The sequence below is a fragment of the Triticum aestivum genome, chromosome 7A (assembly GCF_018294505.1).
Source record: "Triticum aestivum cultivar Chinese Spring chromosome 7A, IWGSC CS RefSeq v2.1, whole genome shotgun sequence".
NCBI classification, from domain to species: Eukaryota; Viridiplantae; Streptophyta; class Magnoliopsida; order Poales; family Poaceae; genus Triticum; species Triticum aestivum.
In genome coordinates this window covers 183,607,525-183,679,613 of record NC_057812.1, presented here as the reverse complement: position 1 = coordinate 183,679,613, position 72,089 = coordinate 183,607,525, and positions in this window count along the sequence as shown.

Sequence of the window (72,089 nt, the reverse complement as noted above, 5' to 3'; positions counted from 1 at the left end):
ATAACCGCATAGTAGGCATGTCGCAAGAGGGGTAATCTTTACACATCCCATGTACTGAATATGAAAGGGATAAAGAGTTGGCTTACAATCGCCACTTCACACAATACATAAATATAGCATTACATCATCCAGATACAATCAAGGTCCATCCACAGAACCAAAATAAAGACAACCCCAAATGCATAAGATCCCCGATCGCCCCGACTGGGCTCCACTACTGATCAACTGGAAACGAAACAACACAGCGAACACGATATTCCTCGAGCTCCTCCTTGAGCTGGGTTGCGTCACCTGCAACTGGTAACAACGACACCTGCAATTGGTTTTGGAAGTAATCTGTGAGCCACGAGGACTCAGCAATCTCACACCCGCAAGATCAAGACTATTTAAGCTTATGGGTAGGTAAAGGTAGCGAGGTGGAGCTGCAGCAAGCACTAAGCGTATATGGCGGCTAACTTACGCAAATAAGAGCGAGAAGAGAAGCAACACACAGTCATGAACTAGAAGTGATCAAGAAGTGATCTTGAAACTACTTATGTTCAAGCATAACACAAGAACCATGTTCACTTCCCGGACTCCGCTGGAAAGACCATCATGGCTGCACATGCGGTTGATGCATTTTAATTAAGGTAAGTGTCAAGTTTTCTACAACCGGACATTAACAAATTCCCATCTACCCATAACTGCGGGCACGACTTTCGAAAGTTCAAAATCCTGCAGGGGTGTCCCAACTTAGCCCATCACAAGCTCTCACGGTCAACAAAGGATATTCCTTCTCCCAGGAAGACCCAATCAGACTCGGAATCCCGGTTACAAGACATTTTGACAATGGTAAAACAAGACCAGCAAGACCACCCGCTATGCCGACAAATCCCGATAGGAGCTGCACATATCTCGTTCTCAGGGCACACTGGATAAGCTAAGCGTACAAGAGCCGACGTAACCCAAGTTGCCAAGGGATGGCCCTGCACGGTGCTCTAGTTCGGACCAACACTCAGAGGAGCACTGGCCCGTGGGTTTAAAATAAAGATGACCCTTGAGTCTGCAGAACCCAAGGGAAAAAGGCTTAGGTGGCAAATGGTAAAACCAAGGTTGGGCCTTGCTGGAGGAGTTTTATTCAAGGCGAACTATCAAGGGGTTCCCATTAAAACCCAACCGCGTAAGGAATGCAAAATCAAGGAAGATAACACCGGTATGACAGAAACTAGGGCGGCAAGAGTGGAACAAAACACCAGGCATAAGGCCGAGCCTTCCACCCTTTACCAAGTATATAGATGCATTAATTAAAATAAGAGATATTGTGATATCTCAACATATCCATGTTCCAGCAAGGAACAAACTTCATCTTCACCTGCAACTAACAACGCTATAAGAGGGGCTGAGCAAAGCAGTAACATAGCCAAACAACGGTTTGCTAGGACAAGGTGGGTTAGAGGCTGGACATGGCAATATGGGAGGCATGATATAGCAAGTGGTAGGTATCGCGGCATAGCAAAAGAGCGAGAAACTAGCCAGCAAAGATAGAAGTGATTTCGAGGGTATGATCATCTTACCTGAGATCCCGCAAGGAAGAAGAACGAGTCCATGAAGAAGACAAGCGGACGAAGTCGAACGAATCCTCACAAACGCGACGTTATCGGGACCAACCCGACGAAGCAACACCGGAAAGAAGAACACAACATAGCAAACAACCATCACATAAGCATGGCATGATGCACAACCAAGTATGGTGCATTTCCGGTTTAAAGAGGCATGGCATGGCAAAGTGCACAAGCAATTCTACAAATTAAGTGGAGCTCAATATGCAACGAGTTGCATATTGACGGAACACCACATTAATTATTTAGTTCGGTCTCGTTTATGTACCCAACAATGTTAAATGTAGTTAAACATGGCAAGAGGAGAAGCATAAAGAAATTAAACCTCTACAAAAACAAGTTTAAATGAGGCCGGAACAAACAACAATTCTGGTAAATCCCCATATGCATTTAGCAAATTAATGCAAACAACAATTTAAACATACTTGGTGTTGTTATCATGATGCGGATGACATATGCAAGCTTTAAGCAATTTTTATGAAAATGTTGACAAGATCATTTTATGAAGCATTAGTCATCATGGCGGAAACGAAAGGGGTGCCACAGCAACAAATCCGAAAATGGTACCACGACAACATATTGGTTCCGGTAGCTCATGGAGATACCGGTGCAAAGGAAGCAAGGGTGCGGATGTTCGGAAAATGCTAGAGATGGTGGGGTGATCCCGGATTCCGGGTGTCCCACGAGTTGGCGACAAGAAAATGAGTGACAATTTGTACATGGTGCAAACACAAGCATCTCAAACATCACAAGCATTCGCTCATGGACGGTCGTCTCGGGGTTATACCTTCAAAGCGTGCGTTATCAGAGGGGTTCGAGTTCGTAGAGGGAAGTAGGCGTTCTCGTGGCGGCGATAGAAGTAGTGGTACACGTTCGTTTTTCGGAGAGGTACTTGACGAGTCCAAGGTTTCCGGGGGCAAGGGTAGTGGAACTTGGCGAATCCGAGTTCTTCAGAGGTCGTCATCGAACTTGGTAAAAAAACACGGCGTGGGTAGTCGTTCACATGACGGCCTTCGACGATGGTAGGCGTACACGTTCCGTAGAAGTTTGAGTCACCGGTGAAAGAACTTGGTGGTCCACGGGGTCGACGGTAGAGGTACTTGGAAAAATGCACGTTGACGGTGGTTGTACTCATATCATTGTGGAAGTAGTCGTTCACTTGACGGTATTTGGCAATGGTTGTCGTACACAGTTCTTACACATTCGGGTCTCCCGTAGATGTACTAGACGCATCTCGGATGTGTAACCGTACACGCACGTAGATGAACTTGGCGGGTCCTCGACATCCTGGTACTTGGCGTTCGGTGCGGTACTTGCTGAGCAAGAGGCGAAGTCGTGGTTGGATGGTCTTGGCTGCAAAGGTGGTAGCAGCCATGAAAGGCCGTCGGAGAGGGAGCAGGGGCGCGAGGAGGGCCATGGTAGTTACGGGTCTGCCGGACCTGCAACTGCGGCTGGGGATGATGGCAGAGGAGTCCTTGGGGTTAGCCCTGGTGTCAACTTGACCATGGAGAACGACGAAGGTTGGCGGCTGGAGGTGGAGGGGAACACGACGAGGCGGACGATAGCGGCAAGCTTGCTGGCACGGCTGGTGGCGGAACTTGCCGGGCGATGGAGGCGCGGCGCTGGTGAAGGGAGGCCATGGCAGATGGGGCGGCGCGGAGCAGCAACCTGCTGCTGGTCTCTGGCGCGGACGAGGCAAGGGGCAGCGGAGCGCCATGGCTGAGGGAGCGGAGGGGGAGGCTGAGTAGGGCATGCTGGTGGCCCCGTGGGCGCGACGGCGGCGAGGAGGCCGACGGGGCTCCGGCCTGGATCCCTGGATCGAAGGAGGAGGGAGGCTGAGGGGCGCTGGAGGGAGATTGAGAGGGGGTTCGAGCAGCCGGGGATGGGGATCAGGCTGCGAGGGAGAGATGGGGTCGGGCACAAGAGAGAGATCGAGAGGGAGGAGGTCGAGCGAGGCAGCAGTGCTCGCTGCCTCTGGCGGCGCGAGGGAGAGGGTACAAGAAGGAGGGATTGAGGGGAGATGCTAGGGTTAAGGACAGTTAGGTGGCTTGGGCCTTGGGCCTTAGGAAAAAAAAGGATGGGCCACCCTGGTGTAGCTCTTACTCTCTCCTCTAAACTCATTTTCTGTTTAGATAACAACCGGAAGTTACAAGAAAAGATTAGGGAGTTAGGAGAAGAGTTTAGCTGAGATAAAATTATCTGTGGAACCATGGAATTGTGGGCTATTTTAATAAAATGCTTTGGCAAACTTTAGAGATAGGAAAAATAATAATCCAAATTTGAATTAATTTCAAACTTGAACCATTTTTGAAACCCCACCAAACCAAACCCAAAAGAGCTGAAATTTGACATGGAGGTGGTATGCATGGGGTATGATTTATAGAGAAAAGGTGAACATTTTTATGTGATAGAAAAATGTCACCTGCCATGGATGGTTGAATTTGAAAGAAAGAAGCTAGTGATAGGGTTTCAACTTGATGGGGGATTTGGTGGCAAGAGAAAGATGTAATTGTGTTTGGTTGATTCCATAAGAATGGAATATTGATTATAGCTCCCTAATAATATTGGGAGTATATGTTCTAAAGAGAAATCACCATTGTGAATATCCCTCGATTTAAATGGACCGAAGATCCATACGATTTATTTAGTTGAGTTGCAAAAGAACTAAAGATATGATACATGATGACATGATGCAATGCAAAATATGCAAAGATGAATGCAACAAACCAACAACTCACATGACGAAACTCGAACAACATGGAAGGCGTCTGAAGCTCCGGGCTTGGGGCGTTACAACTTCGCACTGATAATGGTATGAAATTTTGTTCTAAGCAATTTAAGAATTATTGCAAGTCTAAAGGCATTGTCAGACACTACACCGTTCCTTATACTCCTCAACAAAACGGTGTTGCTGAGCGTATGAACATGACCATTATTTCCAGAGCCCATTGCATGTTGTCCAATGCAGGTTTGCATAGGCGTTTTTGGGCTGAGGCCGCTTCCACTGCTTGCTATCTGATTAATCGTTCACCATCTATTGCTCTTAATAAGAAAACTCCAATTGAGGCATGGTCTGGTTCACCTGATGATTATTCACAATTGAGAGTTTTTGGTTGCACTGCTTATGCTCATGTTGATAATGGAAAGTTGGACCCTAGGGCTGTTAAGTGCATCTTTCTTGGTTATAAGTCTGGTGTTAAAGGTTCTAAATTGTGGAATCCTGAAACCCAAAAGGTTGTTATTAGCAGAAATGTTATCTTTAATGAATCTGCTATGTTACATGATGTTTCATCTACTAATGTTCCCGTTGAGAGTGAATAGCAGGCTACTATTCAGCATCCTACTATTCAGGTGGAGCATGTTATTGATTCAGGTGATACATCTGGTAGATGCACATGATGAACCCGTCGTTAATGATGATCAAGTCACTCCCACTCCAAATCAGCCTATTGTTCCGCCCAGTTGGAATCTCGCACGTGACAGAGTTAGACGGAGTATTAATAAACCTGACAGGTTAATTGAAGAGTGTAATATTGTTTCTTTTGCTTTATCTGTTGCAGAAGAAATTGAAGGTAATTTTGAGCCTTCTTCATATTTCGAGGCTATTATCTCTGGTGATAGTAATAAGTGGATGACCCCTATGCATGATGAGATGGAATCACTTGAAAAGAATGGCACTTGGGATTTAGTAAAATTACCTAGAGAGAAGAAACCTATTCGTTGCAAGTGGCTTTTCAAGAGGAAAGAAGGTGTTTCTCCTAATGATGAGACAAGATATAAAGCAAGGTTAGTTGCTAAAGGTTATAGCCAGATTCCAAGTATTGACTATAACGAAGTTTTTTCTCCTGTTGTGAAGCATAGCTCTATTCGCACTTTACTTAGTATTGTTGCCATGAATGATTTTGAGCTTGAGCAATTGGATGTTAAAACTTCATTCTTACATGGAGAATTAGAAGAGGATATTTATATGGAACAACTTGAGGGTTTTGTTATTCCTAGAAAAGAAAAGCTTGTCTATAAGTTAAAGAAATCTCTTTATGGATTGAAGCAATCCCCTAGACAGTGGTACAAGAGATTTGACACCTTTATGTTCTCTCAAGGTTTCAAAAAGTCTAATTATGATAGTTGTGTCTATTTGAAAACTTTCAAAGGTTCAACTATTTATTTTCTCCTTTATGTTGATGATATGCTAATTGTTGAAAGAGTATGTCAGATATTAATGAACTAAAGAAGCAATTGAGTAATGAATTTGAGATGAAGGATTTGGGTGCAGCAAAGAAAATACTTGGTATGGAAATATCCGGAGATAGACCGTCTGGAAAAGTATATCTAAGTCAAAGAGATATATTGATAAAGTTCTTCATTGTTTTAACATGCATAATGCCAAGCCAGTAAGTACTCCATTAGCTGCACACTTCAAATTATCATCAGCTTTATGTCCTAAGTCAGATGCAGATATTGAGTACATATCTAGAGTTCCCTATTCGAGTGCAGTTGGTTCACTTATGTATGCCATGGTTTGTTCTCGTCCGGATTTATCATATGCATTGAGTGTTGTGAGTAGATACATGGCTAATCCTGGGAAAGAGCATTGGAGAGCAGTTCAGTGGATTTTCAGATACCTATGAGGTACTTCTAATGCTTATTTGCAGTTTGGGAAAACTAAAGATGGACTTGTTGGTTTTGTTGATTCTAATTTTGCTGGTGATTTGGATAAGAGAAGATCGCTCACAGGTTATGTTTTCACCATTGGTGGTTGTGCTGTGAGTTGGAGAGCAACTTTGCAGTCTATTGTGGCTTGTTCCACTACTGATGCCGAGTATATGGCTATTTTCGAGGCATGCAAAGAAGCTATATGGTTGAGAGGTTAGTACACCGAGCTTTGTGGAGATTCATGTTGCCCTACCATATTTTCTGATAGTCAAAGTGCTATATCTCTTACAAAGAATCCAATGTATCATGAGAGAACAAAGCACATTGATGTCAGCTTTCATTATATTCGAGATGTTGTTGCTGAAGGCGATTTGAAGGTATGCAAGATAAGTACTCATGATAATCCTACTGATGTTATGACAAAGCCAGTTCCGACCAATAAGTTTGATCTTTGCTCAGGCTGAGTTGGTATTTCTCACTAGTCCTATGGACTTTGACGCACAAGGTGTTTATTCCGATTTGGATGGAGTTATCTACTTTCTTCGACTACTGGAGGGAATTTGGCTCAAGGTGGAGATTGTTAAATTGTGATCCAAATTCTACCGTATTGGACTAGACGTAGTACATACGGTGTGGGCCTTTGCGTTGGTACCGACGCGTACGAGTACAACTCGTTTACTTGTCCTCTAAGGACTCTCATGTATTGCCCTCATATATACCCCATGTAGTCGCACCTCAGATGGTCTGTCATCTCGTGCTTGTAATACTCCTCCTTATGGTGATTACGCCTTCGTGCGTTCGTGGTTTTCTCCCGCAAGGGTTTCCATGTAAATATCCGTGTCTCTTTGTCTTGTTTATTTCTCTTTATTATCTAACACCCTCGTTGCCACCAGAGGAGGCTATCGGGAAACTGTATTGCCATCGATGAAGGTGGCAGTGAGGTCCTTGTCGCTCTGCTAGTCTGCTCTCGAGTACATATCAGGTGCTCCAGCCCCTCAAGTGCTCCTATAATACAAGCTCCCATGAACCGCTGGATTTGAGATCCAAGGGTCATGTGAGGAGCTTTGGCAAAATTGCAAAAATGAACTCCGGGAGGCAAATAATTTTGTGCAAGTCCAACATCTCGGCTGGTAACCCTGGGATCTCAGATCCGACCGCCCCACAGGAGTTTGTATCATGGGAGCACCTGAGGGGCTGGAGCACCTAATATTCCCCCTCAGATATCTAGTGCAGGCTCAAGAAGATGAGGTGACTGCCACGGGTGGAGAAGGCGACACCCCTCCACGACAAGCGACACTAGATTGTGATGGTCATTCCCTTGTGCAAGCGGAGGGTGATGGCCATGGACCGTGGGCCGTTCTAGCAGTACTCATTCCAGATCTCAAGGCCCCGGGTCTTGAACCTCTCAAGCGGCCTCAACCTTGCCATATCTAGACACCGCGTGGTGTCCATCTGTCGGATCTACGCTTGTCGGGGTGGTGAAGATGGGGTTGGAGGCCAGAAGAATCCCCGGTTGGCAACGTTAGCCCGACCGTGGCAACGCTCGTGGGTGTCTTCGCCTACTTGGTGACGTCGAGGTATACTCCCTCCCCTTCTTTCGCCTTCTCATGTCCCAGACAAAAAACCAAATCCGCTCCTGGATTGGGCGACAATGATGTTGTGAGCATCGCTGCCTCACCTCCTTGAGGTGTTGGTTTATTGAGATGGGTGTGTGTTAGTTTGCTTGGTCCGGTTGGCCGGTTGGTGGTAGCGGTGTGGTGCGAGTGTCACTGGAGGTGCTACAGTCTTGTTGGGCCTAGTATTCCCCACGACATTTCATGTTTGTTATTTACTAGTTCTCCACATAGGCTTGTTAGGTACCATCATGTCTAGCTAGGGAAGGATATAGTTTCACTCCCTCGGTTGTAGTGGTGCATAAGGGGTGGTAGAAGCACGGAGATCATCCTCGCGGGCACTATGCCACTTCTCTGCACGATCTCAGCTAACTTCTTCACTGGCATCCTAGTTGTGCACACTTGTATAGAAATGGGCATTAGAGGATATCCATGGAGGCGGTTAGCAGCCTAGAAATCTCTAGAGGCCTCGAATGACCTAGTGCAGGTGGTTATTTTGTTTAGGGAAATAAACTCAGGAGGCTCAGTAAAAGAAATTGGTTCAAACAATATTTTGGAGGCAGTTCTAGTGAAGGAACCGCTTCAAGTAACACCCAGCCGCATGTGCTTTCAGATACGAAACCGCTTCTATCTTGTTACTAACCATGGCCGGCAGCCTTTTCTCTTCTCTCTCACTTGATCTGCCTAGATTCCTTTTTCCATTTCCTTGTCTTCCTCGACAGCTATTGGCCAAAACCCCAGCATCTTCGCCCCATCACCACCTTCTCCTCCACGGCCAGTAGCACCAGTAGCTGGATCTAGAGCTCAGTCGTCGTCGCTGACCGAGCACATCGACAATTGAGTCACCTGCACCTCGCCCACTCGAAATCAGACAAACCCCGCCATACCCCCCGGACGATGGGAATAGTGGTTGCAGTGGAGACCAAAAGGCGAGTGAACACGGTTGGTTGGAGGAACCCAGAAGGATAAGGCCACCGCCAACATCCTCCATCGAGGCCTCCACCACCACTGTTGTTGATCTCGTAGACGAAGCACCCGCATGTTACCAACCTTCGTGTCGACGAAACTCTTCGGGGATGATGTTTTAGGCCTAGGATAATTATGTGTTCGTGTTAATTGGTTTCATATGTTAATTTTGAATATAGTCATGAACTCGTGATAGGCAATTGGTGTTGTAGTAAGAAACATATCCGGAACTTAAATTTTAGCTTTTTGCGTATGATGAAAAAAAATCTGTAATGCCGCAGGCTTTAGGGTTTAGGTCTAAGAATTTGGTTGTAATACCATTGCAACCATCCCCTTATGACCCACAAGTATAGGGGATCTATCGCAGTCCTTTCGATAAGTAAGAGTGTCGAACCCAACAAGGAGCAGATGGAAATGATAAGCAGTTTTCAGTAAGGTATTCTCTACAAGCACTGAAATTATCGGTAACACATAGTTTTGTGATAAGGTAATTTGTAACGGGTAGCAAGTAACAAAAGTAAACAAGGTGCATCAAGGTGGCCCAATCCTTTTTGTAGCAAAGGACAAGCCTGGATGAACTCTTATATAAAGGAAAGCGCTCCCGAGGACACATGGGAATTATCCTCCAGCTAGTTTTCATCACGCTCATATGATTTGTGTTCGGTACTTTGATAATTTATATGTGGGTAGACCGGTGCTTGGGTACTGCCCTTACTTGTACAAGCATCCCACTTATGATTAACCCCTCTTGCAAGCATCCACAACTACAGAAGAAGTATTAAGGTAAACCTAACCATAGCATGAAACATATGGATCCAAATCAGCCCCTTATGAAGCAACGCATAAACTAGGGTTTAAGCTTCTGTCACTCTAGCAACCCATCATCTACTTATTACTTCCCAATGTCTTCCCATAGGCCCAAACAATGGTGAAGTGTCATGTAGTCAATGTTCACATGACACCACTAGAGGAGAGACAACATACATCTCATCAAAATATCGAACGAATACCAAATTCACATGACTACTTATAGCAAGACTTCTCCCATGTCCTCAGGAACAAAGGTAAATACTCACAAATCATATTCATTTTCATAATCAGAGGGGTATTAATATGCATAAAGGATCTCAACATATGATGTTCCACCAAGTAAACCAACTAGAATAACCTACAAGGAGTAATCAACACTACTAGCAACCCACAGGTACCAATCTGAGGTTCTGAGACAAAGATTGGGTACAAGAGATGAACTAGGGTTTGAGAGGAGATGGTGCTGGTGAAGATGTTGATGGAGATTGACCCCCTCCCGAGAGGATCGATGGTGATGATGATGGTGACGATTTCCCCCTCCCGGAGGGATGTTTCCCCGGCAGTACAGCTCCAACGAAGCCCTATATTGGTTCCGCCTCGTGGCGGCGGCGCTTCATACCGAAAGCTTCCTTCTGATATTTTCCAGGGCGAAAGAGTTCATATAGCAAAGAGATGGGCACCGGAGGCCTGCCAGGGGGCCCACGAGACAGGGGGTGCGCCCCCACTCTCGTGGATGATGGGTTGCCCCCCTTTGGTGCTTTCTTCGCCCAATATTTTTTATATATTCCAAAACTAACTTCCATGGAGTTTCAGGACTTTTGGAGTTGTGCAGAATAGCTCTCTAATATTTGCTCCTTTTCCAACCCAGAATTCCAGCTACCGGCGTTCTCCCTCTTCATGCAAACCTTGTAAAATAAAAGAGAATAGGCATAAGTATTGTGACATAATGTGTAATAACAACCCATAATGCAATTAATATCGATATAAAAGCATGATGCAAAATGGACATATCAACTCCCCCAAGCATATACCTCGCTTGTCCTCAAGCGGAAGCCAATATCGAAAAATATGTCCACATGTTTAGAGATAGAGGTGTCGATAAAATAAAATACGGACATGAGGGCATCATGATCATTCTTAGAACAACAACATATATATATATATATGTATTGTCATATGATTTCTTATGCTAAAGTAACAATCTATTCACAATGTGAAGTATGAATCAGAAACTTCATTGAAAACTAACGAACTATAATCTCAGTCATTGAAGCAATTGCAATTTATCATAACATCAGAAAGAGTCAATATAAGAGCTTTTCAGCAAGTCCACATACTCAACGATCATTTAGTCTTTCACAATTTCTAACACTCACGCAATACTTATGGGTATGAAGCTTTGATCGAACACAGAGAAAGATATGGGCTTATAGTTTCATCTCCCAACCTTTTACCTCAAGGGTAATGTAAACAATAATAGTTCATGAAAACTCACATCCAATTAGCTATATATATCAGGATCTTTCCAACACATAATGCTTGCCAAAGGATAAAATGTGAAAAGGAAAGGTGAAGATCGCCATGACTCTTGTATAAAGGATAGGACAAAAATAAAAGATAGGCCCTTCGCAGAGGGAAGCAGAGGTTGTCATGTGTTTTTATGGTTGGATGCACGAAATCTTAATGTAAAAGAACGTCACTTTATATTGCCACTTATGATATGGACCTTTATTATGCAGTCTGTCGCTTTTATTTATTCCACATCACAAGATCGTATAAAGCTTATTTTCTCCACACTAATAGATCATACATATTTAGAGAGCAATTTTTATTGCTTGCAACAATGACAACTTACGTAAAGGATCTTACTCAATCCATAGGTAGATATAGTGGACTCTCATGGCAAAACTGGGTTTAAGGATATTTGGAAGCACACGTAGTATCTCTACTTGGTGCAAAGAATTTGGCTAACATGAGGGGGAAAGGCAAGCTCAACATGTTGGATGATCCATGACAATATAATTTATTTCGGATGTAAGAAAACATAACCTATTACGTTGTCTTCCTTGTCCAACATCAACCTTTTAGCATGTCATATTTTAAAGAGTGCTCACAATCATAAAAGATGTCCAAGATAGTATTTTTATATGTGAAAACCTCTCTTTCTTTATTACTTTCTATTAATTGCAAAGATGACTAAAACTATGTTTGTCAACTCTCAACAACTTTTATTCATCATACTCTTTATATGTGAAGTCATTACTCTCCATAAGATAAATATGATCTCTTTATTTCTTTTTATTCTTTCTCTTTTTTTAAGATCATAGCAAGATAACCAAGCCCTTGACTCAAAACTAATATTTATTATATATAGCTCACGGACTCAATTACATAGAAGGATCATAAAGCAAAAATCAAAACTGAATCATACTAAAATTTTATTCTACTAGATCAAGATATTACCAAAAGGATCGAACTAAGAAAAATGGTAAAGATAGGAGTGTGATGGTGATACGATACCGGGGCACCTCCCCCAAGCTTGGCAGTTGCCAAGGGGAGTGCCCATACCCGATACTCAATTCTCCTTTGGTGGTAGTGATGATGGAATTATTGATGATGTAGGCTTGTCGTCCATCTTCCAAGGCATAGGTTCACCATCATAGAAGGATGATCGAGTCTCCGGGATCCTCAAATCCGCAGCCAAACTCATCCTCTTGAATCTATATTCATACTCACAGTTTTGGTTTTGCAGGTCGTAGATCTGGGCTTGGAGGTGCTCGATTTTCTCATGAAGCTTGAAGATGGTCTCCCCAATGTTCTTGGCATCCAGCTTGTAATTGTTGGAGAACTCCACGCTCATTATGTGGTTGGCGTCGAGTTCGCGTTCCACCATCCCCTGGCACTTGAAAACTTGTTGCTCCATTGCTTCGAGTCTTGTCTCCACGCTTCCGGTCCTCCTTGGTCCCTCAACATCACGGATGTGCAGCACCCCCTCACGCAACTCAATGGGTTTAGGATGTTGCAGCACCTCCGCGAGGTAGGGGTTGATGACCCTCTCGAAAAACTTGTCCTTGGGGGCGCTTGAAGATGTCATGGTGATCTAGATCTGTCAGAAAAACTGCTCGAAAAAAAAACAAGATATATTTGCGTGGTACGGTGGTCAAAATCTTCGGGAGATTACATAATGAATTTTACCGACCAAAAGAAGTACCGTGCAAGAAAATGGAGTCCAAAGGACACACGAGGTGCCCACGAGGCAATGGGGCCCGCCTAGGGGGTAGGGCGCTCTCTCCACCCTCGTGGATGCCTCGTGTCCTTTCTGGACTGCTTCTTATTTTCCTATTTTCTTAAACATTCCAAAACGGAGAAAAAATGTCCTGTATTGGAGTCGGTTTACTTACCGTACCACATACCTCTTCCTTTTCGGAGGCTGAAACGTTCTGGAAGGTGTCCCTTATATACTCCTCCGGGGTTACGGTTTCAGTAACATTAGTTTCAACATTTATAGGATTACATGAGATATAATGTTTGATTCTTTGACCGTTCACCACCCTCGGATTTGTGCCTTCAAAGTTGTTGATTTTTATGGCACCAGAACGATAGACCTCCTCGATAATGTAAGGACATTCCCATTTAGAGATGATTTCTCTTGCAAAAAATCTTAAACGAGAGTTATATAACAATACATAATCACCTACATTAAACTCACGTTTTTGTATCCTTTTGTCATGCCATCTTTTAACTTTTTCTTTAAACAGTTTCGCATTTTCATAGGCCTGGGTTCTCCACTCATCAAGTGAGCTAATGTCAAATAATCTCTTCTCACCAGCAAGTTTGAAATCATAATTGAGCTCTTTAATGGCCCAATATGCCTTATGTTCTAGTTCGAGAGGTAAGTGACATGCTTTTCCATAAACCATTTTATACGGAGACATACCCATAGGATTTTTATATGTAGTTCTATAGGCCCATAATGCATCATGAAGTTTCTTGGACCAATTCTTTCTAGATCTATTAACAGTCTTTTGCAAAATTAATTTAAGCTCTCGATTACTCAGTTCTACTTGACCACTAGATTGTGGATGATATGGAGATGCAATTCTATGATTAACATCATACTTAGCAAGCATTTTACGAAAGGCACCATGAATAAAATGTGAACCACCATCAGTCATTAAATATCTAGGGACTCCAAACCTCGGAAAAATAACTTCTTTAAGCATCTTGATAGAGGTGTTATGATCAGCACCACTAGTTGGAATAGCTTCTACCCACTTAGTAACGTAATCAACAACAACTAAAATATGTGTATACCCATTAGAGGAAGGAAACAATCCCATGTAATCAAAGCCCCAAATGTCAAATGGTTCAATAACAAGTGAATAATTCATAGGCATTTCTTGATGTCTACTAATATTACCAATTCTTTGACATTCAGCACAAGATAAGACAAACTTATGGGCATCCTTGAAGAGAGTAGGCCAATAAAAACCGGATTGCAATACCTTAGAGCATCTCCAGCCGTTGGCCCCCCAGGGGGCGCCTAAAATCGTCGCCTGGGGGCTAGCCAGGGCAAAAAAGGGCCTGGGGGCGAGTTGGTCCCTAGTCGCCGGCCCTAGGGCCGCCCCCAGACGCGTCTAATTTTTTCAAAAAGAAAAGTTCGGCGAAGTTCAGTTAAACACGGCTAAATTTCGGCAAACTTCAACATATATTAGACATGTTCATGTTCGCAACGTGCTACCTCTTGAGCACTGCGTTGGTTTTCCCCGAAGAGGAAGGGATGATGAAGCAAAGTAGCATAAGTATTTCCCTCAGTTTTTGAGAACCAAGGTATCAATCCAGTAGGAGGCTATGCGCGAGTCCCTCGTACCTGCATAAAACAAATAAATCCTTGCAACCAATGCGAAAAGGGGTTGTCAATCCCTACACGACCACTTACGAGAGTGAGATCTGATAGATATGATAAGATAATATTTTTGGTATTTTTATGATAAAGATGCAAAGTAAAATAAAAGCAAAGTAAAAGCAAAAGGAAATAACTAAGTATTGGTAGATTAATATGATGAAGATAGACCCGGGGGCCATAGGTTACACTAGTGGCTTCTCTCGAGAGCATAGGTATTCTATGGTGGGTGAAAAAATTACTTTTGAGCAATTGACATCATTGAGCATAGTTATGAGAATATCTAGGTATGATCATGTATATAGGCATCACGTCCGAGACAAGTAGACCGACTCCTGCCTGCATCTACTACTATTACTCCACTCATCGACTGCTATCCAGCATGCATCTAGAGTATTAAGTTAATGAAAACAGAGTAACGCCTTAAGCAAGATGACATGATGTAGAGGGATAAACTCATGCAATATGATGAAAACCCCATCTTGTTATCCTTGATGGCAACAATATAATACGTGCCTTGCTGCCCCTACTGTCACTGAGAAAGGACACCGCAAGATTAAACCCAAAGCTAAGCACTTCTCCCATTGCAAGAAAGATTAATCTAGTAGGCCAAACCAAACTGATAATTTGAAGAGACTTGCAAAGATAACCAATCATACATAAACGAATTCAGAGAAGATTCAAATATTGGTCATAGATAGACTTGATCATAAACCCACAATTCATCGGTCTCAACAAACACACTGCAAAAAGAAGATTACATCGAATAGTTCTCCACAAGAGAGGGGGAGAACATTGTATTGAGATCCAAAAAGAGAGAAGAAGTCATCTAGTTAATAACTATGGACCTGTAGGTCTGAGGTAAACTACTCACACTTCATCGGAGGGGCTATGGTGTTGATGTAGAAGCCCTCCATGATCGATGCCCCCTCCGGCAGAGCTCCGGAATAGGCCCAAGATGGGATCTCGTGGATACAGAAAGTTGCGGCGGTGGAATTAAGTTTTTGGCTCCGTATCTGATCGTTTGGGGGTACGTAGGTATATATAGGAGGAAGGAGTACGTCGGTGGAGCAACAGGGGGGCCACGAGGGTGGAGGGCGCGCCTGTGGGGGGGGGGTAGGCGCGCACCCTACCTCGTGGCCTCCTATTTTGTGTCTTGACATAGGGTCCAAGTCTACTGGGTCTTGTTTGTTGAGAAAATCATGTTCCCGAAGGTTTCATTCCGTTTGGACTCCGTTTGATATTCCTTTTCTTCGAAACCCTAAAATAGGAAAAAAACAGCAATTCTAGGCTGGGCCTATGGTTAATAGGTTAGTCCCAAAAATAATATAGAAGTGGATAATAAAGCCCAATAATATCCAAAACAGTAGATAATATAGCATGGAGCAATCAAAAATTATAGATACGTCGCAGACGTATCAAGCATCCCCAAGCTCAATTCCTGCTCGTCCTCGAGTAGGTAAATGATAAAAACATAATTTTTTATGCCGAGTGCTACTTGGCATAATTTTAATGTAATTCTTCTTAATTGTTGCATGAATATTCAGATCCGAAAGATTCAAGACAAAAGTTCATATTGACATAAAAATAATAATACTTCAAGCATACTAACTAAGAAATTATGTCTTCTCAAAATAACATGGCTAAAGAAAGTTCATCCCTACAAAATCATAAGGTTTAGTCATGCTCCATTTTCGTCACACAAGAATGCTCTCATCATGCACAACCCTGATGACAAGCCAATCAATTGTTTCATACTTTAGTAATCTCAAACCTATAAACTTTCACGCAATATATGAGCGCGAGCCATGGACATAGCACTATGGGTGGAATAGAGTATAATGAGGGGGGTTATGTGGAGAAGACAAAAAGGAGAAAGTCTCACATCAACGAGGCTAATCAATGGGCTATGGAGATGCCCATCGATTGATGTTAATGCAAGGAGTAGGGATTGCCATGCAACGGATGCACTAGAGCTAGAAATGTATGAAAGCTCAACAAAAGAAACTAAGTGGTTGTGCATCCAATTTGCTTGCTCATGAAGACCTAGGGCACTTGAGGAGGCCCATTGTTGGAATATACAAGCCAAGTTCTATAATGAAAAATTCCCACTAGTATATGAAAGTGACAAAACAAGAGACTCTCTATCATGAAGATCATGGTGCTATTTTGAAGCACAAGTGTGAAAAAAGGATAGTAGCATTGTCCCTTTTTTTATTTGGCCTTTCTTTTTTTTATTTGGCCTTCCCCTTTATTTATTTATTTGGGAAAATGCTCTATTAATGATGACCATCACACTTCTATTTATTTACAACTCAATGATTACAACTCGATACTAGAACAAAAGGTTACTCTATATGAATGCCTCGGGCGGTGTACCGGGATATGCAATGGACCAAGAGTGACATGTATGAAATAATTATGAACGGTGGCTTTGCCACAAATACTATGTCAACTACATGATCATGCTAAGCAATATGACGATGATGAATGTGTCATGATAAACAGAATGGTGGAAAGTTGCATGGCAATATATCTCGGAATGGCTATGGAAATGCCATAATAGGTAGGTATGGTGGCTGTTTTTAGGAAGATATAAGGAGGTTTATGTGTGAAAGAGCGTATCATATCACGGGGTTTGGATGCATCGGCGAAGTTTGCGCCAACTCTCAGTGTGAGAAAGGGCAATGCACGGTACCGAAGAGGCTAGCAAGGATGGAAGGGTGAGAGTGCGTATAATCCATGGACTTAACATTAGTCATAAAGAACTCACATACTTATTGCAAAAATCTACAAGTCATCAAAACCTCAGCACTACGCGCATGCTCCTAGGGGGATAGATTGGTAGGAAAAGACCATCGCTTGTCCCCGACCGCCACTCATAAGGAAGATAGTCAAATAACACCTCATGTTTCCAATTTGTTACATAACGTTTACCATACATGCATGCTACGGGACTTGCAAACTTCAACACAAGTATTTCTCAATTTCACAACTACTCAACTAGCATGACTTTGATATTATTACCTCCATATCTCAAAACAATCATCAAGCATCAAACTTTTCTTAGTATTCAAAACACTCATAAGAAGATTTTACTAATCTTGAATACCTAGCATATTAGGATTTTAAGAAAATTACCATGCTATTAAGACTCTCAAAATAATCTAAGTGAAGCATGAGAGATCAATAGTTTCTACAAAACAAATCCACCACCATGCTCTAAAAGATATAAGTGAAGTACTAGAGCAAAACTATATAACTCAAAAGATATAAGTGAAGCACATAGAGTATTCTAACAAATTCCAAATCATGTATGGCTCTCTCAAAAGGTGTGTACAGCAAAGATGATTGTGGTAAACTAAAAAGCAAAGACTCAAATGATACAAGACGCTCCAAGCAAAACACATATCATGTGGTGAATAAAAATATAGCTCCAAGTAAAGTTACCGATAGAAGTAGACGAAAGAGGGGATGCCTTCCGGGGCATCCCCAAGATTTGGCTTTTAGGTGTCCTTAGATTATCTTGGGGGTGCCATGGGCATCCCGAAGCTTAGGCTCTTGCCACTCCTTGTTCCATAATCCATCAAATCTTTACCCAAAACTTGAAAACTTCACAACACAAAACTCAAAGTAGAAAATCTCGTGAGCTCCATTAGCTAAAGAAAACAAAAGACCACTTCAAGGTACTGTAATGAACTCATTCTTTATTTATTTTGGTGTTAAACCTACTGTATTATAACTTCTCTATGGTTTATAAACTATTTTACTAGCCATAGATTCATCAAAATAAGCAAACAACACACGTAAAACAGAATCTGTCAAAAACAGAACAGTCTGTAGTAATCTGTAGCTAGCGCAAGATCTGGAACCCCAAAAATTATAAAATAAATTGCTGGGCGTGAGTAATTTATCTATTAATCATATGCAAAAAGAATTAACTAAATATCACTTTCCAAGTAAAATGACAGCAGTTCTCGTGAGCGCTAAAGTTTCTGTTTTTTACAGCAAGTTCAACAAGACTTTCCCCAAGTCTTCTCAACGGTTCTACTTGGCACAAATACTAATTAAACACAAAAAACATAAAAAAAAAGAGGCTAGATAAATTATTTATTACTAAACAGGATCAAAAAGCAAGGAATAAAAATAAAATTGGGTTGCCTCCCAACAAGCGCTATCGTTTAACGCCCCTAGCTAGGCATAACAAGCAAGGATAGATCTAGGTATTGCCATAATAGTAAGATAGATTATTGAAACTCATTTCATATTCTCTACGTTCAGCAGAAAGTTTTATTTGAGGCAAGCAAAAGTAATCAAAAGGAATAAATTTATTGGGACAAAAGTCCCCAAGATGAACCTTGGGAGGAATAGGTTCCTCCTTCGGTCCTTCATATTGCACAACCAATTCATCATTATAAGCATTCTTTTGACAGAACTTTGTGAGCCTATATTCAAGAGAATATCCTAGTTCATTATTTCGAATAGCCAAATCATCATTAAGTTCAGAAATTCTACCAACTAAAACATTGGTAGGAACCCTTTTTGTAAGATTTTCATTGAAAGCAACATAGTCTAGAGATTGAAAATGCACCATTTCTTCTTGATCAAAGAGGATGGCCTCTATGGGAGGACGACAAGCGTCCACTCTATAACGCGCAAAGATTTCTTTGGCATCTTTTATTATGAATCTAAACTCATGAGCCAAAAATATAGTAGCGGCACGCTTAACAAAAGAATGCATAATATTAGAAAATTCTAGGAAAATCCTTTGTATGCAAGGATGCAAGTGCATGAATTGTCTTTCGAGTTCAACTACAAGCATGGCAATAGCATCCGCAAGACTACTAGTTCTATGGAGGATAGAACTACCCATAGAAGGTAATGCACCGGCACAAGTAAAGAAATCTTGAATAACTCCTTTTCCAATAATATTACCACTACCAACACATATTTTTTTGTATGTAAGATGGTGGGTTCTTTAGCAGGAGCATTAGAATTTTTCATGATATTATTATTTTCCGTATGAAAATAATTTCCCCAATTTCAGACATAGTGGCAGAAGGTAAAGGACTAGTCATAACGATAAACAAGCAAACTAACACACAAGCAAACAAAAATCAAGCGGGCAAAAAGAGGCAAACAGAGAAAGAGAGGGAGGATAGAGAGAGAGGGCGAATAAAATGGCAAGGGTGAAGCGGGGGAGAGGAAAACGAGAGGCAAATGGCAAATAATGTAATGCGGGAGATAAGGGTATGTGATGGGTACTTGGTATATTGACTTTTGCGTAGACCTCCCCAGCAACGGCGCCAGAAATCCTTCTTGCTACCTCTTGAGCACTGCGTTGGTTTTCCCCGAAGAGGAAGGGATGATGCAGCAAAGTAGCGTAAGTATTTCCCTCAGTTTTTGAGAACCAAGGTATCAATCCAGTAGGAGGCTACGCGCGAGTCCCTCGTACCTGCAGAAAACAAATAAATCCTCGCAACCAACGCGATAAGGGGTTGTCAATCCCTACACGGCCACTTACGAGAGTGAGATCTGATAGATATGATAAGATAATATTTTTGGTAGTTTTATGATAAAGATGCAAAGTAAAATAAAAGCAAAGTAAAAGCAAAAGGAAATAACTAAGTATTGGTAGATTAATATGGTGAAGATAGACTCGGGGGCCATAGGTTTCACTAGTGGCTTCTCTCGAGAGCATAGGTATTCTACGGTGGGTGAACAAATTACTGTTGAGCAATTGACAGAATTGAGCATAGTTATGAGAATATATAGGTATGATCATGTACATAGGCATCATGTCCGAGACAAGTAGACCGACTCCTGCCTGCATCTACTACTATTACTCCACTCATCGACCGCTATCCAGCATGCATCTAGAGTATTAAGTTAATGAAAATAGAGTAATGCCTTAAGCAAGATGACATGATGTAGAGGGATAAACTCATGCAATATGATGAAAACCCCATCTTGTTATCCTCGATGGCAACAATACAATACGTGCCTTGCTGCCCCTACTGTCACTGGGAAAGGACACCACAAGATTGAACCCAAAACTAAGCACTTCTCCCATTGCAAGAAAGATCAATCTAGTAGGCCAAACCGAACTGATAATTCGAAGAGACTTGCAAAGATAACCATTCATACATAAAAGAATTCATAAAAGATTCAAATATTGTTCATAGATAGACTTGATCATAAACCCGCAATTCATCGGTCTCAACAAACACACCGCAAAAAGAAGATTACATCGAATAGATCTCCACAAGAGAGGAGGAGAACATTGTATTGAGATCCAAAAAGAGAGAAGAAGCCATCTAGCTACTAACTATGGACCCGTAGGTCTGAGGGGAACTACTCACACTTCATCGGAGGGGCTATGGTATTGATGTAGAAGCCCTCCGTGATGGATACCCCCTCCAGCGGAACTCCGGAACAGGCCCCAAGACGGGATCTCGTGGATACAGAAAGTTGCGGCGGTGGAATTAGGGTTTTGGCTCCATATCTGATTGTTTGGGGGTACGTAGGTATATATAGGAGGAAGGAGTACGTCGGTGGAGCAACAGGGGGCCCACAAGGGTGGAGGGCACGCCTGGGGGGGTAGGCGCGCACCCTACCTCGTGGCTTCCTCCTTTGTGTCTTGACGTAGGGTCCAGTCTCCTGGGTCTTGTTCGTTGAGAAAATCACGTTCCCGAAGGTTTCATTCCATTTGGAATCCGTTTGATATTCCTTTTCTTCGAAACCCTAAAATAGGCAAAAAAACAGCAATTCTAGGCTGGGCCTCCGGTTAATAGGTTAGTTCCAAAAATAATATAAAAGTGGATAATAAAGGCCAATAATGTACAAAACAGTAGATAATATAGCATGGAGCAATAAAAAATTATAGATACGTTGGAGACGTATCACGACGCGGTACATAGCAAATATAAACTAAAAAAAGAAATCGCTGAATGCTAAGTAGTTGCCGTGGTCGCCGCCATCCTCGCCGCCATCATCATCGGCCTTCTCCTCCTTGACGCGGCCGTCCCTGGTGGACCCCTGCCCGGTGTCGCCATGGCGGACTGGTGGTGGCGGCGGTGGCGCGTCGTCGTCATCGCTGTTGTTGAGGACGACTCCTCCTCCTTCATCATGGCCCCGGTGGCGCACCGGCGCTCCCTTTCCATCTTCACGAAGTCCTCGCGCGCCCATTTCATGGCCGCCTCGTCGTCGAGGTCCACGTTGTCGTGCTCCGACTTCACGCCGGGGAGCCCCGGCTCGGCTTTCACCGACGCGAGCCCCGGCTCCGTCTTTGGCTTGACGAAGCGTGGAGGAGCCGACGAGGAGGCGCGCCGGCCGCCCTCGTTGATGACGATGTCGGCGCTGCGAGTGCGCCGGCCGAGCGGCGTCTCCTCCGCGGGCTCGGCCTTGACACCGAGAAGCGCCGGAGAGACGGAGGAGTGGGAAGAAGAGTGTGAGGAGGAGTGCGAGGAGGACGTCGAGGAGGAGCCGAATCTCCCGGACATCCATTGCCCGGCGCGTCGGCGGTGGGCGGGGGCGGCCGCCGGGGGAGGGTATGCCAGCGGCGGGTTGGTAATGCCCCGAGACCAATGTGCCAGGTGTCTTCCAGTTATTCGCTATTGTTGCCTTGTCATTTTCTTGCATGTTGCATCTTGCCATGTCATCATGTGCGTTGCATCATCATGTTTTCAAAACTTGCATCCGTCCGGGTTCCCCCAGTTCTCTCCGTTGTCAGTTATGATCCCAGACACACTTGCACGCGCCCGCGGCACCTCCGAAATATTAATTTATAAGTGGCCGGAAAATGTTCTCGGAATGGGATGAAAGTTGGCGTGCGATCTTATTATAGTGTAGATAGACCGCCTGTCAAGTTTCGTCGCATTCGGAGCTCATTTGATAGCCCAACCGTTAAACATATAGCTATATTATAGTTGGCCAATCGTCGGACATTTTTGGTCTCCGAAAACTATTGCCGGGCTTTCCCTCTCTTTGCTCCCTAGACTGTCTACACAGTCCACTACCTACAGCCAGGCCAACCTAACCTCTCTCGTCAGCCCACGGCCCTCCTCGCGCACGCGTCTGAAAGCTGTCCCGGACCCGACCCGGGCAGTCGTCATCGTTGGATTCGGATCATCCCTAAACATCCCTAAAATATCATCGGCTCTTGTTTAGTCTCCCCTAAGCTATCTATTCTCCACCACCCGATTACGATTGGACGGACCAGATTAGCCCCTAACTAAAACCCACCTACTATATAATCAGTGTAAACCTGCCTAACCCTAGACCAACTCCCTCTTTTTCTTCACCCGCCAACGTCCTCATTGGTCTCCCATTCTTCTCGGGATCCTGCCCAAGCCCCAGATCCAATCCACCAATCTGCCTTCACCTTGTTTTCCCCATCCCACCATTCAGCAGCCTCTCTGCCTTAGATCCATCCCGCAGGCATCCATCCAACCGGCCGGACACGCCCATGCCTGTCAGATGGCTGTAGCGCCGCCCCATCCCCGTGAGCCCGTTGTGCGCCTACCCTGAGGCCCCGAGCAGGAGAGCTCAGCCTCGTCTCCTCGCACCGTTGATCACCTGAAGCCCCTATGTCGCGCTCCTCCTTCGCCCGAGCACCCATGAAGAGGGCCTCCCGAGTCTCCTCACGTCGTACCGGCGAGACCGCCCTGCCGGTGACCTACAGCTGCAGGAACCTCGCCGTGGCCATGGAGCCCCAAGTCCCGCCGGCCGGATCCATCTCCCGAGCACCGATGACCCCAACATCCTGCCGTCCCATGGGGCACCACTGCTGCATGGTTTGCCTCTGCTCCACCTCAAGGCCTCGCTGTCGCTGCCGGTTTTCACCGGAGTCAAGACGCCGTCCAGGGCCCTTGCTGCCGTGCCCGCTTAGACCGGGCCTGCATCTGCTGCCACCGGCCAAACTCTGCCCCGTCCTCGCGTCCCCACGGCCAGCCGCGCTAAGTCCCTTGTCCGACCGTCCCCGCCGCCAAGTCCATCGCTGCCTGAACCTCCCTGCTTCGCCAAGTCCCCTGCCGCACCCTCTGCTTCGTTGCATTGAGTGAGCGAGGGGAGCGCTTGCGTTGACCGCTTCCTCTCCACGCGCCTGGGCCATCTCCCGTTCGCCGCTGAATGCTTCACCCCGAACCGGTCTCTCCTCCTCGCCATTGACTGAACTGGGCCATGGGCCTTGTCATGGAATTGTCACGGTAGATGTCCTAGTGTGAGGACTTAGTCGTAATGCCAACGCATCTTTGTAGTAGCTTGAGAGGGGTTGAGCAGAATCGAGAGACGCAACACAAGACAAGGATTTAGATAGCTTCGGCCCTTGGGAAACATCATCCAGTAATAGCCCTACGTGCTGTTTGTGGCTAGATCTCATTATGCTCATGAGAGAGTCACCGCATAAGCCGGCTCCCCCTTTGTGTCTAGCCCTAGAGATTGTTTCTTGCTTGTCCCTCTTAGGGAGCCCTGCCCCTCCTTATATATGTTGAAGGGGCGGGTTACATGACTAGTCCTAGTAGGATTAAGATTACTCAATTACAAGTGGAGTCCTAGTCTTGCTTCCTTTGTAAGGGAATATTCTTACGCTTTCCTCTTAAGCCAGCCCACCATAATATGACCCGGCCTTCTGGGCCTTGGGCCGAGTCCTTTATCTGACCCGCCGTCAGGGCCATCCGTGAGTCGCCAGGCTCGTGAGTCGTCAGACCAGTGAACCGCCAGACTTGTAAGTCGCCAATCCTTTGGCGGGTTACCAATGAAATGCCAAGTCCTAGCTGGGTCATATATCCGGCCGGGTCATACCGCGGGGTATATCCCCGACATTAGCCCCCAGTTTAATTTGGATTTATCCATGTTAAACTGAACCTGTAAAATAAACACAAGAACAAACTTGATAGGTCGTGCTCCGGGTTAAATATTTTCCTGAACTGGCACCTTATCATCCTTAAGGCCTTGTCATTTCCTCCCGGCTGCGCATTCATGATCTAATAGAAAATCTCCTTTAGCAGATGTGTTCAAACATTACCAATGCAAAAAATCCAAGCACTTCTTTTGAAAAATCTGGGTCAATAGGCCAGCTTCATAACCAATTTGCTGACATTGGCTCTTGTAGAAAAATATTAATAGAAATAATCCATTTGAATCGGTTTCCAAAGCGCTGGCTTAATAAATATTGGTCTTGAAATACTCATCTGATTTGCAGCCGATTTGAAGATGTAGAAACTTGCCAATTTATGATTACCAAAACTGCCGGGTTATAAATAGATGATGCCGAGTCATAATTGTTGCCGACACCGGGCCATGATTGTTGTAGACACTGGGTCAATCTAAGAATTTGCCAAACTGAGAATTTGAAGATTTTTTCTCCCTTATATGCATATCACCTGTAGCCCCCAAGTGCCAGGTTGTCATGCTTGCAACAACCTGGGACTTGTAATTGCCTTATGCTTATGAAAACTTCAGTCAGTGTAGCCCCCAAGGGTTGGGTCATTATGCAATAATGAGCAGGGACTTTGTAGATATAACCATGTAAACTTGAACAACAACATGTAGCCCCCAAGGGCCGGCTTAGTAAGATAATATTGAGTTGGGACTTTGTATATAATTTATTGATAATAACATCATATAATATGATCTCCAGCATGGGGCTTGAACCCATGTCCACAAGGTTAAGAGCTTTGTACTCTACCATCTGAATAGCGGACCGTTCAATATAATGGATTAATGCTTGTGTACCTTGAATTTTTGACAGGAGCAATTGGTAGCCCCCAAGGGTCGGCTCATTACAATGTGATGAGTCGGGTCTTCAATAAGTTGAACAAAAAGTGGCTTTACATTAGCCCCCAAGTGCCATGGTGCATGCTGGCAGTGACATGGAACTTGCATATTTGATGTAATCTCAATTTAAATAATGTAGCCCCCAAGTGTCGGGTCGTAAGCCTGCAGCGACTCGGGACTATTCCTTCCATTGTAGAATAAATCATATCCATTGATAAAATAATACCCATGGCGGCAAAGCGACTTTGAATACCTCATCTGTTGATAAGTGAACCCGGAGTTTAAATACCCGGCGGCTCTTGGCCGATGATGATTTAACTCCATTGTAAACCGGAATTTTTATAACCCGACGGTTTATAGCCTTTGAGAAAATCAAGAATTAATAACCCTTTTGAGACACCAATTTCAATCTTTGATGATGGGCTGGAACTTAATCATTTATGTAAGTCATAGCTCTGTAAATCCTACACAGAGTTTAAACAACATATGCCCAGGCGACTTAACGTCAAAAGCCAGGGCGGGTAACCACCCAAATGTAGTCTTATCCTGCACATCAGTAGATCACAAGATCCCTTGGCAGTTTATTGCAGGGAGGGTCATAATATCTCACATATAACCACTGTGATATGGAATTTGTAGTGCCGGTTTACATGACCTGTTCAGTAAGGGTGATAACCCAATCCTTAGAAGCCAATACTTCCAAATATATGATGATTGTTAGACGCTGGCAACTTATTGACCAAGTTCAAGCCTGGTTAAATAGAAGCCATTCATAAAACACCTCAAATATGATTAAAAAAAATTCAAGACAAAACTCAAAAAATATTTTGTAAGAAACTGTAGACAAAAATAGATAAAATAGACCAAATTGTAAGGTTTCTGATTCGAATACGATCAGTAAACCATTCCAAAGGGGTTAAGCTAGGATTCAAATACAATCATGTAGACCCCAGTGGCTCTGGTGTTGCGCCGATCAAGAGGGTACCTACATCTATGTTCTCTTTGATTCGAATACGACCTATGTCTGAACAGGAAGACCCCAAATGACCTTGAGAGTTTTTTAACGATGCTGATTCGAATACGATCAACATCGGACCCAAAAGGGGTTGAGCTATGATTCAAATATGATCAGGAAGCCCCCTAGTGAGTTTGGCAGTTTGCCGATCAAAAGGGTACCGACAACTATGTTCTCTTTGGTTCGAATACGACCTATGTTTGAACAGGAAGCCCCCAAGTGACCATAATAAGGTAAGCCGTAAGGTAGGATACCCATGTTTGAACTACGCATCATGGCAGCAAGTTCTCTTTGGCAACCTTTAATTTTTCTGAGAACTAGAATCTTGCGAGAGATTAATTCTTTTTGAACCGGAACTTTAAACTGGATTTGAAACTTCAAAACTTTGCGGGAGACAGATTGTCCTTGAGCCGGATGTTTGAACCGGATTTGAGAGCTTAAAAGCTTTGTAAGAGACAAATTTACCTTGAGCCGGATGTTTGAACTGGATTTGAGAGCTTCAAAGCTTTGCGGGAGAGACATGTCTCTTGAACCGGATTTTAAACTGAAATCTTTATCTTGAACTGACAATTTTCTGACGGCCTTTTAAATTTTCATCAATATGGCGGTGTCCTCCGGAACCGGGTTATCATTCCCTCCAATGACCCGGAGTTCCCGAGTCATGTCATTGTAGCCTCCGAGTCTTAAGACTACTCTAGGAGTTGGCTTGAGACTCTCCATATTTGACCGTGATATAAACCGGTATGAGTCATTCAACATCTCAGTGATATAACTTGTCCTGAACTGGAGAACGTGCAAGCCAGAGTAATTGCTCTTTTAAAGAAAGCAATATATAATATATAATATACTGGATGGATTTCACCTGATGTGTCAGGTCAGTAATTATCACCACAGAGTTGACGATCACCATGGTGAAGCTGAAATCAATCACGACCAAGTCGGTCACGGGAGCAGACAGATGAGCCGGCCGCGGCGTTGTAAGCCAGCACGGACGGGTGAGTCAATCACAGGCGCGGTAAGCCGCACGGACGGGTGAGTCAACCACATTATATTGATGTTAATTGGGCCAAAAAACGGCGGTTTGCACATATATTCGTAGAGCATCTTGGCACGGTCATATGCTAGCGCATGAAAATGGTGACGCGAGCTGTACATTCATGACACGACCATCGCTCTTGCAATGAACAATTATCCTGCATAAACAATATTGCATACCAAGGCAAAGATAAACTATTTTTTGACAAAAACAATATGTGCTAATAAAATAAACTTAGATGGACATCACCTGGCATTTTTGTCAGATGATATTGACGCCGCAAGCCAAGTTTAGATAGCCAGACCAAAAAGGCATCAAAGTTTACTCTTATTGCCTCTGTTGAATTGTCAGCTCTTCGGTGTGTTTGAAGCAGATTGTACTAGTAGAATATACTGTAAGGGCGGTGGTCCACACTCCTGACCAATGTGCGTGCCTGCTCGTTGGGCAGCTTTACTGACACTGACGCAGCGACTCATACGTTGATGTAAACCCAAACAATAGGAGCGATGGGATTAAAGCAAATAGCTCACTAGAACCCGTGCTCCTTTTTATGTTTGGCATAATGGTCTTCGAACCAATCATGCATACATGCACTTCTCCTCCATGTGAATGTTCCAATGGAAAGAAAATCATACTTGGCTAGTACTCCCCGTGTTCCAGTATATAGCGCGCGTAGCTTCACGCACAAATACCAATCAGTGACCATCTACCTGCACATCTCGTATCATCACCCTATACCTGCAAGGTTTCCTATCGCTTCACTTCCCCATTGTATGCTTTATATTTTTAGGTAAGTGTTTGCAGGCAGAAATTGTGGCAGTGCTCGGAAGCGTGGGTGACTCAGCAAGGCCACGGACAACGGCTTGCAGGTAGACGGACACGACCACCACACAGTTTGAAATTGCAACTGAAGCTCTGAACTGTCTTGACTTGGCGATTTGCACCAAGGTCGTTGGGTACCTCGGTGTGCTACAGAGCCATCTTTGAGGCACACGTCGTGGCCGCGTCTCACCACTTTGCTGTTGTTGCAGGAGGCGCACGACCAGAGTAGGCAGCTTTGTGGCGAGGTGAGGCTGCACGATCGAGTAGTGCGGCCGCGGGCTCACGGCGGCGAAGACCACGACAGCGGCGGAAGTGAGCCTGGCAGAGCGGCTCACGGCAGGGTTCGAAACGAGGGTGCTCGACAACGGCAAAGTCGCAGGCGGCGACTCAACACGAGACAATGGTGGCTTGTTGGCGGGTCCACGGGGCAGCGGTGACTCGGCGTAGGAGAGCTTGCAGGCAGCGGCTCAGCGGTCACGGTAGAAGAATGCTGGTAACTTGAAACGAAGGCGGTTCAGGAGGCTGGCGGCCTGGAATCGGCGGCTCGGCAGGCTGCGAATCCGTGTAATGAGGCGGAGGCGTGGCGCGATGCAGACGGCGGCCCAAGGCATGACCACAACTGTAGCATGCAGAGATGATGACCGTGAGTGAGAAAACGAGGCTCGCGAGGCGACTTGATGCGAAGCAAGGTGAGGCCAGCTTGGCATAGTGGCCGCTGATACGTCTTCAACTTATCTATAATTTTTGATTGCTCCATGCTATATTATCTACTGTTTTGGACTATATTGGGCTTTATTTTCCACTTTTATATTATTTTTTGGACTAACCTATTAACAGGAGGCCCAGCCCAGAATTGCTGTTTTTTGCCTATTTCAGTGTTTCGAAGAAACGGAATATCAAATGGAGTCCAAACAGAAAAATCCTTTTTGGAACGTGATTTTCTTCTCGGATAAGACCCAGGAGACTTGGACCCTACTCCAAGAAGTACCGGAGGCGGTCACGAGGGTAGGGGGCGCCCCCCCTACAGGGCGCGCCCCCTGCCTCGTGGGCCCCTCGGTGCTCCACCGACGTACTCCTTCCTCCTATATATACCCATGTACCCCCAAATGATCAGAACAGGAGCCAAAAACCTAATTCCACCGCCACAACTTTCTGTATCCATGAGATCCCATGTTGGGGCCTGTTTCGGAGCTTCGCCGGAGAGGGCCGTTATCGCGGAGGGCTTCTACATCATCATAGCCCCTCCAATGAAGTGTGAGTAGTTTACCTCAGACCTTCGGGTCCATAGTTAGTAGCTAGATGGCTTCTTCTCTCTTTTTGGATCTCAATACAATGTTCTCCCCCTCTCTTGTGGAGATCTATTCGATGTAATCTTCTTCTTTTGCGGTGTGTTTGTTGAGACCGATGAATTGTGGGTTTATGATCAAGTCTATCTATGAACAATATTTGAATCTTCTCTGAATTCTTTTATGTATGATTGGTTATCTTTGCAAGCCTCTTCGAATTATCCGTTTGGTTTGGCCAACTAGATTGGTAGTTCTTGCCATGGGAGAAGTGCTTAGCTTTGGGTTCGATCTTGCGGTGTTCTTTCCCAGTGACAGAAGGGGCAGCAAGACACGTATTGTATCGTTGCCATCGAGGATAACAAGATGGGGTTTATTTCATATTGCATGAATTTATCTCTCTACATCATGTCATCTTGCTTAAAGCGTTACTCTGTTTTTAACTTAATACTCTAGATGCATGCTGGATAGCGGTCGATGAGTGGAGTAATAGTAGTAGATGCAGAATCGTTTCGATCTACTTGTCACGGACGTGATGCCTATATACATGATCATGCCTAGATATTCTCATAACTATGCTCAATTCTGTCAATTGCTCAACAGTAATTTGTTCACCCACCGTAGAAAACTTATGCTCTCGAGAGAAGCCACTAGTGAAACCTATGGCCCCCGGGTCTATTCTCATCATATCAATCTCCATCACTTTAATCTTGTTTTGCTATTTACTTTGCTTTTACTTTTTACTTTGCATCTTTATATCAAAAATACCAAAAATATTCTATCTATCTGATCTCACTCTCGTAAGTGACCGTGAAGGGCTTGACAACCCCTAATCGCGTTGGTTGCGGGTAGCTATCGCTTTGTGCAGGTACGAGGGACTTGAGCGTGGGCTCCTACTGGATTGATACCTTGGTTTTCAAAAACTGAGGGAAATACTTACGCTACTCTGCTGCATCATCCCTTCCTCTTCAGGGAAAACCAACACAAGCTCAAGACGTAGCAAGAAGGATTTCTGGCGCCGTTGCCGGGGAGTCTACGCAAAAGTCAACATACCAAGTACCCATCACAATCCCTATCTCTTGCATTACATTATTTTCCATTTGCCTGTCGTTTTCCTCTCCCCCAATTCACCCTTGCCGTTTTATTCGCCCTCTCTCTCTATCCTCCCTCTCTATTTGCCTCTCTTTGCCCGTTTCTTGTTTTCTCGTATGGTTGGAATAGTTGTTTATTTATTACTAAACAGAGAACTTAAGATCTATGGATCCTCATCCACTTGCCAATCTTTTTAAGGGGTCCAATTATGATGAACCAATTCCTAGTGATTTGGATGCACTAGATTATCTTTATAAGTTTTTGCCTGAAATCCGTAAATCTGAAAATCGTGATGAAGTGCTTTTATGAAGTGACTCATGATAGATCTTCGAATAAAAAGCATGATTGCAAATATTTTATTATAAATTCTCTTAATGTCAGTTGTGCTAATAAGATGCAAAACCCTAAGCTTGGGGATGCTAGTTTTGCTATGTCTACTACTTGTTGCAATGATTATGATTGGGATGATTCTTCTTATGATCTTGAAAATTTATTTAAACCCCATGATGAATATGAGATTGATAATAGTGTTTGCAATATCATTGAAAGTGGGTTTGGAAGAGTGTCAACTTTAGATCCCACATATTTGGAGAATGTCCAATCTTATGAAAATCTTGATAAAAGTGGGTTTGGAGAAGTCATGACTTTACTTAATGTTAATCCCACTATTTTGGAAGAGTGTCAACTTTGCATGCATGTGGATCATGTTGAAAATATTTTATGCGATAGCTATTTTGTTGAATTTTCTTATGATCCTACATGTAATTACTATGAGAGAGGAAAATATGGTTGTAGAAATCTTCATGTTACTAAATTACCTCTCGTTATGTTGAGATTACTATTGTCTCTTTCCTCTTCCATGCATATGCTAGTTTTTGCTTGCCATGATAATTTGTTTGCCTATAAGATGCCTATGCATAGGAAGTGTGTTAGACTTAGATGTGTTTGTCACATGTTTTATGATGCTCTCTTTGTGCTTCAATTCTTGTCATTCATGCGAGCATCATTAAAATTATCAATGCATAGCTAGAAAGGCTTTAAAGAAAAGTGCTTGTTGAGAGACAACCAAATATTTTTCCTTTCTGTTATTCAATAAATAAATTATTTAGCCTCTGTTTTGGTTGTGTTTTTTGTGTTTAATTAGTGTTTGTGCCAAGTAGAACCGTTGGGAAGACTTGGGGAAAGTCTTGTTGAACTTGCTGTAAAAAACAGAAACTTTAGCGCTGACGAGAACTGCTGTCATTTTTATTTGAAGAGTGCTATTTAGTTAATTATTTTTGCAGATGATTAATAGATAAATTCCTCACGTCCAGTATTTTATTTTAGAATTTTTGGGGTTCCAGATCTTGCGCTAGCTACAGATTACTACAGACTGTTCTGTATTTGACAGACTCTGTTTTTCGTGTGTTGTTTGCTTATTTTGATGAATCTATGGTTAGTAAAATAGTTTATAATCCATAGAGAAGTTGGAATACAGTATGTTTAACACCAATATAAATAAAGAATGAGTTCATTACAGTACCTTGAAGTGGTTTTTTGTTTTCTTTCGCTAACGGAGCTCACGAGTTTTCTACTTTAAGTTTTGTGTTGTGAAGTTTTCAAGTTTTGGGTGAATTCTTTTGATGGATTATGGAACAAGGAGTGGCAAGAGCCTAAGCTTGGGGATGCCCATGGCACCCCCAAGATAATCCAAGGACACCAAAAAGTCAAAGCTTGGGGATGCCCCGGAAGGCATCCCCTCTTTCGTCCACTTCCATCGGTAATTTACTTGGAGCTATATTTTTATTCACCAACATGATATGTGTTTTGCTTGGAGCGTCTTGTATTATTTGTGTCTTTGTTTGTTAGTGTGCCACAATCATCCTTGCTGTACACACCTTTTCAGAGAGTCATCTATGAATTAAAATTTGATAGAATACTCTATGTGCTTCACTTATATCTTTTGAGCTATGTAGTTTTGCTCTACGTGCTTCACTTATATCTTTTGAGCGTTATAATTTTACTCTATGTGCTTCACTTAGATCTTTTAGAGCACGGTGGTGGTTTGTTTTAAATAAACTATTGATCTCTCATGCTTCACTTAAATTATTTTGAGAGTCTTAATAGCATGGTAATTTGCTTAATATAAATATGCTTGGTGTTCAAGATATGTGAAATTTTCTTTTGAGTGCGTTGAATACTAAGAGAAGATTGAAGCATGATAATTGTTTTGAGATATGGAGGTGATAATATTAGAGTTATGCTAGTTTAGTAGTTGTGAATTTAAAGAATACTTGTGTTAAAGTTTGTGATTCCCGTAGCATGCACGTATGGTGAACCGTTATGTGATGAAGTCGGAGCATAATTTATTTATTGATTGTCTTCCTTATGAGTGGCGGTCGGGGACGAGCGATGGTCTTTTCCTACCAATCTATCCCCCTAGGAGCATGCGCGTAATACTTTGCTTTGATAACTTCTAGATTTTTGCAATAAGTATATGAGTTCTTTATGACTAATGTTGAGTCCATGGATTATATGCACTTTTTCCCATCCTTCCACCATTGCTAGCCTCTCTAATACCGCGCACCTTTCGCCGGTATCATACACCCACCATATACCTTCCTCAAAACAGCCACCATACCTACCTATCATGGCATTTCCATAGCCATTCCGAGATATATTGCCATGCAACTTTCCACCGTTCCGTTTATTATGACACGCTCCATCATTGTCATATAGCTAGCATGATCATGTAGTTGACATCGTATTTGTGGCAAAGCCACCATTCATAATTCTTTCATACATGTCACTCTTGATTCATTGCATATCCCGGTACACCGCCGGAGGCATTCATATAGAGTCATATTTGTTCTAAGTATCGAGTTGTAATTGTTGAGTTGTAAGAAAAATAAAAGTGTGATGATCATCATTTTCTAGAGCATTGTCCCAAGTGAGGAAAGGATGATGGAGACTATGATTCCCCCATAAGTCGGGATGAGACTCCGGACGAAAAAAAGAGGCCATAAAAAAAGAGAAAAGGCCCAAATAAAAAAATGAGAGAAAAAGAGAGAAGGGACAATGTTACTATCCTTTTACCACACTTGTGCTTCAAAGTAGCACCATGATCTTCATGATAGAGAGTCTCTCGTTATGTCACTTTCATATACTAGTGGGAATTTTTCATTATAGAACTTGGCTTGTATATTCCAATGATGGGCTTCCTCAAATTGCCCTAGGTCTTCGTGAGCAAGCGAGTTGGATGCACACCCACTTAGTTTCTTTTGATGAGCTTTCATATACTTATAGCTCTAGTGCATCCGTTGCATGGCAATCCCTACTCACTCACATTGATATCTATTGATGGGCCTCTCCATAGCCCGTTGTTACGCCTAGTTGATGTGAGACTATCTTCCCCTCTTTTTGTCTTCTCCACAAACACCCTTCTATTCCACATAGTGCTATGTCCATGGCTCACGCTCATGTATTGCGTGAAGATTGAAAAAGTTTTGAAAAAGTTAGAGTATGAAACAATTGCTTGGCTTATCATCGGGGTTGTGCATGATTTAAATACTTTGTGTGGTGAAGAAAGAGCATAGCCAGACTATACGATTTTGTAGGGATAACTTTTTTTTGGCCATGTTATTTTGAGAAGACATAATTACTTTATTAGTATGCTTGAAGTGTTATTATTCTTTATGTCGATATGAACTTTTGTCTTGAATCTTTCTAATCTGAATATCCATACCACAATTAAGAAATTTTGCATTGAAATTATGCCAAGTAGCACTCCGCATCAAAAATTCTCCTTTTATCATTTACCTACTCGAGGACGAGCAGGAATTAAGCTTGGGGATGCCTGATACATCTCCAACGTATCTATAATTTTTGATTGCTCCATGCTATATTATCTACTGTTTTGGACTATATTGGGCTTTATTTTCCACTTTTATATTTTTTGGGACTAACCTATTAACCGGAGGCCCAGCCCAGAATTGCTGTTTTTTTGCCTATTTTAGTGTTTCGAAGAAACAAAATATCAAACGGAGTCCAAACAGAAAAATCCTTTTTGGAACGTGATTTTGTTCTCGGATAAGACCCAGGAGACTTGGACCCTACTCCAAGAAGTACCGGAGGCGGTCACGAGGGTAGGGGGCGCGCCTCCCCTACAGGGCGCACCCCCCTGCCTCATGGGCCCCTCGGTGCTCCACCGACGTACTCCTTCCTCCTATATATACCCACGTACCCCAAACGATCAGAACAGGAGCCAAAAACCTAATTCCACCGCCGCAACTTTCTGTATCCACGAGATCCCATCTTGGGGCCTGTTCCGGAGCTCCGCCGGAGAGGGCCGTTATCACGGAGGGCTTCTACATCATCATAGCCCCTCCGATGAAGTGTGGGTAGTTTACCTCAGACCTTCGGGTCCATAGTTAGTAGCTAGATGGCTTCTTCTCTCTTTTTGGATCTCAATACAATGTGCTCCCCCTCTCTTGTGGAGATCTATTCGATGTAATCTTCTTCTTTTGCGGTGTGTTCGTTGAGACCGATGAATTGTGGGTTTATGATCAAGTCTATCTATGAAGAATATTTGAATCTTCTCTGAATTCTTTTATGTATGATTGGTTATCTTTGCAAGTCTCTTCGAATTATCCGTTTGGTTTGGCCAACTAGATTGGTAGTTCTTGCCATGGGAGAAGTGCTTAGCTTTGGGTTCGATCTTGCGGTGTTCTTTCTACATCATGTCATCTTGCTTAAAGGGTTACTCTGTTTTTAACTTAATACTCTAGATGCATGGTGGATAGCGGTCGATGAGTGGAGTAATAGTAGTAGATGCAGAATTGTTTCGATCTACTTGTCACGGACGTGATGCCTATATACATGATCATGCCTAGATATTCTCATAACTATGCTCAATTCTGTCAATTGCTCAATAGTAATTTGTTCACCCACCGTAGAAAACTTATGCTCTCGAGAGAAGCCACTAGTGAAACCTATGGCCCCCGGGTCTATTCTCATCATATCAATCTCCATCACTTTAATCTTGTTTTGCTATTTACTTTGCTTTTACTTTTTACTTTGCATCTTTATATCAAAAATACCAAAAATATTCTATCTATCAGATCTCACTCTTGTAAGTGACCGTGAAGGGCTTGACAACCCCTAATCGCGTTGGTTGCGGGTAGCTATCGCTTTGAGCAGGTACGAGGGAGTTGAGCGTGGGCTCCTACTAGATTGATACTTTGGTTCTCAAAAACTGAGGGAAATACTTACTCTACTCTGCTGCATCATCCCTTCCTCTTCAGGGAAAACCAACGCAAGCTCAAGACGTAGCAGCCGCGCGGGTCGACACGGCAACATGGAGGTGAAGGTGAGGCCGGCTTGGTGCAGCTGCAGCTTACGAGGTGAAACGTGACAGAAGTGATAGCTTGCGTCCGCGAAGCGTAGGCCCAAACCAGCTCGGTGCGGCTGTCGTCGCGAGCTGCAGCAGAGGCGAGTCAACGGTGGAGCCCCAGTCGGCGGAGACGTCCGCTTCCGGGTCGTGGCTGGATCCATTGACTCACGTCCGTGTCCTCCTCCAAGTTGCGGCCTTCTTTCCTCTTCTTCTTTTGGTAATTGGAAAACCAAACCAATACTACCAACAGCTCCACGTACTGGTAATAGTTGCTTGTTGGACAGAGTACTCCTCCTCAAAATCTAAGCTTTTAAGTGGTCTGCACTCAAATACTCAGTGGACCTTTTACAGGAATAGTAGCCGTAGAGTAGTACTGTAATAACATTGCCTCCGGGATTGTCCTGGGTCTTTAATACACGCGTGTTGATGTAGATTGATCTGACGCGGCGCATGGCGTTTGCAGTCCTATTCCTGTCAGCCTCGGTGACCGGCAATTGTAGCAGCAAACAAAAACCTTCAATGGATTCGACGGATCGCGTGGCATCAGCGATAACCGACTATTGTAACACCAAACCCTAGATCCCATCGGACTCAAAACTTGTTCACGTCATCGTGGTCGCCGCTGAAGTTACTTTCTTTGACCTTTCAATCCTGATTAATGAACTCGTAGTTGATGTACTTTCACACCGGTCCTTCTTGATCGGGCCGATCGCGAATTTCTTGATCCTTTGAAGAGCTCCCTCCAAGAACTCAACACCACCGTGCGCAGGCCCCACGGTGGGGGCTAACTGTCGTGAAATTGTCACGGCAGATGTCCTAGTGTGAGGACTTAGTCGTAAGGCCAACACATCTTTGTAGTAGCTTGAGAGGGGTTGAGCAGAATTGAGAGACGCAACACAAGACAAGGATTTAGACAGCTTCGGGCCCTGGGAAACATCATCCGGTAATAGCCCTACGTGCTGTTTGTGGCTAGATCTCATTATGCTCATGAGAGAGTCACCGCATAAGCCGGCTCCCCCATTATGTCTAGCCCTAGAGATTGTTTCTTGCTTGTCCCTCTTAGGGAGCCCTGCCCCTCCTTATATCGTTGAAGGGGCGGGTTACATGACTAGTCCTAGTAGGATTAGGATTACTCAATTACAAGTGGAGTTCTAGTCTTGCTTCCTTTGTAAGGGAACATTCCTTACACTTTCCTCTTAAGCCGGCCCACCATAATATGAGCCGACCTTCTGGGCCTTGGGCCTAGTCCTTTATCTGACCCGCCGTCGAGGCCATCCGTGAGTCGCCAGGCTCGTGAGTCGTCAGACCAGTGAACCGCTAGACTCGTAAGTCGCTAATCCTCCGGCGGGTTACCAATGAAATGCCAAGTCCTAGCCGGGTCATATATCCGGCCAGGTCATACCACGGGGTATATCCCCGACAGGCCTGCTGCCTCGCCAGGCCACAGCCGCTTCCCCGCGTCAGCCCAGCAGAGCCAAGGTCGCGCTAGGCCTACGAGGCCTCTCCACCAGCCGGGCCAAGGCCCGATGTGAACAGCCCCTCCAGATCCCCTCTTCCTGTTGGGCCAGCAAGTTTCGGCCCGATGTGTTTTTTTCCTGCTGCGAATTTTTCTATTATTCCAGAGAATGCCAGTTTTGCAGATTAGACCCTTAACTTCATGCATATCATATCTCACAGACCGTGCATCGGAATTAAACAAACCTTATATGAAAAATGCTTAGAATCTTGTCTAGTTTAATTATATCTAACTTTCATCCATGTTTAAAATGTTGTTTGATTAAATTTGCTCATATGCCATGCTAAAATGCTTTATTTCATAACTAAATAACCGTAGCTCGGATTTAAATAAACTTTATATTTAATTGGGGTAGAAAAGTGCCTAGTTTAACATGATGTACTTACTTTGCATGTTTAACAACTCTAAAATTATGTTTAGGGCAGGACAATAGGTAATTGCTAAATGCATATGGGGATTTACCGGAATTGTTGTTTGTTGTTTCCGACCTCATTTAAACTTGCCTAGATAGGTAGTATTGTTGTGCTTCACCCCTCGCCATGTTTAATAACATTTAATATTGTTGGGTACATAAACGAGAGTGAACTAAATAATGGAATGTGGTGTTTTGTCAATATGCTCGACTTAATTTGTAGTATTTTTGTGCATATTGCCATGCCATGCCTCATTAAACCGGACATGCATCATCCTTGGTTGTGCATCATGCCATGTTTATGCTTGGTTGTTTACTATGTTGCTTGCTTCTTTCCGGGTTGCTTCTCTCATTAGCTTCGGTTTTGTTTCGGAGTTGTGAGGATCCGTTCGACTACGTCCGTTTCTCTTCTTCATGGACTCATTCTTCTTCCTTGCGGGATCTTAGGCAAGATGACCATACCCTCGAAATCACTTCTATCTTTGCTTGCTAGTTGTTCGCTCTACCGCTATGTCGCGCTACCTACCACTTGTTTATCAAGCCTCCCAAACTGCCATGATAGCCTCTAACCTTTTTCAACCATCCTAGCAAACCGTTGTTTGGCTAAGTTACCACTTTTGCTCAGCCCTTCTTATAGTGTTGCTAGTTGCAGGTGAAGCTGAAGTTTGTTCCATGTTGGAACATGGACATGTTGGGATATCACAATATCTCTTATTTAATTAATGCATCTCTATACTTGGTAAAGGGTGGAAGGTTCGGCCTTATGCCTGGTGTTTTGTTCCACTCTTGCTGCCTTAGTTTCCGTCATACCGGTGTTATGTTCCTTGATTTTGCGTTCCTTACGCAGTTGGGTGTTATGGGAACCCCTTGACAGTTCACTTTGAATAAAACTCCTCCAGCAAGGCCCAACCTTGGTTTTACATTTGCCTAACCACCTATTACCCTTCCCTTGGGTCGGCCAACCCGAGGGTCATCTTTATTTTAACCCTCCAGGCCAGTGCTTCTCTAAGTGTTGGTCCGAACCGGGCAGCCTGCGGGGCCACCTCGGGGCAACTTGAGGGCTGATTTTACTAGTAGCTTGACCTATCCGGTGTTGCCCTGAGAATGAGATATGTGCAGCTCCTATCGGGATTGTCGGCACATGGGCGGCTTTGCTGGTCTTGTTTTACCATTGTCAAAATGTCTTGTAACTGGGATTCCGAGACTGATCGGGTATTTCCGGGAGAAGGAATATCCTTCATTGACCATGAGAGCTTGTGATGGGCTAAGTTGGGACACCCCTGTAGGGTCTAAACTTTTGAGAGCCTTGCCCGCGGTTATGTGACAGATGGGAATTTGTTAATATCTGGTTGTAGAGAAATTGACACTTGACTTAATTAAAATGCATCAACCGCGTGTGTAGCCATGATGGTCTATTTTTGGCGGAGTCCGGGAAGTGAACACGGTTCTTGTGTTATGTTTGTGCATATGTAGTTTCAGGATCACTTCTTGATCACTTCTAGTTTCACGACCGTTGCCTTGCTTCTCTTCTCGCTCTTATTTGCGTATGTTAGCCACCATTTTTCTTAGTGCTTGCTACAGCTCCACCTCATTACCTTATCCTACCCATAAGCTTAAATAGTCTTGATTTCGCAGGTGTGAGATTGCTGAGTCCTCGTGACTCATAGATACTTCCAAACAGTTGTAGGTGCCGATGATACCAGTGCAGGTGGCGCAACCGAGCTCAAGTGGCAGCTCGATGAAGATCTTAGTCATTGTTTTTGTGTCTTTTCCGGATGATCAGTGGTGGTGCCTAGTTGGGACGGTCAGGGATCTAGCATTTGGCGTTGTCTTTTTTTATTTTGGTTCCTTAGTCGGACCTTGATTGTATTCTGGATGATGTATGTTTAACTTGTTATTTGTGTGAAGTGGCTATTGTAAGCCAACTCCTTATCCCTTTCTTATTCAATACATGGAATTGTGTGAAGATTACCCCTCTTGCGACAAAACTACCATGCGGCTATGGCTCTAAGTCATGCCTCGACATGTGGGATATATAGCCGCATTGTGGGTGTTACAAGTTGGTAATCAGAGCCATCTCCGACTTAGGAGCCCCCTGCTTGATCGAATCACTGACGTTGTTGAGTCTAGAACAAAATGTTTTGAGTCTTAGGATTATATATATCAGAGAGTAGGATTTTTTTTACTCCTCAGTCCCTTCGTCGCTCTGGTGAGGCCTCCTGACGTAGAAGTTTTGACTTTTCTCTCCTCAAATTTCATGAATTGTTTTAGGATCACGCGGGTATCTTGGAACCGTTCTGATAGTTTTTTGATGAGTACATTGTTCTTGGTGCCTCCTGACATTTAGGGGTTGTGGCAGTGTCCCGGGGAGTTGAGCTCCGAGGTGTTGTCGTCACAATTTTATCGTTGCAGTTCTGGAATACCTAAGTTTAGCTGACATCGAAAATCTCTTTTATGCAGTTGTTGGTGAGATAACCTCGACGCCACCCAGTACTGGGGCGGGAATTCAGGAGTATTGCCATAACTCGTATAACAGATGCTTTTTGAAGGTTGAGGTACATGATTTCCGAAGGTTTCTTGGTTATGTGTGGAAGGATGGATACAACTGGATGTAGGAATTGTTAGTTTGGGTGAGATATTATGCTTCCCATGTATCCCCAACACCTGATTGCATAACCAGAAAGTTTCAGGAGTTTATAAGTGGGAATTCAAGTAGCTCCTAGAATATCTTTCCAATAGACACATGATACGATATGGGGTCTATCATATGCTTGTTCTGGCTTATCCTGCAAGCCAAATCCTTTGTTTTGTTTTGAGTTGTGGTATTCGAGTTTGCTTCGAAGTCAAATGTTGATTCCATGCTTCTTAATAAGCGGTGTTCTCATATTTCTGTGGGAGTACTAATCCTTCTTGATCATCGAGATGGTCATGCCAATTCTTTTCCAACCAGCGTGTTTCTCTTCAAGTGGATCCGATCATTTCAACATTCGCAAGATCACTTCTCAGTTTTCCAAAACGTTGTTCGTTTCATCCGTCCCCAAGTTGCCTTTGTTTTCCCGCCCTCCCACACTTTTATTCAAAGACTCAGATTTGTTAATCAAGTATCCTTTTATTGTTGGGAAGTCTCTCCATTCTTTTCCGTCAATGTTCTTATCCGGTGATTCTCAGGAAGATTCTAACGGAGCTTCAAGTCTATTATTCTTTGTTTGTTTTTTCTTCTCCGGTGGATTTAAGTCAGCTTTGTCGATCATATCCTGTCCTCATTTCAAATGTTTTCTCATATCGGTGCACCTCTTAATCATCCATTTCTTGCTATTCAATTATTCCGGAGTGCTGAAGATATCTCAGGAGATTCGTGTTTTCATTTCTAATCCGTTCAACCTATTTCGAGATTGTTATCTCATTCAAGACATTTAAATCAACCGGTGCAATCTATCTTTTAAATCATTCAACAATGTATCTTTTGAGTGGGCCCTAACCCACATGTCTTTTTCCAAGATCTTACCTGACTCTTTTATTTTCCCGGGGTTACCATCAAATTCTTTTCCAAGTTTGACGTAAGAATGAATTATCATCAGTCATATGTCTTTCTCCAAGATCTTTCAATTTTTTTCATCGTTGGTTCAACCTTTCTAATTTTTCATTCCGGAGTGCCTCAATAATTCATGATGGTGTTTCTCGTCATCATTCTTGAATTTTGAAGGCCGAAGAAGATTTTATCTTAAATCTTGGTCCCTTCTCTTGAAGATGCAAAGTTCTAGCGTTATGCCATCCTCTCATAATTGTTTTCGATTGTGAGAATTCTTTTCACCCATCCGGAGCAATTCAGGAGTCTTTTCAGTTTGATTCTTCGAAGCACTTCATCTCAGAATTGTTCATTCCAGCTTTCAGCTCTCGTTCTCCAAATCTTACCGGTGCATCGTTTAAATATCCTCTAATCAGTTCATGATCTCTTTGTTCTCATGTATCTAAATTCTGTCAAGTATCTTCTTTTGTTTTTTCCAATTCTTCTCGGTGAATTGTGCCTTTGCTACTTTCATTTTCAACTCTCATGGTGGTTCGTTCAAGAATTCTCTTCCTTCATTGTCATATCAATTCATTCATTCTTTCCTAATCCTACCGGTGATTCATTGAAGACCTTCCTAAGTTTGCGCTATATCTATCTCAATCCTTTCTACGAGAATAAGTAGTATGCCAAATCCGTTGCTTCTCATCAATTTAAATTGGTGAAGGATACACATAACATAATTCTTATTCTAGCTTCTTCCAAGTGTTTAATTCTTTTCTACCGGAGTTTGTTTGTGATATCAATTTCTTGGTTCAAGATGCTTCATCTTTTAGTTCCCGGAGTTCCAAGCTCTTTCAATTATATCATTTCAAAGGTCCATCTAATCATTGCAAGGCTTCAATCTTATTCTTTTCATCCTTCACTTCTTTTTGATCATTCTTTTATTACCGGAGTTCTTCATGGAGGCTTTACATCGTGGTTCATCAAGGATTCCTTTCATTCTTTCATTGTCCTCAAGATTTCTCTCAAAGTTAAGATCCGCCAAGCTATATTCTCAAATAAACATGGTGTTCAACACATGTCTTGTTTTGAGGAGTTCAAGCATTCTTCATCTTGCATTCCGAAGTGCAATTCTTTCTTTCTTATCTTTTGAGGTGGTGTTATGTCATTGTTGATAATTTCCCTTCGTGTTTCATGATTCACAAGTTCTCAAGAGTGACATATCTAAATCCATCATTTTCTCTTCGCTCAAGACATCTTTTCAATCCATCAATCTCTTCATTGGAGTTATATTGGGTTATATTTCACCTAAAGCTTTCCCTAAGGATTGTTGCTATTTATGGTGCTTATGAATGACCCAAGTTCTTCATTTATCCTCCCGGTGAAATAAGTTTCTCGTCTCCTTGTTGATATCAATCCAATCTATTGTTTTCGTTAGTGGCAGAATTTCACCTCATAGTTTTGGAGATGTTCCCCATAAGCCCACTACAAGCTTGTGCTTTTCGTTGTTGGTTTTCCAACAACTCCATTATAACCTTCTTGGAAGGGTGTTTTCCGAGCTCATTTGTGGCAGAAGTTGTCATTTTCTTCTCAATTCTTTCCTTTCCAATGATTCAACTTCTATTCTTTCATTCCGGAGTCATAGTGATGTTGCTCTCTTCACCCATCATCCCATTTTTGTCAAAGATCATGTTCTTTCCTTTTGCTTATCCATTCCACCGGAGTGTCATGTCCTTCATTCAAGTTCTCTCATCTTATCAAGTTTTGCCTCCTTCTCAACCGGAGTGCCGTCTGAAATCTTTCTTGCCCCTTGTGCCATTCTTTCAATAGTTCCAGAGGTAGTGTGTTGTTGATTTCATCAAGTATCTTCTCATCTTGTCAAGCTCATCTTCAATTCCTTCCATTTACCGTCGGAGTGCTCTCCAAATTATATCAATTGTATTCCTTCTCTATCTTGTTTTAAACGGAGTGTTGTGAATATCATTCCTCTTCTAACCGGAGTCTTGTCCAAATGCTTTCATTTTTGCCAAGTTCATATTCTATGCCTTCCATTTCCAACCGGGGTGTTGTCGGAATTGATCTTTATTGTTCCTTGTACATGTCATTTCAACCGGAGTGCTTGCATGTACTTCTTATCCATTGCACCCTTTTTCTTATGTCTTTCAACCTACAAGGTTCTAGTAATGTTCCTTGTTCCTCTTTTCTAACGGAGTGTTTTCAACTTTGTTCATCTTTGTTCTTTTCTTTCTTTCAATTTGTTCAATCTCTCAAGGTTCATGGTTTCACTCGTTTGTCATTCGCTTGCGTATTGCATCTTGCCATGTCATCATGTGCATTGCATCATCATGTTTTCAAAACTTGCATCCGTCCGGGTTCCCCCAGTTCTCTCTGTTGTCCGTTCTGAGCCCAGACACACTTGCACGCGCCCACGGCACCTCTAAAATATTATTTTATAAGTGGCCGGAAAATGTTCTCAAAATGGGATGAAAGTTGGCGTGTGGTCTTATTATAGTGTAGATAGACTGCCTGTCAAGTTCCGTCGCATTCGGAGCTCGTTTGATAGCCCAACCGTTAAACATATAGCGGCATTATAGTCGGCCAATCATCGGACATTTTCGGTCTCCAAAAACCATTGCCGGGCTTTCCCTCTCTTTCCTCCCTAGACTGTCTACACACTCCACTACCTACCGCCAGGACAACCTAACCTCTCTTGTCAGCCCACGGCCCTCCTCGCGCGCGCGTCCAAAAGCTGTCCCGGAACCGACCAGGGCAGTCGTCATCGTTGGATTCGGATCATCCCCAAACATCCCTAAAATATCATCGGCTCTTGTTTAGTCTCCCCTAAGCTATCTATTCTCCACCGCCCGATTACGATCGGATGGACCAGATTAGCCCCTAACTAAAACTCACCTACTATATAATCAATGTAAACCTACCTAACCCTAGACCAACTCCCTCTTTTTCTTCACCCGCCACCGTCCTCATTGGTCTCCCGTTCTTCTCGGGATCCTGCAGAAGCCCCCGATCCAATCCACCAATCTGCCTTCTCCTCGTTTTCCCATCCCACCATTCAGCAGCCTCTCTGCCTCAGATCTATCCCGCAGGCGTCCATCCAACCGGCCGGACACGCCCATGCCTGTCAGATGGCTGTAGCGCCGCCCCATCCCCGTGAGCCCGTTGTGCACCTGCCCAAGGCCCCGAGCAGGAGAGCTCGGCCTAGTCTCCTCGCGCCGTTGATCACCCGAAGCCCCTATATCGTGCTCCTCCTTCGCCTAAGCACCCATGGAGAGGGCCTCCCGAGTCTCCTCACGCCGTGCCGGCGAGCCCGCCCTGCCGGTGATCTCCAGCTGTAGGAACCTCGCCGTGGCCATGGAGCCCCAAGTCCCGCCGCCCGTATCAATCTCTCGAGTGCCGATGACCCCACCACCCCGCCGTCCCATGGAGCACCACTGCTGCATGGTTTGCCTCTGCTCCACCTCAAGGCCTCGCTGTCGCTGCCGGTTTTCGCTGGAGTCAAGCCGCCATCCAGGGCCCTTGCTGCCGTGCCCGCTTAGACCGGGCCTGCATCCGCCACCGCCGGCCAGACTCTGCCCCGTCCTCGCGTCCCCACGGCCAGCTGCGCTAAGTCCCTTGTCCGGCCGTCCCCGCCGCCAAGTCCATCGCTGCCTGAACCTCCCTCCTTTGCCAAGTCCCCTGCTGCGCCCTCTGCTTCGTTGCATCAAGCTAGCGAGGGGAGCGCTCGCGTTGACCGCTTCCTCTCCACGCGCCTGGACCACCTCCCGTTCGCCGCTGACTGCTTCGCCCCAAACTGGTCTCTCCTCCTCGCCGTTGACCTAACTGGGCCACGTGCCTGCTGCCTCGCTAGGCCACAACTGCTTCCCCGCATCAGCCCAGCAGCGCCAAGGCCGCGCCAGGCCTACGAGGCCTCTCCACCAGCCGGGCCAAGGCCCGATGTGAGCAGCCCCATCAGATCCCCTCTTCCTGTTGGGCCAACAAGTTTCGGCCCGATGTGTTTTTTTCCTGCTGCGATTTTTTCTATTATTCCAGAGAACGCCAGTTTTGCAGATTAGACCCTTAACTTCATGCATATCATATCTCACAAACCGTGCATCAGAATTAAACAAACCTTATATGAAAGCTCGGATTTAAATAAACTTCATATGTAATTGGGGTAGAAAAATGCCTAGTTTAACATGATGTACTTACTTTGCATGTTTAATAACTCTAAAATTATGTTTAGGGCATGACAATAGCTAATTGCTAAATGCATATGGGGATTTATCGGAATTGTTGTTCGTTGTTTCGGGCCTCATTTAAACTTGCCTAGATAGGTAGTTTTGTTGTGCTTCACCCCTCACCATGTTTAATAACATTTAATATTGTTGGGTACATAAATGAGAGTGAACTAAATAATGGAATGTGGTGTTTCGTCAATATGCTTGACTTAATTTGTAGTATTTTTGTGCATATTGCCATGCCATGCCTCATTAAACCGAACATGCATCATCCTTGGTTGTGCATCATGCCATGTTTATGCTTGGTTGTTTACTATGTTGCTTGCTTCTTTCCGGGTTGCTTCTCTCATTAGCTTCGGTTTCGTTCTGGAGTTGTAAGGATCCGTTCAACTACGTCCGTTGCTCTTCTTCATGGACTCGTTCTTCTTCCTTGTGGGATCTTAGGCAAGATGACCATACCCTCGAAATCACTTCTATCTTTGCTTACTAGTTGTTCGCTCTACTGCTATCTCGCGCTACCTACCACTTGTTTATCAAGCCTCCCAAATTACCATGATAGCCTCTAACCTTTTTCAACCATCCTAGCAAACCATTGTTTGGCTAAGTTACCGCTTTTGCTCAGCCCTTCTTATAGCATTGCTAGTTGCAGGTGAAGCTGAAGTTTGTTCCATGTTGGAACATGGACATATTGGGATATCACAATATCTCTTATTTAATTAATACATCTATATACTTGGTAAAGGGTGGAAGGCTCGACCTTATGCCTGGTGTTTTGTTCCACTCTTGTCGCCTTAGTTTCCGTCATACCGGTGTTATGTTCGTTGATTTTGCGTTCCTTACGTGGTTGGGTGTTATGGGAACCCCTTGACAGTTCGCTTTGAATAAAACTCCTCTAGCAAGGCCCAACCTTGGTTTTACATTTTCATAACCACCTATTACCCTTCCCTTGGGTCGGCCAACCCAAGGGTCATCTTTATTTTAACCCCCCGGGCCAGTGCTTCTCTAAGTGTTGGTCCGAACCGGGCAGCCCGCGGGGCCACCTCGGGGCAACTTGAGGGTTGGTTTTACTCGTAGCTTGACCTATCCAGTGTTGCCGTAAGAATGAGATATGTGCAGCTCCTATCGGGATTGTCGGCACATCGGGAGGCTTTGCTGGTCCTGTTTTACCATTCTCGAAATGTCTTGTAACCGGGATTCCGAGACTGATCGGGTCTTTCCGGGAGAAGGAATATCCTTCATTGATCGTGAGAGCTTGTTATGGGCTAAGTTGGGACACCCCTGTAGGGTCTAAACTTTCAAGAGCCGTGCCCGCGGTTATGTGACAGATGGGAATTTGTTAATATCCGGTTGTAGAGAACTTGCCACTTGGTAATATCCGGTCAAAATGCATCAAGCGCGTGTGTAGCCGTGATGGTCTCTTTTCGGCGGAGTCCGGGAAGTGAACACGGTTCTTGTGTTATGTTTGTGCGTAAGTAGTTTCAGGATCACTTCTTGATCACTTCTAGTTTCATGACCGTTCCCTTGCTTCTCTTCTCGCTCTTATTTGCGTATGTTAGACACCATTTTGCTTAGTGCTTGCTACAGCTCCACCTCATTACCTTATCCTACCTATAAGCTTAAATAGTCTTGATTTTGTGGGTGTGAGATTGCTGAGTCCTCGTGACTCATAGATACTTCCAAATAGTTGCAGGTGCCGATGATACCAGTGCAGGTGGCGCAACCGAGCTCAAGTGGGAGCTCGATGAAGATCTTAGTCGCTATTTTTGTGTCTTTTCCGGATGATCAGTAGGTGTGCCCAGTTGGGACGATCGGGGATCTAGCATTTGGGATTGTCTTCTTTTATTTTGGTTCCATAGTCGGACCTTGACTGTATTCTGGATGATGTATGTTTAATAGTATCTCTATTGGCAAGCTTAATTGTAACGTCAATACATTCTAACTCAGCAGGTGCAATAACATGCATAACTTCTTCATATAAAGAATGAGGTATTGCACTCACACTAGCACCCATATCACATAAACCATGATAGCAATGATATCCTATTTTAATAGAAATAACAGGCATGCCTACAACAGGTCTATGTTTATCTTTAGTATCATGTTTAGCAGTTCTAGTAGCTTCATCACAGAAGTAAATAACATGTCCATCAATATTATCGACCAAGAGATCTTTAACCATAGCAATACTAGGTTCAACTTTAATTTTCTTAGAGGGTTTGGGTGTTATAATATTACTTTTGTTGACCATAGTTGAAGCTTTACCATGATCCTTTATTCTAACAGGGAAAGGTGGTTTCTCAATATAAGCGGTAGGAACAATAGGATCAACATTATAGGTGATAGTCTTTTCTTAAACTTTAATAGGTTCAACTACTTTTACTTCAATGGGAGGATGATATTTAAGCCATTTCTCCTTAGGGAGATCAACATGAGTAGCATATGATTTACAGAAAGAAGCTATTATCTCAGAGTCAAGTCCATATTTAGTGCTAAATTCATGAAAAGCATCGGTATCCATAAAAGATTTAACACAATCAAACTTAGGTGTTATACCTGACTCCTTACCTTCGTCGAGTTCCCAATCTTCAGAGTTGCGTTTAATTCGTTGGAATAAATCTCATCTGAATTCAATAGTCTTCATCATAAAAGATCCAATACAAGAAGTATCAAGCATGGAGCGATTATTGAGAGAAAGCCGAGCATAAAAATTTTGAATAATAATTTCTCTTGAGAGCTCATGATTGGGGCATCAATATAACATTGACTTAAGCCCCCCACCCAAAGCTTGAGCGATGCTTTCTCCTTCGCGAGGCCAAAAATTATATATATAATTACGATGACGATGAACCAGATGCATAGGATAAACCTTCTGATGAAATTCCAATTTCAATCGGTTGTAGTTCCATGATCCAATATCATCACATAGCCTAAACCATGTCAATGCCTTTCCCTTCAAAGATAAAGGCAATAACTTCTTCTTGATAACATCCTCGGGCATACCTGCAAGATTAAATAATCCACAAACTTCATCTACATAGATTAGGTGCAAATCGGGATGCAATGTTCCATCTCATGTAGAAGGACTAGCTAGTAGTTTCTCTATCATACCGGAAGGAATTTCAAAGTAAAAAATTTTAGTAGGTTCAGTAGGTTGAGGAGCAACTCTTTGCTCTACTGGTTGGGGTGAAGATACCCCAAACAAGTCCCTCAAAGGATTACTTTCCATAGTAACAAGTGACAGTAAATTTCAGCACACTATATAAAATTTTCCTTACCAAATTCCACCTACCAAAGGCGCTTCACTCCCCGGCAACGGCGCCAGAAAAGAGTCTTGATAACCCATAAGTATAGGGGATCTATCGTATTCGTTTCGATAAGTAAGAGTGTCGAACCCAACGAGGAGCAGAAGGAAATGATAAGCAATTTTCAGTAAGGTATTCTCCGCAAGCACTGAAATTATCGGTAACAGATAGTTTTGTGATAAGGTAATTTGTAACGGGTAGCAAGTAACAAAAGTAAACAAGGTGCAGCAAGGTGGCCCAATCCTTTTTTAGAAAAGGACAAGCTTGGACTAACTCTTATATAAAGGAAAGCGCTCCTAAGGACACATGGGAATTATCGTCAAGCTAGTTTTCATCACGCTCATATGATTCGTGTTCAGTACTTTGATAGTTTGATATGTGGGTGGACCGGTGCTTGGGTACTGCCCTTACTTGGACAAGCATCCCACTTATTATTAACCCTTCTTGCAAGCATCTGCAACTATAGAAGAAGTATTAAGGTAAACCTAACCATAGCATGAAACATATGGATCCAAATCAGCCCCTACGAAGCAACGCATAAACTAGGGTTTAAGCTTCTGTCACTCTAGCAACCCATCATCTACTTATTAATTCCCAATTTCTTACCCTAGGCCCAAACAATGGTGAAGTGTCATGTAGTCGACGTTAACATGACACCACTAGAGGAGAGACAACATACATCTCATCAAAATATTGAACGAATACCAAATTCACATGACTACTTATAGCAAGACTTCTCCCATGTCCTCAGGAACAAACGTAACTACTCACAAATCATATTCATGTTCATAATCAGACGGGTATTAATATTCAGAAAGGATCTGAACATATGATCTTCCACCAAGTATACCAACTAGCATCAACTACAAGGAGTAATCAACACTACTAGCAACCCACAGGTACCAATCTGAGGTTTTGAGACAAAGATTGGATACAAGAGATGAACTAGGGTTTGAGAGGAGATGGTGCCGGTGAAGATGTTGATGGAGATTGACCCCCTCTTGATGAGAGGATCAATGGTGATGACGATGGTGACGATTTCCCCCTCCCGGAGGGATGTTTCCCTGCCAGAACAGCTCCGTCGGAGCCCTAGATTGGTTCCGCCAAGGTTCTGCCTCGTGGTGGCGGCGCTTCATCCAGAAAGCTTCCTTCTGATTTTTTCCAGGGCGAAAGACTTCATATAGCAAAGGATGGGCACTAGAGGCCTGCTAGGGGGCCACGAGATAGGGGGCCTGCCCAGGGGGTAGGGCGCGCCCCCACCCTCGTGGATGGTGGGTGGCCCCCCTCTGGTGCTTTCTTTGCCCATTATTTTTTATATATTCCAAAAGTGACTTCTATGGAGTTTCAGGACTTTTGGAGTTGTGCAGAATAGGTCTATAATATTTGCTCCTTTTCTAGCCCAGAATTCCAGCTGCTGGCGTTCTCCCTCTTCATGCAAACCTTGTAAAATAAGAGAGAATAGGCATAAGTATTGTGACATAATGTGTAATAACAGCCCATAATGCAATAAATATCGATATAAAAGCATGATGCAAAATGGACGTATCATCCCCTTAAGCCTAAACTCCTAATTATGTTGTAAGTAGGTTTTAGGGTTTAGGCATGAGTCAAAATTCCTGCAATACTTCTTTCTCTAGTGCTCAAGTTTGATTACTTTCCATGTCAACATGAACAAGGGGCTCTGAAGCTTCCTTAGAAATCATTAGTGGCTCAACGGTCTTCTAAGTATGCAGAGCATGGACTTGTTGCATATTATTCATGTTTAGAAGAAATAGGAGCCCCTAACGATTCAGAGGGACATTGTGGGCCCCCTTTATGCTTGCACACGGAGTATGTCGAACATCGACACTTGAGATATACTCCTATGTATTAATAAAAGTTCAATAAATCCACACCCTTATGTATGACAACATAGACGAGTAGTTGGATCAATAGTTGCAGCCAGAAATTATGGACTAATGGTGAAACTTGTAACCTCTTGACATATCAAAGGTGTGGCTAGCTTTGGCAGGCATGTGTTGAAGAAGAACTAATATTCTTTAACTCATATTGCGAGAGCAGTTATACCTTTTATGTAGAACATAAGGTTCACTATGTTATCATGTCTATACATTCCCCCTCTCACCTGTAAATGAAAAAGTTGGTAACAAGTGCTCTCTTGAAACAATATCCCATTTGAAGCCACTGCACAAAAAGGGGTTACATATTTTATGTCTCTTTATAGAGTTTTTGTCTTATGGTCATCTATTGGATGTTTCACCGCCTCCTGCGTCTTGGAGATGCCGAGAGAGTCTCCGGTTTGTAACATGTCTCTGATCAAGAAATGGTGAGTGTGATCTGAATAAATTTGGAGACTGGTGTCAGGTAGATCTTTTCAAGTAAATACATTGAATAAATATATGGCATATTTATCATCTTAATCTGTGTATACACTAGGGTATCATCACCTCTTGTTCCACTGGCAATTGGATTGTAAGGTTGGATAGAGAGCAGTGAGATAATCTCCCCCACTAAAAAACAACCACTTCTGTGATGATACATGTTTGTCACAGTAGGTCACGTTTCTTGTCATGCATGTACATCCATGATGATTTTATGACAGAATCAAGATAGTCATACCTGTGCTGTCGTAGAAGTGTTCCATGACAATACCAAAATTATCATAACGGAAGTGTCCACTTCAATGATGATAAATGGCGCGTCATAGAAATGTTTTCGTCAAGGGTAACCGACACTTGGCATCCACCATAACGGGTCACCGTTAAGCTAGCGAGTTCTGGTTTGGATCCGATAACCCGTTAACGGCCCCGACCAATGGGGATTTTCCACGTGTAAAATTCTCATTCGCCCGAGGATCCACGTGTCGGCTCAGCGTTGGGATAGATGTCATCCATTCATTGGACAAGAGGCACCTATGATACGTCGACACATGGCACGGCCCAATAGAGGCCCATTTCGGTGAAAAGGCCGACCCATTTGACTTGGTCAAAAGGTAGCGGGCTGGCCCATGGAAAGCATGTTAATGGCTTGTTGCATATAGCCCATTTACAGCCCACTAACTCATGACCCATTATGGCCTGTCAGAATTAGGCCCAGTAGCATCACCGGGGCCGTCCAATATGATTCCATCCCGTTGTAACTTCCGGCCCATGTATGGCCCGTGATGTCTTTCGGCCCATATGAAGCCCTTTGTAACTCTTAGCCCATTAATGACCCGTGGTGTGCTACCTCTTGAGCACTGCATTGGTTTTCCCTTGAAGTGGAAAGGGTGATGCAGCAAAGTAGCGTCAGTATTTCCCTCAGTTTTTGAGAACCAAGGTATCAATCCAGTAGGAGATCACGCTCAAGTCCCACGCACCTACACAAACAAATAAGAAACTCGCAACCAATGCGATAAAGGGGTTGTCAAGCCCTTCACGGTTACTTACGAGAGTGAGATCTGATAGATATGATAAGATAATATTTTTGGTATTTTTATGATAAAGATGCAAAGTAAAATAAAAGGCAAAAGAAATAACTAAGTATTGGAAGATTAATATGATGGAAGATAGACCTAGGGGCCATAGGTTTCACTAGTGGATTCTCTCAAGAGCATAAGTATTATGGTGGGTAAACGAATTACTGTTGAGAAATTGATAGAATTGAGCATAGTTATGAGAATATCTAGGTATGATCATGTATATAGGCATCACGTCCGCGACAAGTAGACCGAAACGATTCTGCATCTACTACTATTACTCCACACATCGACCGCTATCCAGCATGCATCTAGAGTATCAAGTTCATAAGAACAGAGTAATGCTTTAAGGAAGATGGCATGATGTAGAGGGATAAACTCATGCAATATGATATAAACCCATCTTTTTTATCCTCGATGGCAACAATACAATACGTGCCTTGCTGCCCCTGCTGTCACTTGGAAAGGACACCGCAAGATTGAACCCAAAGCTAAGCACTTCTCCCATTGCAAGAAAGATCAATCTAGTAGGCCAAACCAAACTGATAATTCGAAGAGACTTGCAAAGATAAACCAATCATACATAAAAGAATTCAGAGGAGAATCAAATATTGTTCATAGATAAACTGGATCATAAACCCACAATTCATCGGATCTCGACAAACACACCGCAAAAGAAGATTACATCGAATAGATCTCCAAGAGAATTGAGGAGAACTTTGTATTGAGATCCAAAGAGAGAGAAGAAGCCATCTAGCTAATAACTATGGACCCGTAGGTCTGAAATAAACTACTCACGCATCATCGGAGAGGCCATGGAGTCGATGTAGAGGCCCTCCGTGATCAATGCCCCCTCCGGCGGAGCTCCGGAAAAGGCCCCAAGATGGGATCTGTCGGGTACAGAAGGTTGCGGAGGTGGAATTAGGTTTTCGTGGTGCTCCTGGATGTTTGGGGGTATGTGGACTTATATAGGAGGAAGAAGCACGTTGGTGGAGCAACGGGGGCCCATGAGAGTGGAGGGCGCGCCCAGCGGGGGGGGGGGTAGGCGCGTCCCCTGCCTCGTGGCTTCCTCCATTGTTTCTTGACGCCCACTCCAAGTCTCCTGGATCATGTTTGTTGAGAAAATCACGTTCCCGAAGGTTTCATTCCGTTTGGACACTGTTTGATATTCCTTTTATTCGAAACCCCAAAATAGGCAAAAAAAACAGCAATTTGGGCTGAGCCTCCGGTTAGTAGGTTAGTCCCAAAAATGATATAAAAGAGTAAAATAAAGCCCATTAACATCCAAAATAGATAATATAATAGCATGGAGCAATCAAAACTTTTAGATACGTTGGAGACATATCAAGCATCCCCAAGCTTAATTCCTGCTCGTCCTCGAGTAGGTAAATGATAAAAGAAGAATTTTTGATGTGGAATGCTTTCTAACATATTTCTCAATGTAATTTTTCTTTATTGTGGCATGAATGTTCAGATCCGAAAGATTCAAGATAAAAGTTTAATATTGACATAGAAATAATAATACTTCAAGCATACTAACTAAGCAACTATGTCTTCTCAAAATAACATGGCCAAAGGAAGTTATCCCTACAAAATCATATAGTCTGGCTATGCTCTATCTTCACCACACAAAATATTTAAATCATGCACAACCCCGATGACAAGCCAAGCAATTGTTTCATACTTTTGATGTTCTCAAACTTTTTCAATCTTCATGCAATATATGAGCGTGAGCCATGGATATAACACTATATGTGGAATAGAATGGTGGTTGTGGAGAAGACAAAAAGGAGAAGATAGTCTCACATCAACTAGGCGTATCAACGGGCTATGGAGATGCCCATTAATAGATATCAATGTGAGTGAGTAGGGATTTCCATGCAACGGATGCACTAGAGCTATAAGCATATGAAAGCTCAAGAAAATAAACTAAGTGGGTGTGCATCCAACTTGCTTGCTCATGAAGACCTAGGGCATTTTGAGGAAGCCCATCATTTGAATATACAAGCCAAGTTCTATAAAGAAAAATTCCCACTAGTATATGAAAGTGATATCATAGGTGTCTCTCTATCATGAAGATCATGGTGCTACTTTGAAGCACAAGTGTGGAAAAAGGATAGTAGCATTGTCCCTTCTCTCTTTTTCTCTCATTTATTTATCTGGGCCTTCTTTCTTTTTTTCTTTTTGGCCTCTTTTTTTTTCGTCCGGAGTCTCATCCCGACTTGTGGGGGAATCATAGTCTCCATCATCCTTTCCTCAATTGGGACAATGCTCTAATAATGATGACCATAACACTTTATTCACTTACAACTCAAGAATTACAACTCAATACTTAGAACAAAATATGACTCTATGTGAATGCCTCCGGCGGTGTACCGGGATGTGCAATGATGCATGAGTGACATGTATGAAGAATTATGAATGGTGGCTTTGCCACAAATATGATGTAAACTACATGATCATGCAAGCAATATGACAATGATCAAGCGTGTCATAATAACAGAATGGTGGAAAGTTGCATGGCAATATATCTCAGAATGGCTATGGAAATGCCATAATAGGTAGGTATGGTGTCTGTTTTGAGGAAGGTATATGGTGGGTGTATGATACCGGCGAAAGTTGCGCGATATTAGAGAGGCTAGAAATGGTGGAAGGGTGAGAGTGCGTATAATCCATGGACTCAACATTAGTCATAAAGAACTCACATACTCATTGCAAAAATCTATTAGTTATCTAAACAATGTATTACACGCATGCTCATAGGGGGATAGATTGGTAGGAAAAGACCATCGCTCGTCCCCGACCGCCACTCATAAGGAAGACAATCAAGAAATAAATCATGCTCCGACTTCATCACATAATAGTTCACCATACTTGCATGCTACGGGAATCAAAAACTTCAACACAAGTATTTCTCAAATTCACAACTACTCAACTAGCATGACTCTAATATCACCATCTCCATATCTCAAAACAATTATCAAGTATCAAACTTCTCATAGTATTCAATGCACTTCTATGAAAGTTTTTATATTAAAGCAAATTTCCATGTTGTTCTAAAGGACTCTCATAATAATATAAGTGAAGCATGAGAGATCAATTGTTTCTATAAAACAAACCGCCGCCGTGCTCTAAAAGATATATGTGAAGCACTAGAGCAAAAACTATATAGCTCAAAAGATATAAGTGAAGCACATAGAGTATTCTAATAAATTTCAAATCATGCGAGTCTCTCTCAAAAGGTGTATACATCAAGGATGATTGTGGTAAACTAAAATTCAAAGACTAAAATCATATAAGACGCTCCAAGAAAAACACATATCATGTGGTGAATAAAAATATAGCTCCAAGTAAAGTTACCGATAGACGAAGGCGAAAGAGGGGATGCCTTCCAGGGAATCCCCAAGCTTAGGCTTTTTGGTGTCCTTGAATTTTACCTTGGGGTGCCATGGGAATCCCCAAGCTTAGGCTCTTTCCACTCTTTGTTCCATAATCCATCAAATCTTTACCCAAAACTTGAAAACTTCACAACACAAAACTCAAAATAGAAAATCTCGTGAGCTCCGTTAGCGAAAGAAAACAAAACACCACTTCAAGGTACTGTAATTAACTCATTCTTTATTTATATTGGTTTTAAACCTAATATATTCCAACTTCTCTATGGTTTATAAAATCTTTTACTATCCATAGATTCATCAAAATAAGCAAACAACACACGAAAAGCAGAATCTGTCAAAAACAGAATAGTCTGTAGTAATCTGTAGATAACGCAAACTCTGGAACCCCAAAAATTCTAAAATAAATTGATAGACGTGAGGAATTTATCTATTAATAATATTCAAAAAGAATTAACTAAATATCACTTTCCAAATAAAAATGGCTGCAATTCTTGTGAGCTCTAAAGTTTCTGTTTTTTAAAGCAAGATCAAAAAGACTTTCCCCAAGTCTTCCCAACAGTTCTACTTGGCACAAACACTAATTAAACACAAAAAACACAACCAAAAAATAGGCTAGATAAATTATTTATTACTAAACAAGAGCAAAAATCAAGGAATAAAAATAAAATTGGGTTGCCTCCCAACAAGTGCTATCGTTTAACGGCCCTAGCTAGGCATAAAAGCAAAGATAGATCTAGGTATTGCCATCTTTGGTAGGCAATCCATAAGTGGCTCTCATAATAGATTCATATGGTAATTTAATTTTATTTCTAGGAAAGTGTTCCATGCCTTTCTTTAATGGAAATTGGAATTTATTATTCCCTTCCCGCATATCAATAATTGCACCAATCGTTCTAAGGAAAGGTCTACCAAGAATAATAGGACATGAGGGATTGCAATCTATATCAAGAACAATGAAATCTACGGGCGCATAGTTCTTATTTTCAACAATAAGAACATCATTAATTATTCCCATAGGTTTCTTAATAGAGGAATCCGCAAGGTGCAAGTTTAAAGAACAATCATCAAAATCACGGAAACCTAGCAAATCACACAAAGTTTTTGGAATCGTGGAAACACTAGCACCCAAATCACACAAAGCATAACACTCATGATCTTTAATTTTTATTTTTATTGTAGGTTTCCACTCATCATAAAGTTTTCTAGGGATAGAAACTTCCAGCTCAAGTTTTTCTTCATAAGATTGCATCAAATCATCAACGATATGTTTAGTAAAAGCTTTATTTTGACTATAAGCATGAGGAGAATTTAGCACGGATTGCAACAAGGAAATACAATCTATCAAATAGAAATTATCATAATTAAATTCCTTGAAATCCAAAATAGTGGGTTCATTGCTATTTAAAGTTTTGACCTCTTCAATCCCACTTTTAACCATTTTTGCATCAAGATCTAAAAACTCTGAATTTTTGGAACGCCTTGTAGGTAAAGGTGGCTCATCTTCAGTCCCATCATTATCAAGATTCATGTTTCAAAACGAAGATTTAATAGGGGACACATCAATAACTTTTAGATCTTCATCTTTATTATCATGAAAACTAGAAGAACACGCCTTCACAAGGCAATCTTTCTTAGCACGCATCCTAGCGGTTCTTTCTTTGCACTCATCAATGGAAATTCTCATGGCTTTGAGACACTCATTGATATCATGCTTAGGAGGAATAGATCTAAGTTTCAAAGAATCAACATCAAGAGAAATTCTATCAACGTTCCTAGCCAACTCATCAATCTTAAGCAATTTTTCCTCAATCAAAGCATTGAAACTCTTTTGCAAAGTAATAAATTCTTTAATATTATATTCAAAATCAGAGGGCATCTTATTATAATTTCCATAAGAATTGTTGTAGGAATTACCATAATTATTAGAGGAATTACTAGGAAACGGCCTAGGATTAAAATTACCTCTATACGCGTTATTAACAAAATGGTTCCTACCAACAAAATTCACATCCATAGATTCATTATTATTCTCAATAAAAGTAGACAAAGGCATATCATTAGGATCAGTTGGAGCATTCTTATTAGCAAACAATTTCATAAGTTCATCCATCTTTCCACTTAAAACATTAATTTCTTCTATCGCATGAACTTTTTTATTAGTAGATTTGTCGGTGTGCCATTGAGAATAATTAACCATAATATTATCTGGGAGTTTAGTAGATTCTCCTAAAGTGATTTCCATAAAAGTGCCTCCTGCGGCCGAGTCTAAAAGATTTCTAGAAGCAAAATTCAATCCGACGTAAAATTTTTGTATATTCATCCAAAGATTCAAACCATGTGTAGGGCAATTACGTATCATTAATTTCATCCTCTCCCAAGCTTGTGCAACATGTTCATGATCAAGTTGCTTAAATTTCATAATCTCGTTTCTAAGAGAGATGATTTTAGCGGGAGGAAAATACTTAGAGATAAAAGCATCTTTGCACTTATTCCATGAATCAATACTATTTTTAGGCAAAGAGAAAACCAAGCTTTAGCACGATCTCTATGGGAAAAAGGAAATAGCTTCAATTTAACAATATCATTTTCCACATCTTTCTTCTTTTGCATATCGCACAAATCAACAAAGCTATTTAGATGGGTAGCAGCATCTTCACTAGGAAGGCCGGCGAATTGATCTTTCATGACAAGATTCAACAAAGCAGCATTAATTTCACAAGATTAAGCATCAGTAAGAGGAGCAATCGGAGTGCTAAGAAAATCATTGTTGCTGGTATTGGTAAAGTCACACAAACACACGAGCAAACAAGAAACAAGCAAAAATACAAATAGAAAAAGGAGAAGGGGAACGGGAAAAGAGAGGGCGAGAGGAAAAGAGGGCGAATAAAACGACAAGGGTGAAGTGGGGGAGAGGAAAATGAGAGGCAAATGGCAAATAATATAATGCGAGGGATAAGAGTTTGTGATGGGTACTTGGTATGTCTTGACTTGACTTGGCGCGAATCTCCCCGGCAACGGTGCCAGAAATGGCTCATTGACGGGAGATAAAATTTTGACTTGACTTGGCGTGAGTCTCCCCGGCAACGGCGCCAGAAATCCTTCTTGCTACCTCTTGAGCACTGCGTTGGTTTTCCCTTGAAGAGGAAAGGGTGATGCAGCAAAGTAGCGTAAGTATTTCCCTTAGTTTTGAGAACCAAGGTATCAATCCAGTAGGAGATCACGCTCAAATCCCACGCACCTACACGAACAAATAAGAACCTCGCAACCAACGCGATAAAGGGGTTGTCAAGCCCTTCACGGTCACTTACGAGAGTGATATCTGATAGATATGATAAGATAATATTTTTGGTATTTTTATGATAAAGATGCAATGTAAAATAAAAGGCAAAAGAAATAACTAAGCATTGGAAGATTAATATGATGGAAGATAGACCCGGGGGCCATAGGTTTCACTAGTGGATTCTCTCAAGAGCATAAGTATTACGATGGGTAAACGAATTACTGTCGAGCAATTGATAGAATTGAGCATAGTTATGAGAATATCTAGGTATGATCATGTATATAGGCATCATGTCCACGATAAGTAGACTGAAACAATTCTGCATCTACTACTATTACTCCACACATCGACCGCTATCCAGCATGCATCTAGAGTATTAAGTTCATAAGAACAGAGTAATGCTTTAAGGAGGATGACATGATGTAGAGGGATAAACTCATGCAATATGATATAAACCCCATCTTTTTATCCTCGATGGAAACAATACAATACGTTCCTTGCTTCCCCTGCTGTCACTGGGAAAGGACACCGCAAGATTGAACCCAAAGCTAAGCAGTTCTCCCATTGCAAAAAAGATCAATCTAGTAGGCCAAACCAAAGTGATAATTCGAAGAGACTTGCAAAGATAAACCAATCATACATAAAAGAATTCAGAGGAGAATCAAATATTGTTCATAGATAAACTGGATCATAAACCAACAATTCATCGGATCTCGACAAACACACCGCAAAAGAAGATTACATAGAATAGATCTCCAAGAAGAACGAGGAGAACTTTGTATTGAGATCCAAAGAGAGAGAAGAAGCCATCTAGCTAATAACTATGGACCCGTAGGTCTGAAATCAACTACTCATACATCACCGGAGAGGCCATGGAGTTGATGTAGAGGCCCTCCGTGATCAATGCCCCCTCCGACGGAGCTCCGAAAAAGGCCCCAAGATGGGATCTCCTGGGTACAGAAGGTTGCGGCAATGGAATTAGGTTTTCGTGGTGCTCCTGGATGTTTGGGGGGTACGTGGACTTATATAGGAGGAAGAAGTACGTTGGTTGAGCAACAGGGGGCCCACAAGGGTGGAGGGCGCGCTCAGGGGGGTAGGCGCACCCCCTGCCTCGTGGCTTCCTCTGTTGTTTCTTGACGCCCACTCCAAGTCTCCTGGATCACGTTTTTTGAGAAAATCATGTTCCCGAAGTTTCATTCTGTTTGGACTCCGTTTGATATTTCTTTTCTCCGAAACCCTAAAATAGGCAAAAAAAACAGCAATTTGGGCCGGGCCTCCGGTTAGTAGGTTAGTCCCAAAAATGATGTAGAAGTGTAAAATAAAGCCCATTAACATCCAAAATAGATAATATAATAGCATGGAGCAATAAAAAATTATAGATACGTTGGAGACGTATCATGGTGAAACTGGTCCATAATGAACAGTGTATCACTTTATACCCATTAACGCCCATTATTCCATTGGGCCATTTCCAGCCCGTGTTTATCTTTTGGCCCATTTATTCTTGGGCTGATTTGCAGCATTCGATTACTTATTATCCGTTTCTGGCTTGTTCCGGTTGTGGGCCGAATTCAGCCCGTGGTTAAAATCGGCCTAATTGTGGCCCATTAATCCGTTGGTCTGTTTTCATAGCGTCATCAAATACGACGGATTAACGATGGCCCGTTATGGTCGGCCCATGAATAGATAATTCAATCTCTAGCTCGTTTACGACCCATAATGTAGTCCGTTATTGGCCCATGTTTGGCCAACCAATCATACGGCCCGTAGAAGGCCCATTGATTCTAGGGCCCGTAGAAGGTCCATTGTTTCTATGGCCCGTAGAACTATGGCCCATTGGAGGCCCATGGTCACTATAGTAGATATGTAGCCCATGGTTACTGTGGCCTAGTTTTAAAAAATAGGTTATTACGGCCAGTAGCAAACAGCGGAAAAAGAACTGTAGTGACTACAAGAAAACAACTAAACAAGACAATATAAGGAAATAAATAAGAAATCAACTAACCGCTAGGCTATTACGGCTATTACACATATTACATCCACTGGGCATCAAAGTTTGCCACCAGTGCAAATATAGAGAACAAAGCAACATATTACATAGACTGGCCGTCTAAATTGGCCTCCAGTGCAAATAAACGTGGTAGCAAAACAAGTCCATAACTGAAACAACTTTAGAAGAGCTCAAGAAACGTTATCCTGGGTACCCACCATGTTGGCAATAAGCTTAGAAAGCTTATTAGCTTTCTCCTGTTTGGTGCTAAAATCCTCCAACGCTTGCTGTTGCACCAGAAGTATGCATCTGAATTCTCTAGGGACTTCTGCAGTTGTTCGACTTCTTGTCGCAGCATAGCTGAGCGATGTCTTTCAGCTTGTAGTTGAGACTCAAGAAACCGAACTGATTAAGATAGTGAGTTCGAATAGCTTATGCCAACAGTAGTGGCCAGTAACTCGAACACTACACCAAGACAGGACTTTGGGGTTGTCTCACTATCAGAATTCTAAAAGAAGAAACAAGTAGACACATAACATGTTTAGCATGTACTAGTATATGAAACTAATTTCGGTGAACTATTTCATTAGTAAGGTGGACAGGATTAAACTACCAAGCCTTCTATTGCCAAGTAGTACATAATAAGAGCATCAAACAAACATATATCTATGTCCTATGGTCACTTCATTGTCTTGCCAAATCAAAATAGAGACACGGTTTAAATCATATTAGTTCAAGACAAAGCAGCACTGAAAGAATACAAAGCGTGGGAAACTACATGACACAACAAGATTTCAGATGGGTACCACGGGTCTACATGTACAACAACACTATTGGTTCTTTTGTGATGCTAGTAATGTGCATGATATGAGAAGTCAACTGTATACACAATTGAAATTGAAATCAACAAAGCTATTTATAAGAGCAAACCTGTTAAAGAAACATGCGTAAACATACTTGTTGTGCCATTGGAGTTTCGATTGGACCCTTCAATTTAAAAATAAGTTTGTATGAGTAAATACAATGATACAAGAGGAAAGCAGTATGCACGATAGCAATGAAACCTTAAATGAGAACAGTTGTTCTTCAGGTTTCAGCACTTGTTCTACACAGACAAAGTACGGTAAGATGCAACCATATAGTACTTCAAAATAAATAATGAACTCATAGACCTTACTACATTCTTGGTTTGGGACTAGTACAGAACAAGGTGCTCCCAGTCATCGTCCAGTAAATGTGTCTCAGGAAAACGTAAGGGAATTTGATGAGTTTCTTTGCCAGTGAAGTATGTTTTCTTTAGGTAATTCTGATATTGCCACCAATCATTCTTGAAGATAGCAGAGGTATTAGCACATGTACCTCATCTTGAGTATCCAAATCGGTCCTTATCTATAGAGAAAAATGGGAAAAATTTCTGTATTATAACTGTCATGGAAGTACAATGTATGGGACAAAGCAAAGTAATTGCCATGAATAACATTACTTACACATAGCTCATGTACGAACACCTGCAACTGGCATTTTCCTTCATATTCATGAAGGAAATATGCCCTAGAGGCAATAATAAAGTTGTTATTTATATTTCCTTATATCATGATAAATTTTTATTATTCATACTAGAATTGTATTAACCGGAAACTTAGTACATGTGTGAATACATAGACAAACAAAGTGTCCCTAGTATGCCTCCCCTTTGTGTTCTATCAAACATCTCAACATAACTGGGTGATTATAAAGATGCTCTACAGGTGTCTCCGATGGTGTTTGTTGAGTTGGCATAGATCGAGATTAGGCTTTATCACTCCGATTGTCGGAGAGGTATCCCTGGGCCCTCTCGGTAATGCACATGACTATAAGCCTTGCAAGGAATGTGAATAATGAGTTAGTTACGGGATGATGCATTACGGAACGTGTAAAGAGACTTGCCGGTAACGAGATTGAACTAGGTATGATGATATTGATGATCGAATCTCGGGCAAGTAACATACCGATGACAAAGGGAACAATGTATGTTGTTATTCGGTTTAACCGATAAAGATTTTCGTAGAATATGTAGGAGCCAATATGAGCATCCAGGTTCCGCTATTGGTTATTGACCGGAGATATGTCTCGATCATGTCTACATAGTTCTCAAACCCGTAGGGTCCGCACACTTAACTTTCGATGACGATTTGTATTATGAGTTATGTGATTTGATGACCGAAGTTTGTTCGGAGTCCCGGATGAGATCACGGACATGACGAGGACTCTCAAAATGGTCGAGACATAAAGATCTATATATTGGAAGGCTATATTCATACATCGGAAAGGTTCTGAGTGGTTTGGGTATTTTTCGGAGTACCAGAGAGTTACGGGAATTCGTCGGGGGAAGTATTGGGCCTTCATGGGCCTTAGTGGACATGAGATAAGGGCCACAAGGGGAGGCCGCGCGCCCCCTCATGGGCTGGTCTAAATTGGACTAGGGAGGGGGCGGCGCCCCCCCTCTTTCCTTCTCCCTCTCCTCTCTTCCTTCTACTTGAGTAGGAAAAGGGGAAACCTACTCCTACTAGGAGTAGGAATCCCCCTTTGGGCGCGCCCCTTGTGGCCGGCCCTCCTCCTCCTCCCCTCCTTTATATACGGGGGAGGGGGGCACCCCATAGACACACAAGTTGATCTTTAGCCGTGTGCGGTGCCCCCCCTCCACAGTTTTACACCTCGGTCATATTGTCGTAGTGCTTAGGCGTAGCCCTGTGCCGGTAACTCATCATCACCGTCACCACGCCGTTGTGCTGACAAAACTCTCCCTCGGCCTCAACTAGATCAAGAGTTTGAGGGACGTCACCGAGCTGAACGTGTGTAGATCGTGGAGGTGCCGCGCATTTGGTACTTGGATCGGTTGGATCACGAAGACGTTCGACTACATCAACTGCGTTATTAAACGCTTCCGCTTTCGGTCTACGAGGGTACGTGGAGACACTCTCCCCACTCATTGCTATGCTTCTCCTAGATAGATCTTGTGTGATCATAGGATATTTTTTGAAATACTACGTTACCCAATAGTGGCATCCGATCATGTGGGCGATAATAGTCATACTGCTTACCAGCATGTCATACTATGATTCGGCGGTATTGTTGGATGAAGCGGCCCAGACCGACATTACATGACCGCGTTCATGAGACTAGTTCTACCACTGTGCTTCGCACACAGGTGGCTAGTGGGTGTCTGTTTCTCCAACTTTAGTTGAATCGAGTTTGACTACGCCCGGTCCTTGTTGAAGGTTAAAACAACACACTTGACAAAAAATTGTTGTGGTTTTGATGCGTAGGTAAGAACGGTTCTTGCTAAGCCTGTAGCATCCACGTAAAACTTGCAACAACAAAGTAGAGGACGTCTAACTTGTTTTTGCAGGGTATGTTGTGATGTGATATGGTCAAGACATGATGAGATATAAATTGTTGTATGAGATGATCATGTTTTGTTAAAGTTATCGGCAACTAGCAGGAGCCTTATGGTTGTCTCTTTATTGCATAAGATGCAAGCGCCATATAATTGCTTTACTTTATTGCTATGCTATAGCAATAGTTGCAAAAGCAATAGTTGGCGAGACGACCATGTGACAACACATTGATAAAGATCAAGATGATGGACATCATGGTTTCATGCCGGTGACGATAGAGATCATGATGGTACTTTGGAGATGGAGATCAAAGACACAAGATTATGATGGCCATATCATGTCACATATTTTGATTGCATGTGATGTTTATCTTTTATGCATCTTATTTTGCTTAGTACGATGGTAGCATTATGAGATGATCCCTTACTAAAATTTCAAGGTATAAGTGGTCTCCCTGAGTATGCACCGTTGCGACAGTTCTTTGTGCAGAGACACCACATGATGATCGGGTGTGATAAGCTATACGTTCACATACAGCGGGTGCAAGCCAGTTTTGCACATGCAGAATACTCAGGTTAAACTTGATGAGCCTAGCATATGCAGATATGGCCTTGGAACACTGAGATCGAAAGGTTGAGCGTGAATCATATAGTAGATATGATCAACATAGTGATGTTCACCATTGAAAACTACTCCATCTCACGTGATGATCGGACATGGTTTAGTTGATATGGATCACGTGATCATTTAGATGACTAGAGGGATGTCTATCTAAGTGGGAGTTCTTAAGTAATATGATTAATTGAGCTTTAATTTATCATGAACTTAGTCCTGATAGTTTTTGCATATCTATGTTGTAGATCAATTGCTTGCGTATAGCTTCCCCGTTTTATTTATGATATGTTCCTAGAGAAAAATAAGTTGAAAATTGATAGTAGCAATGATGCAGACTAGGTCTGTGATCTGAGGATTATCCTCATTGCTACACAGAAGAATTATGTCCTTGATGCACCGCTAGGTGACAGAACTATTGCAGGAGCAAATGCAGACGTTATGAACGTTTGACAAGCTCGGTATGATGACTACTTGATAGTTTAACTGCACCATGCTTTACGACTTAGAACCGGGACTTCAAAAACGTTTTGAATGCCAAGGAGCATATAAGATGTTCCAAGAGTTGAAATTGGTATTTCAGACTCATGCCAGAGTCGAGAGGTATGAGACCTGTCGGTGTCAAAACCGGCGGATCTCGGGTAGGGGGTCCCGAACTGTGCGTCTAAGGCGGATGGTAATAGGAGGCAGGGGACACGTTGTTTTACCCAAGTTCGGGCCCTCTTGATGGAGGTAAAACCCTACGTCCTGCTTGATTTATTCTTGATGATATGGGTAGTATAAGAGTTGATCTACCACAAGATCGGAGAGGCTAAAACCCTAGAAGCTAGCCTATGGTATGATTGTATGTTATTGTGTCCTACGGACTAAATGTTGGGGATTGTAGCAGAAATTTTAAAATTTTCTACGCATCACCAAGATCAATCTATGGAGTAATCTAGCAACGAGGGGAAGGAGAGTGCATCTACATACCCTTGTAGATCGCTAAGCGGAAGCGTTCAAGTGAACGGGGTTGATGGAGTCGTACTCGTCGTGATCCAAATCACCGATGATCCTAGTGCCGAACGGACGGCACCTCCGCGTTCAACACACGTATAGCCCGGTGACGTCTCCTACGCCTTGATCCAGCAAGGGGAGAAGGAGAGGTTGGGGAAGACTCCATCCAGCAGCATCACGACGGCGTGGTGGTGGTGGAGGAGCGCGAGACTCCAGCAGGGCTTCGCCAAGCACTACGAGAGACGAGGAGGGAGAGCGGTAGGGCTGCGCCAACAGGGAGATTGAATCGCGTGTTGGGCTGCCCCTTTGCCTCCACTATATATAGGGGGAGAGGGAGGGCTGCACCCCCACCTAGGGTTCCCACCCCAAGGGGTGCGGCAGCCCTAGATCCCATCTAGGGTGGCGGCCACAAGGGGGAGAGGGGGAGGCGCACCTAGGGTGGGCCTTAGGGCCCATCTGCCCTAGGGTTTGCCCCTTCCCCTCTTGGAGGCGCCTTGGGCCTTGGTGGGAGGCGCCCCAGCCGATCCAGGGGCTGGTCCCTTCCCACTATTGGCCCATGTAGGCCTCCGGGGCTGGTGGCCCCACCTGGTGGACCCCCGGACCCCTCCGGTGGTCCCGGTACACTACCGGTGATGCCCGGAACAATTCCGGTGGCCAAAACCATACTTCCTATATATCAATCTTTACCTCCGGAACTCCTCGTGATGTCCGGGATCTCATCCGAGACTCCGAACAACATTCGGTAACCGCATACATACTTTCCCTATAACCCTAGCGTCATCGAACCTTAAGTGTGCAGACCCTACGGGTTTGGGAGTCATGCAGACATGACCGAGACAACTATCCGGTCAATAACCAACAGCGGGATCCGGATACCCATGCTGGCTCCCACATGCTCCATGATGATCTCATCGGATGAACCACGATGTCAAGGACTTAATCAATCCCGTATACAATTCCCTTTGTCTAGCAGTATAGTACTTGCCCGAGATTCGATTGTCGGTATCCCGATACCTTGTTCAATCTCTTTACCGGCAAGTCTCTTTACTCGTTCCGTAACACATCATCCTGCGATCAACTCCTTGATCACATTGTGCACATTATGATGATGTCCTACCGAGTGGGCCCAGAGATACCTCTCGTTTACACGGAGTGACAAATCCCAGTCTCGATTCGTGCCAACCCAACAGACACTTTCGGAGATACCTGTAGTGTACCTTTATATCCACCCAGTTACGTTGTGACGTTTGGCACACCCAAAGCACTTCTACGGTATCCGGGAGTTGCACAATCTCATGGTCTAAGTAAATGATACTTGACATTAGAAAAGCTTTAGCAAACGAACTACACGATCTTTGTGCTAGGCTTAGGATTGGGTCTTGTCCATCACATCATTCTCCTAATGATGTGATCCCATTATCAACGACATCCAATGTCCATGGTCAGGAAACCACAACCATCTATTGATCAACGAGCTAGTCAACTAGAGGCTTACTAGGGACATGGTGTTGTCTATGTATCCACACATGTATCTGATTTTCCTATCAATACAATTCTAGCATGGATAATAAACGATTATCATGAACAAGGAAATATAATAATAACCAATTTATTATTGCCTCTAGGGCATATTTCCAACAGTCTCCCACTTGCACTAGAGTCAATAATCTAGTTCACATCGCCATGTGATCAACACTCACAGGTCACATCGCCATGTGACCAACATCCAAGAGTCTTGGGTTTGATCATGTTATGCTTGTGAGAGAGGTTGTAGTCATCGGGTCTTGCCATATTCAGATCCCTATGTATTTCGCAAAACTTTATATCGTAGATGCTGCTACCACGTTCCACTTGGAGCTATTCCAAATTGTTGATCCATTATACATATCCGGTATCTCTACTCAGAGCTATCCGGATAGGTGTTAAGCTTGCATCGATGTAACTCTTTACGTCGAACTCTTTATCACCTCCATAACGGAGAAACATTTCCTTATTCCTCTAAGGATAATTTTTTACCGCTATCCGGTGATCTACTCCTAGATCACCTTTGTACCCTCTTGCCAGACATGTGGCAAGGCACACATCAGGTGCGGTACTTCAGCATGGCATACCGTATAGAGCCTATGACAAAAGCATAGGGGATGACCTTCGTCCTTCCTCTTTCTTCTGCCGTGGTCAAGCTTTGAGTCTTACTCAACTTCACACCTTACAACTCAGGTAAGAACCCCTTCTTTGACTGATCTATTTTGAACTTCTTCAAAAACATGTCAAGGTGTGCGTTCTTTGAAAGTATCATCAGGCGTCTTGATCTATTTCTATAGATCTTGATGCCCAATATGTAAGTAGCTTTATCCAGGTCTTCCTTTGAAAAACACTATTCAAACAACCGTTTATGCTTTCTAGAAATTCTACATTATTTCGGATCAACAATATGTCATCCACATATACTTATCAGAAATGTTGTAGTGCTCCCACTCACTTTCTTGTAAATACAAGTTTCTAGCAAACATTGTATAAACCTAAAAGCTTTGATCACTCCATCAAAACATATATTCCGATTCCAAGATGTCTGCTCTAGTCCATAGAAGGATTGTTGGAGCTAGCATACCTTTTAGCATTCTTAGGATCGTCAAAACCTTTTATTGTATCACATACAACTTTTCTTACGAAAACTGGTAAGAAAACTTGTTTTGACATCCATCTGTAAGATTTCATAATTGAAAATACAGCTAATGCTAACATGATTCCGACGGACTTAAGCATCGCTAAGGGTGAGAAATTCTCATCGTAGTCAACTCCTTGAACTTGTGAAAAGACTCTTTCCCACAAGTTGAGCTTCATAGATGGTAACATTACCGCCCATGTCCGTCTTCTTCTTAAAGATCCATTTATCTCAATTGTTTGCCGATCATCGAGCAATTCCACCAAAGTCCATACTTTGTTCTGATATATGGATCCTATCTCGGATTTCATGGATTCTAACCATTTGTCGAAATATGGGCCCACCATCGCTCCTCCATAGTTCGTAGGTTCATTGTTGTCTAACAACATGATATCTAAGACAGGATTACCATACCACTCAGGAGTAGTACATATCCTTGTCGACCTACGAGGTTCGATAGAAACTTGATCCGAAGCTTCATGATCACTATCATTAACTTCCTATTCAACAGATGTGGGCGCCACAGAAAACATCTTTTTGTGTTGCGTCACTTTCTGTTTAAATAAAGGTTCGACAACCTCATCAAGTTCTATCTTACTCCCACTCAATTCTTTCGAGAGAAACTCCTTCTCAAGAAAGGACCTGTTCTTAGCGACAAACAATTTGCCCTCGGATCTGAGATAGAAGGTATACCCAACTGTCACCTTTGGGTACTCTATGAAGATGGGTTTTTCCGCTTTGGGTTCGAGCTTCTTCGGCTGAAGCCTTAAGCATCGCAGCCCCAAACATTAAGAAACGACAACTTTGGTTTCTTTCCAAACCATTGTTCATATGACGTTGTCTCAACGGACTTAGATGGTGTCCTATCTAAAGTGAATGCAGCTGTCTCTAACGCATAACCTCAAAATGAAAACGGTAGATTGGTAAGAGACATCATAGATCGCACCATATCTCATAGGGTTCGATTATGATGTACGGACACACCATTACCTTGTGGTGTTCCAGGTGGCTTCAACTGTGAAACAATTCCATAATGTCTTAAGTGATTGCCAAACTCATAACTCAGAAAATCCCCTTTTGATTAGATCGTAGGAACATGATCTTATTGTTATGATGATTCTTAACTTCACTCTGAAATCGCTTGAACTTTTCAAATGTTTCAGACTTGTGCTTCATTAAGTAGATATACCTATATCTACCCAAATCATCAGTGAAGGCGAGAAAATAGCGATATCCACCGCACGCTTCAATTTTCATTGGATCACACGCATCGGCATGCATGATTTCCAACAAGTCACTTGCCCGTTTCATTGTGCCTGAAAACGGAGTCGTAGTCATCCTGCCCATGAGGCATGGCTCGCATGTGTCAAGTGATTCAAAATCAAGTGACTCCAAACATCCATCAATATGGAGTTTCTTCATGCATCTTACGCCAATATGACCTAAGCGGCAGTGCCACAAGAAAGTGGTACTATCATTATTAACTCTACATCTTTTGGCGTGAACATGTGTATTACCATGACCGAGATTCAATGAACCATTCACATAGGGTGCATGACCATGAAAGGTATCATTCATGTAAACAGAATAACCATTATTCTCTAATTTAAATGAATGACCGTATTGCAATGAACATGATCTAATCATATTCATGCTCAACGTAGACACCTGATAACATTTATCTAGGTTCAATACTAATCCCGAAGGCAGATGGAGTGTGCGATGGTGATCAACTTTGGAAACACTTCCAACACACATCGTCACCTCCCCCTCAGCCATTCTCCGTTTAGTCCGTAGCTTTTACTTCAAGTCACCAATAATAGCAACTGAACCGGTATCCAATACCCAGGTGCTACCAGGAGTACTAGTGAGGTACACATTAATAACACGTATATACTTTGTTGAAGTTTCCAGCCTTCTTATCTACCAAGCATTTAGGGTAATTCCGCTACCAGTGACCGTTCCCCTTACAATAGAAGCACTTAGTCTCGGGTTTGGGTTCAACCTTGGGTTCCTCCACTGGAGCGGCAACTGGTTTGCCATCCATGAAGTTTCCCTTCTAGCCCTTGCCCTTCTTGAAACCAGTGGTCTTGTTAAACACTTGATGCTCCTTCTTGATTTCTACCTTTTGCGGTCTTAAGCACCGCGAACAGCTCCGGGATGAACTCCATCCCTTGCATGTCATAGTTCATCACGAAGATCTAGTAGCTAAGTGATAGTGCCTAGAGAACTCAATCACTATCTTATCTGGAAGTTTAACTCCCAGTTCATTTAAGTGATTGTAGCACCCATACATTCTGAGCACATGCTCACTAGCTGAGCTATTCTCCTCCATCTTGTTGGCAAAAGAACTTGTCAGAGGTCTCACACCTCTCAACACGGACATGAGCCTGAAATCCCAATTTCAGCTCTTGGAACATCTCATATGTTCTATGGCGTTCAAGACGTCATTGGAATCCCGATTCTAAGCCGTAGAGTATGGTGCACTAAACTATCAAGTAGTCATCAGGACGTGTCTGTCAGGTGTTCACAACTTCCACAGACGACGTTGTAGGGGATTGCACATCGAGCGGTGCATCAAAGACGTAAGCCTTCTGTGTAGTAGTGAGGACACTCCTCGGACTACGGACCTAGTCCGCATCAATGCTTACAATATCTTTCAACTTAATCTTTCTCTAGGAACGTATTGAAACAGGGAGCTACAACGTGAGCTATTTATCTACAACATATTTGCAAAGACAATTTAGACTATGTTCATGATAATTGAGTTCATCTAATCAAATTATTTAATGAACTCCCACTCAGATAGACATACCTCTAGTCATCTAAGTGAAACATGATCCGAGTCAACTAGGCCGTGTCTGATCATCACGTGAGACAGACTAGTCAACATCGGTGAACATCTTCATGTTGATCGTATCTTCTATACTACTCATGCTCGACCTTTCGGTCTTCCGTGTTCCGAGGCCATGTCTGTACATGCTAGGCTCGTCAAGTCAACCTAAGTGTTTTTGTTGTGTAAATCTAGCTTACACCCGTTGTATTCGAACGTTAGAATCTATCACACCCGATCATCACGTGGTGCTTCGAAACAACGAACCTTCGCAATGGTGCACAGTTAGGGGGAACACCTTTCTTGAATTTTTAGTGAGGGATCATCTTATTTAAGCTACCGTCGTTCTAAGCAAATAAGATGTAAAACATGATAAACATCACATGCAATCAAATAGTGACATGATATGGCCAATACCATTCGCTCCTTTTGATCTCCATCTTCGGGGCTCCATGATCATCGTTGTCACCGGCATGACACCATGATCTCCATCATCATGATCTCCATCATCGTGTCTTCTTGAAGTTGTCACATCATCTATTACTTCTACTACTATGGCTAACGCTTTAGCAA